This window comes from Myripristis murdjan, chromosome 3 (genome assembly GCF_902150065.1).
Source record: "Myripristis murdjan chromosome 3, fMyrMur1.1, whole genome shotgun sequence".
NCBI classification, from domain to species: Eukaryota; Metazoa; Chordata; class Actinopteri; order Holocentriformes; family Holocentridae; genus Myripristis; species Myripristis murdjan.
In genome coordinates this window covers 14,820,062-14,879,521 of record NC_043982.1, presented here as the reverse complement: position 1 = coordinate 14,879,521, position 59,460 = coordinate 14,820,062, and the positions used below count along the sequence as shown (strand labels likewise).

Here is a 59,460-nt window from a genome sequence, read left to right as displayed (position 1 = left end):
CTTTGCATGTCTAGTTTCATATGATACCACTACTGCTATCTTCACTGTGGGTTTAAAATCAAGACCTCTGAACAGCCTCTGAAAGTCAATAAATCAGCCAGCAACTCAAAGCAAAGTAAAAGCAAAGTATCATGATACAGCTATCTGGTATTGTGATATGTATTGTACAAGAAGGTCCTTGCCAATACTCAGCCCTAATTATAGTCAGGTTTTTTTTTTTTTTTTTTTTTTATAGCCAGAACATGGAATGATAATACTAATATCCACATGCAGGACACCGAAGCATCTCTCCGGTACAGTTTTCCAAACGTGACAAAGTGTACCAAAGGCTCCTCTGTTACTATAGGAACTGGCTGCTGTGTAAAAGCAAAGACAGACAGCCACAAAAAGGGACATTGACAAGAATGCCTGAAAAATCACAATGCTTTGCTTTTCTTTGTCTCTTACATGTCAAATCACACTGATTATCTATCCCTTTGTGTACTTTTTTTTTTTTTTTTGTCTTACATTAGCTATCTAAAATGACAAGGACATTCAGTAGCCTATCAACACCTTCTGGATGTCATTGTTCTATATTTTCTGTAGAGCAATACTCAGTACTTTGTCTTGTCCTTGATATACTCATCTCTTTCATGGTCTACTCACTTGCTTCAAAGAACACTTTGCCCAACAATTCTATATGATATATAGTTTCCAATAATAGTTGATCAAGCAGTGTATAATCAGATTAATGTGTGTTCCATTTGTTTGTTTTTTGTTTGTTTGTTTGTTTGTTTTGTTTTTTTGCTATTTGTGTTGTTGTCATTCTCCTTTAGAGATGGATAGATAGATATGAGTGGAGTTTTACTAAATCATGAGTGTAGCTGAAGTGCATTGGAAGTGAAAGTGCTTCCACACAGAACGTCTCTTTAGTCCATCCACACTAAAACATATTGTTAGTACACATACATGCCATTAAAAAAAACATGAACTATCTGTATATTTTTCTTTAAGATATAAACCCAGTCCTAATCATGGTAGAGAGGCAAGCAACATTTTCACAGCGCAGTCTGTGCTGAACAGTGAATTAAGTGCAGTTTGCCATCATATAGACTGTATTCCAACTGCTATTTAAATCTAATTGCTGTAAATTTGCAGCTTCCAGTGTCAAGACCTGCAATGTAAGAGTAATTACAGTCTCGGAAATGTCATAAAGAGCATGTGAGTGACGCACATACTCATGCCATATTCATTTGACATGACAAGCAGTTGGACCTGTTTTCCTGTTCAGAACACCAAATTGCTGTCAAAAACGAATGATTAGGAAATAAAGAAATAAAAGAACGACCTTGGGGCCTCTATTGTAAATTCTTTCCTGCTAAGCCTTTCACCCTGGCTGAAAGGGAAATGTTACAAAACTCCAGGTGCTCTTTTCAAGGTTGTAATATTCTAAGAATTGTAGATAGATAGATAGATAGATAGATAGATTGACCATGTAACCTTGCACAGAATTGGACACAGTCTGGAAATAGAGACGTTCTGTGTGCCTGCCTGTGCTCGAACTCTGCAGCAGAGCTGTAGTAAACAGAGGATTAACAGCCTCTCATGCTGCCAACAAAACAGTGTAGAGACTCTGAAACAAGACAGCGCTGCAGCCTCTTCCAATCACAGGTCAACTCAATTTCACCCGAAACTGCAGGGTTGGTGGAAGGCTGGATCATACAAACCGTTGTTTACATGAGTCTCTGATTCATTTGAAAGGAGCAGCGTTTGTTGAAACTTTGCTGCTGCTATCAAATTGCAGTTCCTGTTGGGTTACCGTTAAAATAGACAGCTGGAGCACATCGGCTACAGTGATGCAATGTAATGCACCAGTGAGCTTTTTAGCTCCAGCACCATTCCTGTCATTAGATCAATCTGGACTCATGGAAATCCCTAATAGGCTCTGACCATTCCCAGATGCCCCTAATTGCTGGCAATATATTTTAGTCAAGCATAATTTACTGGAAGAGTTGCTAAGAGAACTTACAGTAAGTTTATTTACGCACCCTGTTCTCCTTTTGTTGGAGCATTTCATGGAGTCGTTTCAAAGGGAAAAACCTTATGCTTTTTTTCCCCCATTCAAGTTGTTCTAAATGTCAACAGTGTCAACAGCAGACAGGCTTGCTTGGAAATTTTGTGTGCTCCTCTTGACTGTTTCAACCAACCTTAATCTTGCTTTGAAATTCAGATAAAGACCTAGGCTGTGTATGCATTCAATGGTATTAAATAAGATAATAACAATGTATCAAAATTCAAATAAGCACTGTATATAAGCCTTACCTAATCACTCTTACTTCTGTGATGTAGGGAAACACAACTGAACTTATGAATGAATAATGAAATGGTGTTCTGCAGAGGCTTCTTCAGTATCACAACAAATACAAATTGGATTTCGTACCTGACCTTCTCCGACCCACAGGAGATAGTCACCCAAACTGATTAAATATGCAGTTTTACCTGATAAGGGATGCAGACTGCCCTGTCTTGTTACTTAAGCTTCATTTAACTTGTGGCTTCTGAAGATAAGAAATGTCGGGAGGGGTTAAGTAGTTGTAGTTAATTAAGGTAGGAACAAAATTATAGGAACAAAACTATTTATTATGTACCTGTTCTAACTTTGAGAGATTAAACCATATTCTTTAAATAGCTGATGGTTATTGACTGGCAGGCAGGCTTAAGCCCTGTCTGGCCAAAGGGACAGAGAGTGCTTTCTGTTGTGCCAAAGTCTGGCACCGATGTGGTGGCAGAGCAGTCGAAAACATAAGATATGCATGGTGGTGTGTATCTCTGCTAATGGGTTCAAACAGCTCAAGGTGAAACAACTTGCAGTTTTGTGTGCAAATGTGCAAATGTGGAAATGTGTGTGTGTGTGTGTGTGTGTGTGTGTGTGCGTGTGTGCGTGTGCATGTGAGTGTGTGAGAAAGAGAGAGAGAGAGAGAGAGAGAGAGAGAGAGAGAGAGAGAGAGAGAGAGAGAGAGAGAGAGAGAGACAGACTGGAGAGGGAGGAGAGTTAAATGTCACATTTAGAGTAGGATATATCAGAAATGACCAGCAGCAGTGCCGATACACAAAACCCCCACCCTATCACTTACGGATGGGAAAATTGTCATGTCTGGACCGGAATTGAAATTGCAGAATCTTCAAATGAGCCTAAAATAGATGAGGCGGCAAGGGATCTTGGAACAGAGGGAGGAGGGATTTGGAAAAACACTCCTCTGTGTCAGTAACCCTGCAATGGAAAGTGCTGGGGAAAACCGACCAAGGCTCCCTGTTCCCGTCTCTGACCACTCAGCCATACGTGGTGAATTACCTCTAATTATTTGCACTTGATTGAAAATTTCGCCTCGCATCTTTCTCTGCTGCCTTTTACCCCTAATTCAGCCAGCTGAATCACACTGGTCCTAGTTGAGACACAAAGGGCTAAAGTTGGAGGCTCATTACTTCAGGGACCGACTAACGCTTGACCCTATGTCGGAAGCTAATCCCCTCCCCTCTGCTCTCCCATCTCCCTCAGGGTCCTCTTAAGTACACTTTCCTATTACGCTGAACTATGTTGTGCTTTGATTGTGAATAGCTAGCCAGGGCTATAAATAGCCTTGTAGATGGGTACTGGATGTGTAGTACCAATATTGTTTGTGCTGCTAGTGAAAACGTCCAGCCGAGGAAGCGTCTCTACACATTTATTTGTAAAGGTGGATATGTTAATGTGACTATTTTTAGATAGTGCTCGCTCACTTCTGTTCCTTTGCTGCCACATTTTCTCCTCCACTTCATGCCTGCTGAAACGTTGATGATGAGCTGCTGACACTGTGACTGTGTGCTCCACTTTGCTCCACAACAGGCTATTATACCTCAAGCCAGGGAGATAAAATAACAACAACACAAAAAAGAGACGCATCTGCTAAACTGGACACAGATGTTGAGGCCTGGTCCTGCACTAGGCCAAAAGTAGTCGGCCTTTCCAATCCATTATCCCTGATTCTAATAAAACAAACAACATAAACATCTTAAATTTACTCATATACTACAGGTTGTGGGTTAAGCATGTATCTGTATCAGTCTGGAAAGCTCTCTCTTTAGAAACTGAAAGGTGGTTAGGTCATTGGCTGGGCACTGTTGGGGGAGTGTCACTCGCTGGACTTTCTGTTAGGGATCTATTCATAGCAACACTTTGGTCTAGATATAGCTTTGCTTGCCAGTTGGATCGTCAAGGTCAGCATTCAAAGCACCGCAATCACAGAGACAGGGGCTCGGTTGCTAATGCGATTACAGACACACAACAATTCCATTATGTCTCATTAGATTAAAAGTAGTTTAACATACAGAAGCTATAAGGTATCTACAGAGTAACAGAAAAGAGATTACATCTGGATTTAATGAGCATGATAATCAGACCCACAACTACAGACATGGCATGCTAATATAAACCTTAGAGCATACATAAATGAATGACAATATTTTTTTTCCCAGTTGTGGATAGATATGATGTTGAACAAGCAAATAGAGTGGTGATGGAAACATGTATTAATTTCATTTCTATGTTAAATTAGGTGGCTAAAAATCAAAACTTACAGTCATTTTTTTTTCTAATTTATCATGTTATCACGGTCTATTTGTGATCATTAAAATTAATTAAAAATGAAGCAAATAGGATCAAAAAGGATCTTAATAACTTTACATTTCTAATGTAAATAAATAACAGGCACATGCAATGGAGTGGTAAATAGTGATGATTTTTGAACCTGAAATTGTTATTAATCATGTAAGACAGCACAACTGATAGTATTAATGCAAAAGTCTGACCTGCAAAAACTAAACTGCTCTACTGCAGTTAAAAAAAAAAAAAAAAATACAAAAAAGTCAACATCATGTCTTTGGCAAAGGCCTGAGGAGTTCAAAAATACATTCAACATCTTGACTATTCCAAAAGTCACATTGGGTCATTTCACTTTCAGCTCAGTTCTGGATTTACATAGAAACTTTGCTCCAATTCCAAAAACACCCAAATTTGTTTTTTAACATTCACACCAATTTCCTAAATTCACTGACTTGAAAGAAAATCAACTTTAACTCCTTTAAATTTGCTGACCCTTAGGAGAATGATGGGACTAATATTCAGGACAGTGAGTGGGACAGGTGAAAAGTTACAGTGAAATCTTCAGGGGAACTCGCTCCTGGTTGGTTTTGCTGGGTGGTTTGGGGTTCTGGTAGGACAGTCTCACAAAAACAACGATGAGAATAGTTCCTGGAATAAAAAGATCCACAAAGCTTAACAGTGTTATGGCTTTTTGGTCTTGAGTAACTGGTACAGTTTTATTTTAAAGAAAAAAAAAAAAAAAAAAACTCAGCCCAGGCCATCTAAACCTTTATTCTCACCTATGACACCAAAGGTGCCAAGCAGAATGCCCACTGTTGACTGGATGGTTGGCATGCCCTGCAACTGCTTGGCCGCCATTTTGCAGTTTCCTCTGATGTTGCAGGGGCACACGGTCACTAAGGAGGGAACAGGATAAGGTAAGACAACAGTTTTACAGCATGACAAATCATGACAGCTCTGGCTCATAGAGGAATACAACTCAGTTTAAAAATTCTGATGTTAACTGGTGTGTGTATCGTTGTGCTGCATGTGTTGGTCGGTGTAATGCATGCACCGTGGGTGTGGTAGGGTGACCAGATGAAAATGGGTGAAATTTGGGACAGGGGAGTTGGGGCAGGGCGTGGTCACATAATCATGGTAGTACATTACAATGCATTATATTCAGTGTCAACGAACAGTAACAGTAAAACACATGAAAGTCCAAACTCAACACTAAAAGGCAGCACTGATCAACGGGTATTTCCCTCCCCACTCTTCCCAGTATCTGCAGTGACGTTTTTGTTTTTTGGCTGGATGTTCACCGGGTCCCGGGACACAGGGCTCCATGCCAGTGATGGATGGTTTAATTTCCTTCCATTAATGTTTTAATTCATCATTGTTTTGGCTATGTGTCACTGCTACAAAAAACTACAATAACCATAATTCTGTGCATATTCATAACTGCATAATTGTACCCTATTTAAATGGTTTATTTAACCATTTAACTGTGCATTAATTTATACCTGTATGATATGACTACATGTCAGCAGTGCAATATCCCTGTGTGTATATGATGTATATAGGTATACTTTTCTTACATATGCTCATTTTCTTATTTCTGTATTTATTGGTGTATATTTTGTAGAATTCATTTGCACATTTGCACTTAAAGCACATAATGCACATACTTTTGATACAACTTGTAATTTAATTTTTCTCTTTGGAATTGAGCATCTGCGACTGACCCAATTTCCCCTCGGGGATCAATAAAGTATTTCTGATTTTGATTTTGATCCATGCAGGCTGCAGACATAAAAGTGTCCATCTGTGGGCAACACCAAAATAATGTTTCATAATGATCAGTATTTTTTTAAAGATTACTTTTGGGCATTTCTGCTTTATTTGACAGTCACAGTAGAGAGAGACAGGGAAGGCAGGGGAGAGAGAGGGGATGACATGCAGCAAAGGGCCTGAGGTTGGACTTGAATGCAGGACGCCGCAGTCAGGACTCAGTCTAAACAAGCAATAAAAGAATAAATAAATAATAAATAAAGGTACACACTCTATCAGGTGAGCTACCAGAGCACCCTCATAATTAGTGTTACATGTTTTATTAGACTGTAAGTAACCAGAACTCCAGTTTGGTCTAATTTTGAACAGGATTTGGGATTTGGGACAACTGCTTGCAATTTGGGACTACCCCAAATTTTTTGGGATGTCTGGTCACCTTAGTGTGTCAACTGTGTTGAGCAAAGGACTGGGAAGAGTTTTTCAATCCCAAGGTTAGCAAAATCATTAATAAAGCCCCACAGCATGATTATGAAATGACCTGGTACACCTGGCACATTGGCACACACGGGCTAATCTCTACTGATTATTCCTACCCTCGTGCCCAGTGCCCAGTCTGTGTTGGCGAGTTTAAATGTTACCTGGCAGGTTGATGAAGGTGCTCCTGGGAGGAGAGCTGCTGTCAGAAATAGTGAAAGGCACAGTGTAGACCTCAGGGGCCAGATATGGGATATTTAAGGACAGGTTGGTGTGGGTATCTGTAAGACAAAGAATTCACTCAGTGGAGATGAATCATTTAATATTAATAAAGAAACCACTGATTTGTATTTAATAGCCAGATGTAATCATCTTCTTGCTTTGTTTGAATGATAAGGTGTTGATTGAAGTGAGCCCACTGTTTCATTTCTACTTCATTTAATGCATTTAATGGAGCTTTTGGGGAGGTAATGGCCTGATATTACTGTCTGCCATCTCAAACAACACCTTTACCAGTTATGATTTAGTGTTCCTGATACCTATAGTGTCAATTTAAAAAAAAGAACAGGCATTTTTTTTCAAATAGAGGTCCATACATTACAACTACACGCCACACAGGAGCAATGGGACTGGTTATAGAGTGGTTTAAACAGACCGACTGACTATCTAATCCGTGTGAATCATTCCAAAACACAGAGGCCCTGCAGCATGACGCAAAAGCCCCGTCCTGTAAAGAGAAAGGGTTTATCAGGCTGTTTGAACCCTTATCTGAGTGTCCTAAACCCCACAGCTGCACCTTACCGTCACTCCCTTTCATGCTCCATTTGTCTGTCAGGATATGCCAGAGCGGTGCCACACACCTCTAAACAGTGTCGGGGAGCAGCAAGTTATATGTAACTACTTACATGTGATTAGATTACAAAATAAACGTAATTGTAATCAGTTACAGTCACTGAGAAAAAACATGTAATTAAATTATAGTTAGTAATCAAAATGGTGGTAATTACAAAGGAATTACATCCAAATACATTATTTTTTGTTTAAAAAAAAAAAAAAAAAGCTTATATGAAGACCATTCATTCTGTTGCTTTGCCTATTTTTTACCATGCAGGAATGTCTTCCTTTGGCAGATTTCCAGGCAACATGTATCAACAAAAATGATGGGATGAAAGTTGTGAGTTGGGATGAAAATTATAGTGAAGAATTTTCAGTAAACATTTGACAGTCAGTGTTGAATACTGTTTACACTGCCAAGTTTAAGTTTGTGTTTCTAGGTTTTTCAGCTTTATTGTCCAGTTTAAAAATAAATTTAGAAGTTATCAAAAAGTAATCACATGTAATACACTGCATTACTTTGACGAAGTAAGTACAATAATTACATTACTAATTCCTTTTTACAGGGTAACTAGGATAAGATTTCAAAAGTAACCTTCCGAACACTGACTGTAAAGATGCCTCTGTCTTTTTTGACATATTACTGCTCTGTAGACTGGACTAAACATGTGCTGGCTCATTAACAGATTATCTAACGATGTAATGAGAAGAGCTGTCAATAATGTGAACACTGCATGCCTGACAGAGACTGAGGGAATTGAGGTCAGTGACCATTTGCCCATGCACGCACACACACACACACACACACACACACACACACACACAATCCACCTGTCTCCTGGAAGAAGAAAGCATTAGAAAGAGGAAAGAAAAACACCATGTACTGTAAGTTTTATAGAAGACATTACTGGCACGAGCAGACATTATTGGTACTGCTTTGACCAGGTGCAAAGCATTCTGGGATATTCTGTTTTTAGCCCTCTTTAGTTGGCAGGGACATGGCAGTGACGTCACATAAATTACACAGAAGATATAATTACAGCTGGGCTCAATCAATACCGACAGGAACAAGCGACTGAAAGAGGGAGGTAAAAAGAAAAGAGAGAAGGAAATGGCTGAGTTGAATGAATAACCTAATGACAGATGTCACAGCTGTAAACGAGTATGAAGGCATTAACGGAGCACATTATTGACACATTTCAATGACATACAGAGCGCCACTACATTATAATTACCATCCCCGATAGAACTGAAATAAGATGAGGGAAACAGAGGGTACATGGCAATTTGCTAGTCTTTCAGGCCACTTGGCGGTGTTCCTGTGACAGAGCACGTGACCGTGGCCATGGGAGGCATATTGCCTGTTTCAGCTCATAAAACTCACAGCTCTCTACGTCCAAGTTATTTACTCTTTTCCAAGGTCATGTCACTGGCTGTATTTCACAATCTATTTCTCAGTGCTGTTACATTGCATAGCCTTGTGGCATGATGACATCACCCTGTCTCCTCCAATAAAATAACTTCTATATTGGGGCGACACTGTCATAATTCAGGGCTGAGCTGATTTCTTTTTTTTTTTTTTTTCACCGAGGAAGCTCAAAAGTCTAATGGCTCTAAGGATGTCTAATTTAGCATAAGGCATCCCAATAGAGGATAAACTCCGTTTTTATTATTATAAGACAATAGCTTATTCAAAATATTACTATCCAAATAAGGTATATTTGACCACATATGGAAATGTTAGATATGTATATATATATAAGGGATTTCCATGTATAGCATGTATGTCCTTATTAAATTCCCATATATGAAACATATTTAAATTTGGCACATTTTCATATATTGACATACTTGTTTAACACATATTACAAATAAATGTACTCAGTTTTTTGAGCCACCACAGCAATATGTGGTTTTCATATGTCTGCATGTACTACAGAAAAGTTACACATATATTAACATATATGGTTTACACATATTTCATATGACCATATGTTTGGTTCATATATGATTATGTAACATATATGACAAAATTTCATGGTATAGGGGCACATATGTTCATGTATTACATTTCCATATTTGCCTATATTTGCACCACTTTTCATGTCCACTTTTTCTAATCATTAAAATTGCTGTTCTGACAATAATTTGCTAATAGTTTCAGTGATGCTCTCTCATTGTTTAACCTGCCAAGCAGATGTTAACAAGCAGCTGAGGATTAAAAAAAAAAAGGCATTTTCTATTTTGTTATTTCCTGTATAATCTTAGTGCTTCATCTGATATACAATTATCTAATAGCCCTGGCTTCTCCTGGATGTATCTGACCTCACTCAACTCTCCTTTCTTTTCATGGTGAACCATAAAACCACTGTGCTCTGGAATGGCTGGCTTCACCCTGTCTGTGTTCACCTCACCATTGATAGGTGTTAGCTTCCAGTTGCGTCGGACAGTGGCATCACTGCGAAGAGAGAAGTTCAGCCTCCCTCCGTGCTGCGGCCCGTCGCTGTCCCGTGAGGCCAGCACCAGGGCTTGGTCCTCCCAGCGGGGCGTGCACAGGTATTTCCAGGAGTAGTCTCCAACCAGCACCGGGCTGTTGTCATTCACATCCAGGATTTGGACAGTCACCAAGGTTGAGGCAGACAAGGAGGAGTTTCCTGAGTGGCAATCAAAATGTATTAAGATATCAACAACTGTAACTTGTAGCACTGAATGAAATAGAATGTTTTTGCAACTAACAATTCCTGACATGTGGCACTAGCAACTTAGGACCTGTGATTTCCCTAGATTGTAGACCTGCTGCTATAAAATATGTTTTCTTTCTTTCCACATTACACAATTCAGTGTATGGAGCAGATATGTGGACTTTGAGTCAAACTGATCATGATACCTGGCATAAATAAGATTCACCTCTGAAAGGTGAGGGTGGCTGGTTTTGAGAAGCCGGAGAGGTGGGAAACTGCAATCTCAGTGAAGGGTCTGAACATGCTGACCAGCTCACCAGAACACAGTGCCTTCTGTTTTTCAAGTTTCCTTTTGTTCTCCCCCTGCTTTCTCTCATTCATTCCCTTTCTCACACTCTCCTTCAGTTTTGTCTCTTTATCTAATCTTCTGTGCTTTACACCTTCTGAGTGCATACATGTGTTTGTGTGTGTGTGTGTGTGTGTGTGTGTGTGTGTGTGTGTGTGTGTGTGTGTGAATGCATGTGTGCTTTCTTGGCTGTCTGGACATCGTATTGTTGAATTAATTTCCAAGATTAGACCATAGAGTATTTCAAGAGAAATAAAAATAAACTGGGAGTACCGAGTCCTCACATTTATATTGGCACATATCATAGCCACCATAGTCATGTTAGTATTTATTATACTATGTGTTATTCAAAATATTCCATGATGTCATCATCTGAATTTCTACTCTCTTAACAGCACAGCACTTGATCAAGTGGCTACGCAGTAATTAACAGCGTCATCAGCTTACGTCCATCCACAGCGATGACCTCCATGGTGTAAGTGCTGTTTTCCTCTCTGTCCAAGGCCTGCACGGTCTTCAGCTCACCAGAATATTTCCCTATTGAGAAGTATCTCTTGGTGTCTCCTCGCAGAGAATATCTGGCCCAAAAACAAAACAAAGCAAAACAAAACAAAACAAAAAACAAAAAAAAACGTAAAATTGTAAATAAGATACATCGTGCCTCTGAAATGAGTTGTAAGTTATTACTATTAAACGATCCTAGGCTTACCTGATTGGGTGAGAGTCAGGGTCATAACCCCGGATAGTGGCAATGACCCGCCCTGGCTCCTCGCCCTCTCTGACTGTCACCTCATAATGACTTTGAGACAGGATCGGACCTTCGTTCACGTTGTCAACATAGATGGAGACGGTGGCAGTGGATGCAGGTCCATAGCGGCCACGGACAAGCGCAACAGGGTTTTGAGCGCTGAGCACTAGAATGTACTCACTCTCTCTTTCAAAGTCCAACACCTGTGTGTACACACACACACACACATACACACACACATATACATTCACACAGATGTCTTGAAATTAACTGGAAATGAATGGTGACATGATCATATCTGTTATCAGTTTTAACACCCTTTAGTTTTCAAGGAGCTAAACCCCAATTCATGGACTAAAAATTAACTGCCATGTATAAGATGAATGCCAAGAAATACAGGAATTGCATTAATGTACTATAAACCTTCCTTGGACTTATATAATGTTAAAGAGGAATTTTAGTATTTTGATTAGACATAGGTCCTCCCTGTTCCAGTTAGAGCAGTGGATACTACAGGCTGCATTCATTTCAACTCAGAACTCATTAGAAAATGAGCTCTAACTAATGAAGTGAATGGACATCATCACTCACAATTACAAGATGGAAATTAGATCTGCAGTTTCTCTAATTTGTGTTTAAGTGCTGTCAGAGCACACAGAAGTGGCAGAAGACACAGCAACTTTTGTTGTTTACAGAAAGAAGTAAATCATTCTGAGTGGTTATTAGCTGCTTCAAGGTACCCAGTGAAGGTTGGGTGACTAATAGTTAACGTAAGCAAACCTAAACTGGGTACATTTAATAAAACGTCAATTTCCTCAAGATGACACCATGAATACAATTTTATTGCAGGTCAGAAGTTATAATTTGGAAATTCCAAATTTAAATGAATGCCACGTAAATTTAAATGGAAGGGTTTTCTAAGAATAGGATTACACTGTACAACCAGTCTTTGCTGACAGGAGGACATCTGACAGTACTCTATATGACCCCCCAGTCCCCTTAGTGAGAACTGGATTTACTGGTAAGGCTGAGCTGTATCTCCAGAATGAACTAGACACTGGAGTCCAGAGGGAAAAGGGCCAATTGATTCACCCTGTCACTAATAAAACATTTTCCATGATGAAAACTGCAGCTGCTTTTGTAATAATGTGACACGGCAAAAACAACCACTGTAGGAGAGATACATCCATCTCTCACAGGCTTTTATAAGCCTGTGAGATGTTTATTGTTGTATAATGTGTTTGAAAAAGGGCCAGCATTGCAAGGTTTTGTACACTCTGCAGTCACCACATGTGAAAACACACATAAACACAAGGACTGACCAAAAGCTAAAGGAGCATATCTTTATGCCAACTTTTTATGTGTTTGGCAGAGTGTATACAATGATGACACCTTACATCTAATGTCCCTATACACAAAATACATCCAGTGGTCTTTCTAGGCTTTTAGTGTGTGTGGCTCACACTGTAATATTACTACTTATGGTGCCCATACAAACATGTGGATATGGGATGCATGTGTGTGTTGGATCTACTGCAATCCATCTCCTGGTCTGTGGTCTAAGCTCTATGACTTTATTTATAGGTGATATATCTTTATTTGTTTAAAAAATATGTTTGCTTTTAATGCAGCAACATTTAGAGTAGTAGATTTCATGAAAAAGGAATTCTTTAATCTGAATACCAAAAATAATAACTGTCACCTAATCTGTTATTGGATAACATAAACATGTTTGAAGCGCAGCAAATGCAGTTTCGTTGTAGGATTACAGAAATAATAATTGTTTTTACAGTTTTTACAGATCGTAGGGGGCAAAGAAATTCAGTTAACAGCAATGAGATTACATTAGTGAGTCATTTTTTGTTATTTCAAAGCAACCTTTCCAATGGTGCCCTGCAGCTTGTATTTGTTGTCCCATTTTGTCTTTCATTTCCTTGTCTTCCTGTAAAACAAGGTATTATTAAAGCTGTATTGCTGTCTGACATCATGCCACCCGGGCTGAGTGCTCTCTGTTGCCAGGGAGAAGAAAGCAGGCTGTGTAGAGTGGATAGAGTAATGCTGGTAACTGGAAGTGACGTTTAAACTATTTGTTCAGTGTGCATCTGTGTGCCAAGACATGTGCCATGAAGTACAAGTGGATGTGATTTCTGTCAAACTGAATTCCAGATTATTGATTACCTGTAGGAATTATTGTTATTATTATTATTATTATTAATGCATTGCTTGGACTCATTAACATAATGTAATTGCTTTCATTTGGATTTGGATTTGCTCCTTTAATCTGTGTTGAACAATTTATTCCAATTTGCTGTCTCTAAACTGTTATCTTCACCTCACCATTCATGGTTAGCCAATATTTCAAGGTGCCAAAAGTTTCTACTTGTCATCACCCAGTAGCCACCTTCACCATAAGTAATCTGACTGTTTCATTTTGTACTAGTAATTATTTAGTTGATTACAACTCCATATTTGTCATTTAAATAACTGAAATGCCATACATGTAATGTGTATTCCCAAACTGTACCGATGCCATTTCTTCTTCCTTTTGACTTCGCTGTCCATAAAAATATATCAGCCTCATTTGTACATTTAACAAGCCTGAGCTTTTGTAGACTCCATGAAATTGGAGCCTTTCAGTCCTCGTCTTTCTTTTTTTATTGTGTTGGGCAGATCCACGCCAGTGAATCTGAAATACATGAAAAAGCTTAAGAGGCCAGTGGTGCCTATTTGTCCATCTCAACCATTTCCTTTCATCCTTGCTTGCCATTTTTACTACTTGTCCTTGTCCACCATGCCTGTTCAGTGTGGTGAAAACACAGCTGTTCCTGTGCCGTTGGCTCACATTTTACTTTGCAGCAAACCATTCTGCAAATCATGCAAGGCCACTAAAGATTTCACAACATATAATCAAAACTCCCTGATTTTTGAATAGGAATTTTTGGTTGAAGTGCCCACCTTATAATGTTCTGCTCCTGTAGCTAACAAAGTCATCACTACTAATAAATCACAGGACTGATATTTCGCTGTGTAAAGCAAACATTTCTCCTTTAAAACTGACACTAACTGGGATGGAAAAGGGATAACATCAGCTAGTGATGTGAGGGTAGTAAGCTGTCTAACTCATGGCTGCTTTCTAATACATTGGTAAGAAAGCTGTGCAATATAATGTAATATTTAAGTAAATTAATGTGCAATAATTGGCTATGCCAGCTGCTAATTAATGAACATGCCAGGAACTTATTCTTCTTTTGTTGCATCATGAACGTCACCCCCCTTCATTTCCATTTCAATTTCATTTTTTTTTTTTATTTTTTTTTTATAATAATGGTTTTGATATAATGTCTCAAGTCTTCTCCACATACTTATTTACTCCCCTCATGTCCCCTGGGTCATAATAATTTCACCTCAATCAGTAGTTTCCACTCTATGTGGTAAACTGCCATTTGTGTCTGCTCACACAATCTAATTATTCACTTGGGATGTGAGCAGTGTGTAATTTCTAATAATGAAATGTGTCTGCCCACTGGCACTGACCTCGCAAGACTGTGAATTTAAGCACATTGCTGTGGTTTAATCCACTGTTGGCTATAGCTGTAAAGGTTTCTAAGCTCTTGTTTTTCACTTAATAAGGCACAGTGTCATCTGCAATGATACAAAGTTAGCTAGAGTGGAATCTCCCCACAATGATTTAAGCACAGCTGGTAAAAGAGACAAGAATTTCGACTGTATGATATACACTGTCTGAAAAATAAAAGCCATTCTGGGTTAGATCTAAAATGATGCAACAAGTTCCATTCTTAACTTTAGGACATCTGATGATTTACCTCAGAGAAACATGTGCAACACACAGTTCACCCATTCACTAACTCCCACAGGGAGGCACACACACACACACACATCCCCCCTCCTCCCTAAATGCCCTGCTGATTATAGGCGACAGGCGAAGGGCGATGCACCCAGGGACAGGGAGATTTACTGGGCTAAAGGGATTCCACTGTCATTAGTCTTTTTTTGAGGCTATGTGCGACTGAAGTATTGACTTCATTGTTTTCAACCTTGGACTTGGTTGTCTCACATGTGCACCCACTGATATGAAAATAATGTCCTTACAAAACCTCCGAAACAGAAACTCAGCTGACTTCTGTAATATCCAATTGTTATTTTGAAAACGAGTGTACCAGCTGAGGCTTTTGGACTGCCACAGCTACCAAGGAAGACACATGCATTCTGCCTGCAGAAACTTGTTTTTGACATGCTTGGTTTCTGTCCCCTGAGAGAGGAAATGTGTTTGTACTATCTCATACCCTAAACAGGATGTGGATAGCAAAAAATGTTTTAAATATGAGGTCACAGTAATTTTCTCACTTCAATATGGGGTGTCTAAAAATCTGATCGACTATATAATGTTTTTTGAGTGAACTAGAGCAGTGGCAAACGGGTGTTGGGATCCTCCAGGAGAATAGCAAAAAACAAGATGCAGCTACACAAACTTATCATAATGTCTTGTGATGGTTAAATGAAATTACCTGCGAGGAGATCATTCACTCTGTCTATGCGACCTGGGACAGGGGTCATGATATAAGCATTGGCTAAGTGGTCACAGGACAAAAAGGTTGAGAACCACTGAGCTAGAGTTTCAAGAGGTTGGCGTGTGTGTGTGTGTGTGTGTGTGTGTGTGTGTGTGTGTGTGGTGTGTGTGTGTGTGTGTGTGTGTGTGTGTGTGTGTGCTGTGTGTGTTGTGTGTGTGCGTGTGTGCGTGTGTATGTGTGTGTTTGGTGTTTTTTCCATCTTATCCAATCCCTATGCCACAAAAAATAGAGATGGCTTTGCTGTTTACCTTGGAGAGGACAAGTGAGACCTCGTTAGTCTGCTTGTCTGTCACTAATGTGAAGACCTCCTCCTCGTTCCCAGACTCCAAGCGATAGTCTACCTGCCAGCTGTCTCCTCCTCGGACATCTGCATCCCCCGCCAACACTGCTGTCACTGTGGTGCCCACTGGAGCATCCTCTGGGATGTGAAAAGGCCCATACTGAAATGGAAAAACATGGGGGAAAAAAAAGAAAAAACACAGTATGATCATGTGGTGTGATACTTGCCTAAGAACTGGCACAGTAATACTTCAGAGTAAACAACCTCCAGTTTTCATCAGCACCCATCTTACTCACATTTTCCACAACAATGTGTGCTGGGAGACCCACACGTTGTTCTTAAGCCAAAAAAAAATATTTATGTCAATTACAGATCAGCAAATGCTGTGCCAGAGGCCTATTGATGCTGCTGCAATGCCATGGTCAACAGTAAAAGTCACTGACTACTGTTTTAACTAAGATGTGTGCAGCAGTGATTTCAGTGATTGCTAAATGGTGAACAGAGAAGGGCTAACCACATGGTATAACTGACAGACATACATTCACAATTTTAGTGGGAATATTTGCATCATGTTTTTTTATTTTCACTGAAAAACTACTTTAAATGTATAATGATGCTGATTTTTTTTGCTGAGCTCTCTACCAAACAAATGTGAGGAATACAATTTATGGGCCAAAAGCATCTCTATAGCACCACAATACTTTTACAATGGTCTTATAATGGTGCTGGACATTTTATCAGACATTGAAGTTCCTGTTATTTGCACACTGCATTTGGCCTTAATGTGATTTTGATAACATTTCAACTAATATTTTGAGAATATTTCCCTCAGTGTGCATTTGTCCCCTCTTGCCCTGCCTGTGTTAGCTGACCTTCGTTCACACACCTCCTCCAGTATCTGTGTGCTTAGGCAGCCCTTTAATCTGCCACTCACAGCACCCTCCTCTGTTGAAGCAGCCATACCTCTGATCTGGTTGGCCTGTCCCACCGGGTCGCTGAACCCAGCCCTGTCAGCACTCGCCTCCCCATCACCCCCTATAGCTCTGCCTTCACATGACCATGGAAAAAGCTGGACCGCTCAGGCGTGACCTGCTCAAGAGCTTTTTCCACCTCTGCGTTTGTGTGGGTGGGTGAGTAGGTGGGCGGACGGGCGAGTGGGTATCTGAGCATGTGCATACACTTGTTTATAGCTGGCATGGACTTGTAACGGTCAACAACATTGATATTCGAAAGGCACGTGGTTAGGATCCTGAAGCATTGATTGGTTTGGGTCAGCAGCACAGAGAATACCATGACAACAGAGAATATAATCAAAGAACGTGCTATGAGATGTTCTGCTGTAAAAATAGAAGTTTGCAATAAACAATACCGCCTCATATCTTTGGTCTGGCCATGCCAATCAAAACTCAACAACAGTTTTCCACAGTGTTAGGTTTCAAGGCAACAATATCTCATTTCATATTAAACAGTTCCTCCTCTCCTTGCTCAAATAAAACACTCCTTAATAGCTCATAATGTGCAGGCAGTCTTTCAGTGTCAGCGTGGTCTGAGAGGGAACAGCTAGACACTGGTTGCCCATTATCATAACATGAAGGCTCTCCCATGTAGCTCCCAAAACCTCATGACTTTGCTCTCCTGTATTATTCAGTACATGTGGGTGGAAGCAGGGCAACTTTCTGTAACTGCCTATCTTTAGTCTGTTTTTCTTCATACCAGCAGAAGCTAAAAACGAGGGAACTACTGTATTATTGCATGCTGGGCCTGTCTGTGGCCCACATGCCATGCTCATCATGTCAGTTATTAAATAAAAATGTATATTATAAATAATTCCCAGAAGATGTTTTTATTAATTAAAAATAAGCTTTGCTTGTTACAACACAGTTGAAAACCCCAAAATATGAATGAGAATGCCACTGAAAAGAGAGGGTCAGTAATTAACACAGCTTATGAATTTATGTAAGTATTCTCTTATGTAATTTTTTGCTATGATAACATTTGAACAATAAATCTCTCCAAAGCAGTGATCACAATCGACATGTTGATTCTTAGCTCACTTTAAATGCGTTAAAGGTTACAGATAACATTCTGTGGTGACGAAATGGAGATGTCTATAAATACATGAATGGAAACTACTTTCAAAAGGAGGCTTTATCAGATTAAACCCAAAGCACACTGTCCATTTAGAGTACAAAGACCTGAATAAAACTCCCCCAATAACATAGATCCATCTCCATAAGCCGGAGATTAGAGGGCATACAGTATCTAGTTCCCCGCCAGGAAAATCAGATCAGTGATCAGGGACAGTCAGCAGTCCAGCCCAGTCCTATAACCCCTAATTATCAGTTGTAATGTTTTCATATGACCTTTTTTTTTTTTTTTTTTACAACAGTATTATTTGTCATTTTCTGAGCAGACTGATACATATGGGTATGTGTGCATGTCTGTTGTACACGATGCATGCATACCTCATGCTGGGAGAAGACTGGTGGGTTGTTGTTTTCATCCTGCACTGTCAAAACCACAGTACAGGAACTGTTTCAGACCGCCAGGGACACATCACATCATCACAGCTTCTGTTAGTGAGTCAGGGTCAGTCCATAACACCAAGAAATAAGTTACATGAAGCAGCAAATGTCTCATGTTGACATCTTTGCACACGCTGATTCCTGAGTCATAGAGGCAGCATCATCTGTCACTCCAGAAGCTGGTCTGCATACCATGAGCACAGTGGAGGGCTGTGTATGGTGGGAAATATAGCAGCATGACTACAATGGAAATTTTCAGCCTCTTTATGTTTGTTGATCATTGTTGTTATATCTTTAATGATCAATTTATGACTAAACAAACAGTCAATAATGAGTAAACATTTGGAAGAGGCAGGCAAAATGGTAATTAAGTGAGCCTGTGAAAGGAGAAATACAACATGAAGATCAAAGTATATTCAGCACAGGTCCAGAGTCACCCTTTTGCATCCCTCAGCAGTGATAGTGAGGGTGTACTGTGCGCTGTGCCCTCCATACTGTCTGCTGGACAGAGATGACCCGCCTGAGTCACGGTCCACTCGAAAGAGGGGCGCGAGGGCTCTCTGGGATTTTGGCCCACCAAACGGTAGAAGATTCGCACATTGTCTGTCTTGGGGTCGTCATTATCGGCTGCCTGCACTGTGAGGATCTTCTGTCCCTGTGGAAAGATACACCAGTGAGGTACAGTAAAATAAGTGCTCTGAAAAGAAGGATATCCAAGAGGGCAGGGCCTGAAACAGCTTGAAGCAGGCTGTCTGCAGCAAGTACCAGGCATGTGGAGCACAGCCGTAGCAATACCCTTATAATTACCCGTAATCTTCTCTCTGTGATCCCATTTGGATGAAGACATTGTCGCTGTGAAATTCATTTCCAAGAATCAGCCATTTTAGAGCATAAATAAAAAGCTTTTATGTCAGGACCTGATATGTCACAACACACTCTGTGCCTTTTTTTATGAGCGCTTGTGGGAGTGATGGTGCTTTCCTCGGTTGTTGCCCTGGCAAAAGTCCCGATCCACTTTCACATGCCTCATCTGAAATTTATCTGGTACTCTCAGTCCTTTAATCACTTCACTGTCTCTGTCCATCCTTTCCAGAGCCAACACGTTTACAATGTTTTTCTCTTCCCTGTTATTGCTGCTGTAAAATAACATTCTCATTACGGAGAGAATCAGAGAGAGGATTTGCAGATTATTTCTTGACATGGCTCTACCTTGAACTGTTAATGCATAAGTAAACGGAAATTTTAAAAAAAAACTATGTTGTTAAAGTATTTTGACCATTTACAGTTTGCTCACAACACTTTTGCAAGAAAACATTGTAACTCATTACTGATACTATGCATGTTTTTTGCTCCTGTTTGCATTTCAACTGCATCACTGCTGCAAAAACAAAACAACAAATTTAATAAACCAGTTTGGGAACACAAATTAGTGACATTGCTTGGCTGTTTGAGGTACAGTAAAAAATAAGCTCTTATGTTACAAAGTTAGTCCTCATTAAAGCAACTCTTCGTGTGCTTTTGCATACCCAATTCAAAAACATGCTGTAGCAATCATTGTTCTGAAAATGCAATGCAAGACCACACCGACCTATTTTTAGAACAAAGTAGCTGTCTGATTGAGATGCCAATGTTTGTTTTCTCCACATTTTGTACTTTTTTAAACAACATAAAGAAAATAAAACACATTAGACAGACAGACAGACAGAGAGATAGACAGAGAGATAAATAGATAGATGTCAGTCACCCCGAGCAGCCAGTTCTTTGACTACAGTGTGGTACTGTGCCTGTGGAAAGGTGGGTCTGTTATCATTGGCGTCTCCCACCATGACCCTCAGCTCCACAGGCTTGGCAATCTCTCTGCCATCTGGACGCTCCACCACAATGCTGATTTGGAACTGACAACACAGGCAAAGATACAAGGACAGTGTTAAAGATCCTAACCTGAACAAACCCCATGAGAACTAAGACTGGTTTCTGGTCATCTGGCAATGGTAATTGTAGTTCCCATACAACACCAAACTCATGGTACTCCATACTAACTTCAACCTTGGGATATGCAGCTCTGCAGTGGGATATTTGGAGTAAGATATCACCTAGAGGGGCACCAAATCAGCACTTTGAGCAAGCTGTGCCTTCAGCAGATGAGGGCACAAAATTAAAAGTGTGAGAAAGGCTCTCACAGCGCGACCACTCAGGAAGCAAGCCGATTGATTTATGGACTCATGCACAGATAACAGAAGTTGTGGCATTCAGCTGCTCTTTAGGCACATCCACGGATATCAGTCATTTCTGGAGCCGTGTTGGGCATACATCTGCATCCACTGGGGAGACACACACTGAGTGTGGCTAATATCTACGCCAACATTTACTCTTTTTCCTCTTCTCTTACCTTGTGTAAGTGTACAGAGAATGCAATAGAAATGAAGAAGACAAATAAGGTATAAAAAGTATAAAAGCTAAAGGTCAAAAGGTGAAAGCTGGAGAACAGATTAACATTGGTGACATTATGAAATTAAAAATACACAGCATCAGCCTGGGAAACACATTTTCAGCTGTCTGTTAAGTGGCCACTACACGACAGAAAGTATAATGCCCTAGCTATAAAACCTTTTTTTCTTTTTTTAATTACCCTTAAAGCTTATGCCTTGAAAAGTAATTACCTTCAATGCTGCAGCGTCACTGCCCGTGTGTGTTTTCCCTGCCCTCTAGCTGAATATCTCTGTTTCAACCATGAAGCATTTGTGCCCAAATTTACTGTTCACTGAGCCATTCAAAGCTCTCCGGGGCTTCAGCTGTGGGCAAAACCCTAGAGGATAATGCCAACACTTTAATTTGTAATCCTAATCCAATTACTGATGCTTCTCTTGGCCCAAAGAAAACAAGAGTTGAACGACAGTCTTTGGCCTTTAATCCTTAAAATAAATCTAGTCTTTGACACAGGAAGTTTATATTCAAGGAAGACAGCTGTGCCTTTCACATTAGAGGTTGTTTCCTTCATTCTTTCTGTTAAATTTTATAAATAGACTATTCCCCATGGCTGTGTTGCGAGAATTTGTGCCAAAATCAGTTTAATTGGAAGGTCATCTGCTGATGATGTCATAAGTCAGCAGGAAGGAGACTCAGAACAGATCACTTGTCACAACCAATATGAGAAAACTGAAAGCTTATTACCATCCGTTCCATCAAAAACAGTATTTTCTTCCTTTTGTACATAAAACTTGAACTTGCAGTATAATCATATATAATCAAGCTGCTGCTGAACATTTGATGGAATTCTGCTGTTCTTAAAAGTAATGGGATCCTGTGAATATGTTTTGAAGGGATATGAGATTTTAAATCATACACCTCAACACTGAGTCATGAATTCTGTCATACATTGCTATCCATTGTTATTAAAATTGATGAAAATGCAGTGCTGCTTTTCTGTCAGATGTGTACAAATGCAGCACAACACAAGTGCAGCAGGATTCAAGCTTGTGACTCAAGTCTTATGCCATTAATCAAGGTATCGGTGGCATTTCTAAACTTGTGGCAAAGTGCAATTTAGTACAACATTAATGTTTGACCATTTCAAACACTAATTCTATACTCTCTAAGTTTTATTGTTGTGTGCTGGAGGTGTTAAGCTTGGAAATGTGCAGACCTGGTCCTGTGTCTCTCTGTCCAGAGGAGCATTAAGATAGATGACTCCTTCTCGGCTGATGGTGAAGAGCATCTCTGGAAACTCCCCCTCTAGACTGTACTCTGCCTGACTTCCACTCCATTTAACCTAGATAAACACAGACATAGGAACACATGCACACATACAAACACATGGATTACATGGTTTAGGTTCTGAAAAAACTGTATTGAAGGTATATTTTGGATTTGGTAAAACCAAACATGACTAACATTTTGACACTTTGCCTGCATCTATAAGTGGCACGATCCATTAGTGTTCAATAGGAAAATTAACATGCAGTATAAAGCCAGAAACCTACTCAACAGGGCCGGCGTGATGTATAAGAACAAAGCAAAGCTGCCATGTGTTTACATGGTAAAGAGCCAACCAAATCCAAATGTACTGACAATGATGTGGAACAGAGAGCACAGCCAAAACTAACTATGCGGGCTGAAGGGGATTTTCCACTCTGCTTTACAGCCCTTGACAGAGAGCTGTGCGATGGAGCTGAAAGGGCCCTAGTAGCCATCAAACAGCACCCAACAAGGAGAGAACCCCAGCCGCAGCACAGCTGATGCACACCCAGGGCATGTGTATCTGCTCAACTCGCTGTCACACACTCCTCCCTTGTTTTGGACATGGCTGCCCAAACGCTGCGCTTTTGTATATATAAAGCCACTTCACACAGCTGGCTGCCTCTCAGTGTTATGGTGTGTTTCTGGACTGCAGAACTTTAAAGAGAATACCTGATTAATGATCAGTGGCTGCTCTATAAATAGATCTATACACTACATTCATGAAGTCATCTGTTTTTGCCTCAGTCAGAGTTTGATCTAACGTCGTGCAGAGGACGTTCCCTCGCCCCTGAGAGCTTGTGTTTTAGCTATGTCAACAGTGTCTCGTATCCATGAGCACTTCTCTATTTAACACCTAAAGGTAGCTGAAAAATAATTTACTTAGTTGAATTAGAATAAACTTTGCAATGACCTCAAATAAACATGGAAAATACTGAAATATAGGTAGTACATAGATTTTTGGATATCTTGCAGGGAGCAAGGGCATTCTGGCTATAATGCACATGTGCTCACAAAATCTAGAAATAATGTTTGATATGGATGTTAATTCATGTTCTGCAATGGATAAATTGAACATTACTGAATTGTTTAACATTGTTGTTGAAAGTCTGGTAAGGCACATGCAGCTCTACAAATAATAATGATAATTTTGGACAAAAAACTGACTTGAATACTGACTACATGCATTTTAAGATATGTTATTACAAGTGCCTTGATTCAGCAGACAAGTCCTGCCACCCCTCATTTATTCACAGGTAGAGGGGCCTTGCCTCCACTCCACTGATTCCAACAGATTGCATTACTTAGTCAAGGCAATCAGTAAGCAGGCAATCAGCAATCTGCAATAGATTACATTCTAAAAGTAAGCTCTGCAGCCCCACAGCAGTCTGCCCACTAGCCAATGTCCACTGTGAGTATTAGTGTTACTCAAAGTGCTGCTAAAGTGCACTTTTATCACAGCTATACAGAGTAGGAGGATATTCGTGTGTAAAGACAGAGATGAACCAAAATAGAAATATAATATGAACCAAACAGCTGATTATATTTTAATGTCTGTCATCGAGGGGCCGTCACACCAACGATGATTGAAATGTGATAAGAAAATTAATCCACATTATTTTAGGCTTAGTGGATGCAGACTGTGTCCTTTATCTGAGAAAGTGGTGGTGGGGGGGTTGAGATGCAAAGAGTGGGCCCTTGAAGTGTAGATATGGACTTTTTCCATTCAAAATGCAATTGTTAGGCCTAAATACACTTTAATCGTGCTGTTCGTGCAATCGTGTGCTCATTATGTGTATGGAATGATTTTGTTGGCATTTTTTGCCCTTTTGGGAACTCCAAGGCAAAAAATGGTCCGCCATTTTAGAAATTAGGGGGTTGAAAAGAGCACTCAATGTGAAATCAAAACAATGTGGGTTGCTGTGCATCCGTCAGAACGGAACCAAAATAGAAATATAATATGAACCAAACAGCTGATTATATTTTAATGTCTGTCATCGAGGGGCCGTCACACCAACAATGATTGAAATGTGATAAGAAAATTAATCCACATTATTTTAGGCTTAGTGGATGCAGACTGTGTCCTTTATCTGAGAAGGTGGTGGTGGGGGGGTGAGATCCAAAGAGTGGGTCCTTGAACATGACTATCTCTGGATGTGTCATAACAGCGGTGAGTCCCACCACCTACTAAGCACAGCAATACAATCATTCAGCGTGGGTGAAATGAGGCTTTCCCCAAGACACCATGCAATTCCTGACCAGTTGTGCGTGATTTAGATGCTGGATGGAGAGAAATGGGACTTTGTGTTTACTGAATGGGTTATTTTTATATTGATTGTTCAGTGATGTAACAATTGAATAACAAGTACTCTGTGTCTCTTTGTACTCCTGTCTCACTCCGTCACACTGTTTTAATAGCAGTAACAACAGACACACAGAGGCAATTTGCTAAGTGAAAAAGCCTCACATGAGCACATAAATACTTACAGGCACACATGCTACTCATCACTACAAAAAACAAGAAATTTCACTTTTTTCACAATCATACATTTGTGTTTCATAGCAGCGGCTGTTAGGAATTAAACTTACATGGCAAGTGATAGATTTTAATCAGGGATTTGCACGGGCTTTTGAAATATGGCCAAAAAATATAATAATAATAATAATTCAAATGTTCCTGCACTTGTGAATCCACACATTTTCAGTGGGTGGAAGGGGCTGTTGTTGCAGTGGAGATGAGAGGCTGAGGGCGAGTGTGGAGGAGGTGGGAGAAAACAGGAGGAGGGGGAGGTAATGTGAGATACCTACAAGCCACAGAGAGTCTCACAAACTACACATTTCAATCAATTCAGTATCAGAATCATTTCTAAAAATAAAAATCTCATTTTTGCAGAGTTCACCAGTGAATACCTAAAGTTTATTTTACCCAGCTTACATTTATTTAATTTCCTCAGAAACTATAAATCCAACAAAACACAAAGGAAAGCTACCCTAACATGTTAAATGACAAAGAAATGTGAAAGCATATTATAATTTCTTTTGAAAGAGAGTGAGGCTCATTTGAATGAGCGCATAAGCTTTTAGGTTTGCATAACATCCCTGAGAGAAGTGGTAGGTGGGAGAGTTGGTGATTATAGGGGTTCAAGTGACTCAGTCAGGAGGTAGCCTGAGAGCAACCATGGCATTTGAACGGCATCAATAATTCAGTATTTGGTCACTTAGGAAGACCCAGGAGAGACTAAAAACAGCAGCTGGCAATACAATGCTACTTTACTCAATCCAGGGTATTGACAAAATGTTTGGTCTGCAGTAACATAATATCTCAGTTGGAGCAGCATTCACAATAAAGTCAGCACTCCAGGTAAGGTAATATAATAAGTAATGTCTGCATAGTCTGTTTAGGGTGAATAAACAAGTAAATCTTGTAGTAAAAAGGTTTCAAATCAAAACTTTATTACACTATTAAACATCATAAAATTGTGATTTTCAGTGCATTCCAGTGCACTACTCTGGCAACATGCATTGCATTACGGTCCTCTGAAGACTGTCTGTTATCATGAATATCTCCCTGTGTGATTGTTGCATACTGGGGCAAAAGGGTTTTTGCTGTTTGATCTCACCTGTGAGATGGGGATGGGGTAGGGGCCTGGGAGGTTCTCCTGTAGTCGCACAGGGTCCGGCGATGCCCAAGTGTTCCCAGTCACCTCAACAGTAACAATGCCTGTGGAGAAGAACGCGTTCGCCTTCCCAGCCATGTCCTTCACCATCACCAGGAGCTTATAGCGGCCACACATCTCTGGGTCCAGAGTCGAGGCTCCTGTTGTTTACAGTGGAACATATTAAAAAGGACACAAAAATAAATGCATCTTCTCTATATACAGTGGTGTGAAAAAGTGTTTGCCCCCTCCCTGATTTCTTATTTTTTTTTAAATGAAGGTTTTTATTATTAAGGGGGGAAAAAAATCCAAACCTACATGGCCCTGTGTGAAAAAGTGTTTGCCCCCCCCTGTTAAAACATAAGTTCACTGTGGTTTATCACAGCTGAGTTCAATTTCTCTAGCCACACCCGGGCCTGATTACTGCCATACCTGTTCTCAATCAAGAAGTCACTTAAATAGGACCTCTCTGACAAAGTGAAGTAGACCAAAAGATCCTCAAAAGCTAGACATCATGCTGAGATCCAAAGAAATTCAGGAACAAATGGGAAAGAAAGTTATTGAGATCTATCAGTCTGGAAAAAGGTTACAACGCCATTTCTAAAGCTTTGGGACTCCAGTGAACCACAGTGAGTACGTTTACATGCACACCATATTCCGGTTCGGGTCAATATTCCGGCTAAGGTAACTACCCCGCGGCAACTGGAATATTCCGTTTACATGTTACTTGGCATGCCCCCGTGTTTCGGCGTATTCCACTCTCTGACGTAATGCGACACTCAGCCGCGGGGGGCAGCAGCACGCGTATAGGCGTCTGGTCTGCCGGAAAAACAGACGAAGAAGTCTTCTTCCTCGTCTTCTTCTTCTTTTTCTTCTTCTTCTGTCGCTATTTCTATGTTTTCTCCCATCGATATACTCCGTGATATTTAAGTCTGTCATTTGCTGAAGGCAGACTGCAGTCTCCTGGCTCTTGCTGCTGTTGGCCCTGCCGTTTTCCCCGCTTGCAGGTAACCATAGCAACAAAGACGCTACAGAATCGAGCATGCGCAGTCGTGACTGAATATTCCGGTTCGGGGAGTTTTCCGACTAAGGTGGTTACATGCCCCAATATTCCGGTTGGAACAGGAATATTCCAGGGGGCTTATTCGGAATTCTCTCCAACCGGAATATGACCTTAATCGGGTTCGGTGCGTGTTTACATGACACGTGCGCAACCGGAATATTGCGAATATTCCGGTTAATACAGGAATAAGGTGTGCATGTAAACGTGCTCAGTGAGAACCATTATCCACAAATGCCGAAAACATGGAACAGTGGTGAACCTTCCCAGGAGTGGCCGGCCGACCAAAAATATCCCAAGAGTGCAGCTACGACTCATCCAAGAGGGCACAAAAGAAGCCAGAACATCATCTAAAGAACTGCAGGCCTCACTTGCCTCAGTGAAGGTCAGTGTCCATGATTCAACAATAAGAACAAGACTGGGCAAAAATGGCATCCATGGGAGAGTTCCAAGGCGAAAACCACTGCTGACCAAAAAGAACACAAAGGCTAATCTCACATTTGCCAAAAACATCTTGATGATCCCCAAGACTTTTGGGAAAATATTCTGTGGACTGACGAGACAAAAGTTGAACTTTTTGGAAGGTGTGTGTCCCGTTACATCTGGCATTAAACTGACACAGCATTTCATGAAAAGAACATCATACCAACAGTCAAACATGGTGGTGGTAGTGTGATGGTCTGGGGCTGCTTTGCTGCTTCAGGACCTGGACGACTTGCCATAATTGATGGATCCATGAATTCTGCTCTCTACCAGAAAATCCTAAAGGACAATGTCCAGCCATCAGTTCATGACCTCAAACTCAAGCGCACTTGGGTTATGCAGCAGGACAATGATCCAAAACACACCAGCAAGTCCACCTCTGAATGGCTGAAGAAAAACAAAATGAAGACTTTGGAGTGGCCTAGTCAAAGTCCTGACCTGAATCCTATTGAGATGCTGTGGCATGACCTTCAAAAGGCGGTTCATGCTCGAAAACCGTACAATGTAGCTGAATTACAACAACTCTGCAAAGATGAGTGGGCCAAAATTCCTGCACAGCACTCTAAGAGACTCATTAGAAGTTATCGCAAATGCCTGATTGCAGTTTTTGCTGCTAAGGGTGGCCCAACCACTTAGGGGGCAAACACTTTTTCACACAGGGCCATGTAGGTGTGGATTTTTTTTTCGCCTTAATAATAAAAACCTTCATTTAAAAACTGCATTTTGTGTTTACTTGTGTTATCTTTGTCTTATATTTAAATTTGTTTGACGATCTGAAACATTTAAGTGTGACAAACATGCAAAAAAATAAGAAATCAGGGAGGGCGCAAACACTTTTTCACACCACTGTATGTAATGTGGTAAAAGAAACAGCTCCCCCACAAAATGGTCAACAACACACAGGGAGCTAGCTGGCATAACAGCTGTCTCCAAAACAACTGAAGTCAATGAGTACTGCTTTTTAGAGTTCCAAAATATATATATATATATATATTCAATATAATGGAAAAGAACTATATTTATACCATTAATACCACTACAGCCTTTGAATTGCTTTGCTATCAAGGGCTATGGTGTGTCGCCGCTCAGAATCGTGTTATTTTTCTGGTCTATATCTACTTCATTCATTTTGGAACATTCCCAGGGAAGCTCTTGTTCTCGCAACAGGAAAGGACTTCATTACGGTGGCCGAGGACCGCCATCGCTGCAAATAAAAAAGAAAAACGCTGCGTTGCAAATTAAAAAAGCAACGATCGCTGAAAATTAAAAAAAAAACCAAAAAAAAAAAAACCACTGCAAATAAAAAAGGAAAACGCTGCAAATAAAAAGGGAAAACGCTGCGTTGCAAATAAAAAACGATAAAACTGAGAATCTTCCACCAAGCGAGATAGAGTGGACAGAATGGTTGCCAAGCAACACAGACGCTAAGATTGCTTTTTCATCTAGCGCCATCATCATGTCACTCCAGCTCCAATTCAACATTAACGAGCCCAGATAGCCTGATGTGACATGATGATGGCGCTAGATGACAACCAATCTTAGCGTCTGTGTTGCTTGGCAACCATTCTGTCCACTCTATCTTGCTTGGTGGAAGAATGAATAGTTCTCAGTTTTATTGTTGCATTATTACCAATAAATTATAGATTTTTTTCTTGTGTGTTTATTTTATGGGCTATATGTAGGGTAACTGTTTTATAAAAGCAATAAGCCCCTTGAAGCTGTGAGTTACAGTGATTTTACAACAGCGATTTTACATTTTAAAACGCCCCTCAGCCGTTGTAAAATCACTGTAACCCATGGCTTTTCGGGGCTTATTGCTTAAATATAACAAATATAAAAAATCTGTCATGAAAAATCCGTTTTGGCTTTTTTGTTAGTATCGTTGCTTTTTTTTAAATTTGCAACGCAGCGTTTTCCTTTTTTATTTGCAGCGATCATTGCTTTTTTATTTGCAACGCAGCGTTTTTCTTTTTTATTTGCAGCGTTTTTTGTTGTTGCATCGTTTTTTTTTTTTTTTTTTTATTTGCAGCGATGGCGGTTCTCGGCCACCGTACCTCATGGATCAAACTTTGTGGATGTATTACACTCACATACACCATTAGTAACCACTATAGGTGTAAAAAACCTGTACTAAAGTATCTCTGATTACTAAAAGAGCTGTTACTATAATAAGAATTATTACTGCTGTTATCATTACTGTCTCTATGAAACACATAACTCTTAGTTTTTACCTTATTAGAACGCACTCTATAGTAAGTTCTTTATTTCGAGATTGAACCCGTTAATATTAATTGAAGACAAAGGACTTGACGAAATGAAGGTGGCCTATATTTTTGGGCCATCTTAATCTTTGTTTTAATTAATTGGCATTCAAAGTTTTCTTGATATCCCTTAGCATTTCCAGAATAATTGGATTGGTATTTAAAAGTGTTATCTTCCATTTAAGGTGTAAATTCATGTTTTTGTTGTTGTTGTTGTTGTTGTTGTTGTTGCTGTTGTTGTTTAATGTTTTAAATGAATTTAGGGATTAATTCAGGAACAATATTGTAAAAGGTATCATACTGATGCAAACCGAGAAGATGTTAATGACCCTTTGATTTACTGTCTCAGGAATTAACTAAGGGACTTGTTTTGCATAAGCCTATATGAAACCTTTATAGTTGCATGTTATATTTCAAAAAGTTTTAACCAATGCATATAACCCCACCCTTTTATTTTCAGGCTCTAATTAATACTATTTTAAGGTGTTAACACTAAGGAATCCTGTTTCCTAGAGTGTGCAAGGAACAATTCATGCAGCTGAAAGAAAGAAAACAAAACAAAAAAAAAAAAAAACAAAAACAAAAAAAAAACAAAAAAAAAAAAAAAAAAAAAAAAAAAAAAAAAAAAAGAACAAAAAACAAGGGACAAAGCAATATTGTGGTGGCTTATGGAAACATAAAACATCTTTAACTGTGACAGTATTTTTTTTCCAGGATAGATGATATATTACACACAGTGCCTGATCAATCTAAGATGCCTATAATTTTTTCGCAATCTGAGTGCTGAATTCACAACTTTGTATTTTAATGACAATTTCTCGTTAAAATGAGGGAGAAATAACGTTAGCAGCCCACTTTAAGATAATCACAGCTATTGGCCACCACTGGCCTGCAGAATAAAGCAGAAAATCAAGAATCAGGAATAATTAGCAATTTTCACTGAAACTGTCAAGTGATTTGTTAAGAGGCAGTTGTGTGGGTGGGAATGGGACCAGGGAGCATGAAAGTCATCCAGCTCTTGCCAAGCTGTAATAAAGGGCAGCACCAGAGCTCCAGAAATAGCACCAGCATGCAGGAATTGGCTGGGTCTGGGATGAGGGTGTGTATGTGTGAGAGTTTGTGTGCACATGCCTGTGTATGTCTCAGCCAAACATCACTGGCTAAAATCCAAACATCTGCAAAACTTCGAGAGCACAGCTTTACACCACATTATGTATTTTCTATCATAATCAATGTGATTTGTGTTTTACATAGCTGTAAGCTTGAACAACAGGATGGGAGTGGCCGGTAAATACTAACATTTAATCATTTGAATATTGCTAGTTAGTCTTAAAAAAAAAAAAAAATACAGTTACTGGCTTCAGTGAAATTTAAAATTTCCTGTTTAGATTGTGTTCTTTGAAAGCTGTCAACCCCAATGAATTTATCAGCCAAATATTAAAGAAGTTCAAGAGAAAGCTTAGTGGCTTATCGCAGGTACAACTAATCAGACCTCCTTGTGGAACATTAAAAGACTTTTGTTTAAAAATTGGCACTAGCCTCCTTTTAGTATTTGTTAACAATATGAGCACAGATTAATGGGATATAAAACCACGCCTCTCAAAAACTGCACATGGATCCTTTCAAGTTCATGAAGTGGTTTGCTTGTGATTGTGTGACTAATGGCTCCATAACTCAACGGCTTACATTAACATTGCTAATAACTGCTAAAGAGGATGTTAGTAATAGAGTCTGGGAAACAAAAACTGTGATGTGAAAGCATTCCTAATGTGCAAGAGGAGGCCAGGGAATAATGATATAAGGAATAAGAGTCTGCGTCAGTAAGATGATGTACTGCGTAGGGAGACTGCCCTTCATCCGGAGGATTCAGGTTCCAGAAAGCCCTTAAGCATCTGCTCTGCTGAAGTGTTCCTGAATACCTACAGATTTCAGGAGTGCTGTCCCCTAGCTGACCCTGCACTCTGACTTCCCTGGAAGGATGGGATCATCCTTTCTAATAAAGCATCATATCACCTGATACATTCCCTTCAGTCACTCAGTTTGTACTGACCGTCCTCGGTGAGGGAAACCTCTCCAGTGATCGAATCGATGGAGAACATGTGACTAGAGGGAATCCTGGGTGTCTGCTCCATTAGACTGAAACGCAGCTCAGCGTGGGCTGTGTTACGGTCATCACGGTCCGATGCCTCCACCTGCATGAACGGGATCCCTGATAGAAACAGGTGATGAGTCAAAAATGTAACCAACTGTACATGATGTGTCCTGTGGCACTATTATGACAGATGTCTCTGACTGACTGATCAATAAAAGCAAAGTAACACGTCAAGCCAGGTCAAGTCAAGTCAATTGTTTTCTGTCTCCATATTCACATAAATGATAGAAAGGACACATGGGTACAAGCACATGGTCCCTCAGGTTAATAGGTGATAAATGCAAACTGACCCAGTTTGCACAAACACAGCATGCTGCAACAATGTTGTTATCTAGGGGGGCCACAGCAGGTGCGGCTGCTAATATTTATTTGACTCCCATTATCTAGAGATCAAAATTTAATCATCTCATCATCATGAGAGAACATTCATTGTGGTTGCAATTTCTCCATGTTAAATCTTGATTCAAATAAAATCTGATGTGATGAACAATTCAGTCAGAACTCTTACTAGTCAAGGGTTTTGTTATTAGATGATACCTGGATTGCAAGATAACAGGGTTAAAACAAATATTAGGAGCCACAGCTGCTCTTCCAAGAAAAGAATAACATGAGGGGCTCTAGTTTCCCGGCGCAGCGCGGGGTGGCGCAGTGAGGCGAACCCCGCGCAGAGCTAGTTTGACCGGCGAAACGGCAGAGGCGGACAGTGTCCAAGTTTCGCAGACGGACTTGCGCGGAGATGGGAGTGGTGGCGCAGCGGGGGGAGGTGCCGACAGATTCAACTTGGCGCATTGACAGTTTCGTGCCAAAAGGCTTCGCCGAGGTGCGCCAAAAGCTCGCCTCCTGAAACCACGTCTACTTTCCGCGCAAGGCGGAGCGGAGCCGGCGCAGTGGAAGTTTGGCTGACTGGCGCACATCACAAAACCTCACAATCCGCACAAACGGTGCAATCTCCTTTGATCTGACATCAGCTGTGACGGGGACAGTTGATATAGGAGATATATGTATGTGCTGATTGTGATCGTAGCATTGAATAGTGTTTTTTTCGGTATTTATTGCATTGTCCATGTGCCCGACATTCCAGAAGCCTGCCTGTGAGGTTTTGGTGACGTGTCCGCACCTGCTCGCCGGTCTCCGCTCCGCGCCTGTCTACTGAGCTCCGCTCCGCCTGCGGCAAATAGACCCTCCATGCCAGCTGTGTAAACTTTCATTACGCCTTCGCGCAGCGCATTTTAAAGGCAAGGACAGGGGCTCATTTGATTGGTTAAATGTGAATCGGCTGTGTCAAACCCACTCCACGCCTTCTCTCCTCCCTTGCGCCGGTAGGAGGGACGGCGGAGTACTTGCGCCACCGAGCACGGCGTGCCAAACTTGGAAAATCCGCCTGGCCACACCCAGTTGGCGAAGCGCATCTGCGCTACGCCCCCGCCTCGCCAGGTCTGCGAAACTAGAGCCCGAGGAGTGAGTCATCATCACGGATGCTTTCCTTATCATCTAATATCTTTGACTTGTAAAAACAAGGTAAGTAGCAGCTCATTATTATAAACTTACCCATTCACCTGTTATTGTTGTTGTTTTTTTTTTTTTGTTTGTTTTTTGGCTTGTGGCTGTTTTTCAATGGATTCAACAGCCTCATGCAGTTTCCACATTTTAATAATTCAGAATTGCTTTTGTCCACTGAAGCCGTTTGCACACCTGCTAGAGTCTTGTTTATTTGACCTGAAGACATATCTGTGCTCTGCATTGAGGGTATATATATATATATATATATATAGATAGATAGATAGATATAGATATATATATATATATATATATATATATATATAGATAGATATATAGATATAGATATATATATAGATAGATATAGATATATCTATAGATATATAGATATATATACATATATTGCGTGCGCGCAATTCATAAATGCAATATAATTTATTCAGTTTGCTTTTTCATTGATTTAAAAATTTACAAAAACAAAAGTGACTGAATTTTATATGTATGTCACATCAGCACATCCGGTTTAGTGTTGACCCAGACTGAAAAGGGTAGCCTGGAGTTCAGGGTGATATTCTATGCCGACAGCAGGACTTATTTAGCTCCCTGCTGTTACCACATGTACTTGTGATACGATGACATGTCAGAGCATGACTCTCACAGAATGACATCACAGGATTTTATACCTTTGAGGAGCCCGAGCTGCACGCTGCCTCTCATGCTCTCCACCGTAAACTAGGCACATTGTCATTCTTGTCAATGACACACCTTCCACCGTTGAAGCTCTGACGTTGTACAGATGCTCTGAAGGACACCTGCACAACACACACACACACGCACACACACACACACACACACACACACACACACACACACACACACACACACACACACACACATCCATAAGACAGATGAGCTCTTTTTCACCAGCCATGAATCCCATCCTCTTTGAAGGAGACACAGGAGTGTCTGACACAGATGTGGAGAATTCAAAAAGCAGTTTATGCTTCATACAGCATCAAACACAAACATGAGGTCTCCAAATGATAGAAAATAGTAAAAATGTATAGAACCTAATGATTTTTGTTGTGGGTTTTGGACTTCTGACAGAATCTGTAAGATCAAACAGACTACAGCCGAGCAAAGAGTTCTCTCTCCTTTTTGTTTAAATTAATGAAATATTACTTCTGCATATTGTCTAGTGTATGCCAGGATAGACTCCAGCCTCTGACAACCCTGTTTAGGATAAGTGGTAATGAATGAATGAATGAATGAATGCACAAATAAATATTAGATCTGTATTCAGATTAGACTGTACTCTTGTGAAGATTAAACACATTTGTAAAAGGTATTTATAAAGTAAGACATGCGGTATTAGTAACTATAATTCATGGAGATCTCTGAATAAAATATGTGTCTTACATTAAATCTGATGTTATGAGATGTCATGTAATGTTATGTCATGTGATTTTGTGATTGAATATGGGAACCGACCCACCTGTAGGGAGTAAGATGGCTGCTTTTCTCTGTCCAGTGGTTTAGAGCATATAGGAACCCTGCTTCAACTCCAAATATCCCTCGTCATCCCCTGCTACCACCAGGTCACTGTAATTCGCTGGGAGGCTATGGAGCTGTGTAGAACAAAATACAATTAATATAACATCATTTTGTGCTCCTGCTAAAAAAGCCAAAGCAAACCCTATGTACAATTAACAAAATGTCAAAAGAGTGTAAGTCTCATAATCAGCAGGTTAATCAGATGTGATCTGTGGAGGTTTACAGACTGAACACACCATCAACAACGGGACTCAGAGGAGAAACTTTAGGTAATGGGGTAAATAATCAAAAATAAAATAAGAATAAAATTACAGACAGCGTGTTTTATATGCTTTGGTTTTGTGACACTCAACCCACATTTTCCCTGGCTGAAAAGTCACATGTCCAGTTAAAATGAAACTGTATTACTCTGCGTGGTGAAATGTTGACTAAGTAACTGTGCAATAGAAATAGTGTGTTGCTCGGCATGCTTTTAGTGTATTTCTGACATTATTGGTAAAAAATAATATATGGCTTTGCAATGCTTTGCAGAAAGGTTCATGATTATACATGACAAGGTACAGAATTGTTTCACATTCATTGAACAGATGTTCTCTCAAATCAATACGCCCTGTGATTCAAATGTGGCATGAAAACACTCCTTGGTTTACTTGCACTCCCAACAGTTTACAGACTATATTGAAGAAACAGGAAAACAAGACAAGACAAAAAAACAAACAAACAAACAAACAAACCTCCTTTTCTAATGCATGAAGCTCATAAAGAGCTTTCACCTGAAAACAAAACTGGAGAAATTATTATGCCCTTTCCATTTATATCTCAAAGCAAGGTTATTATCCAACGCCTCCATTCCAGCCATTAAAATGTTCTTTGAAGTGTGTTTTAATAATGCTGGATCCAATACCAGTGGAAATATAGCTGTGACTCATACTTGATGACTTCACATTGTAACCAATTAAGGTGTCAGGTACTGGTGCTGCGGCAAAATCCAGATGATTTCTAAGTGACAAGTATGAACAAAACGTCCCACCTGCCACCCAGCTGGACTGAATGCAGAGGCTGGGTCTGACGGCTGAAAAGCATTGTGCACATTCCAGTTACAGTCTAATGACGAGAGTGGCATGTTTATAAATCTGAGCCCTGAGTGCAGAGGTAGCGATGAAAAGGAAAAATACAGGGACTGATGTAAAAACAAGTCTTGACTTTTCACCATTGTGAGGTGAACCTGCACCATTTGCTGTGTGCATGCAGTAGTGATGGCATTATCGCCAAAGTCCTAAGCACATAAAGACATTCAGGCTTACAGAAACTATTAGAGCCTGAAAAAATTTCTATGGCAACACAAGATGTAAATATAACTGTTCTTGAAAAAGACTGAATCAAGACTGAATAATACTCATAGGAAGGATTAAAAATCTTGTTGGATGTTCCAGGCGCTTGAAAGAAATAACAGATGAGTGGATTCTGCCTTGAATTAATTCTGATTAGACAGTGGTAGGTTACAGTATACAGTATTGTTTGTGACTCGTTCTGCAGTATTTAATCAATAAAATACAAATGTAAACAGACAAATCTATTTCAAGGGCTGTAACAGTGAGCTTGCGAAAAAAAAAAAAAAAAAAAAAACCCTTGTGTAATATTTTAGCCTTAGCTATTTAGCGCTTGGTTGCACATGCTTACTTGCTAAATTAGTAAAAGATTCACAATCCTCATAAACAAGACTGATAGTATGTAGACTGCGAGATTGAAAACATTAGCCCGCATGCACACCACTGTGGTTGTGAAGACTAGCAGAAATGTAGTTAACAGAACTTACATTGTAAAAATCAAAAGCCTTACCTTGGATAGGTACCATGGAAAAATGCCATCATAGTTTTCAGGAACGCCTATCTTAACATTTGCCCCAGAACATGGCACAAAGGTATGAAGTATCCCAAGCTGTGAAAAACATTAACTGCATCTCAGCCATAGTGTTCAATTGTGGTTTCACCTTTGTACAAGAAAAAATTGTAACAGTTGAGGGTGGCCAGAATGAATTTTGACATCTTACCATGAGAAGTATAATGCACATGGATATATCTCCTCTGTCAGCCATGAGCCCCTGGAAATGTGGTATATTCACAACATTTCAGGCCATGTTGCATCAGCTTAACTATCAACATAATTTCAGTCTTGTTACTGATTCACCACCATGGAATTCTTTCATATGTTGAGATTTGAGACCTGTACATGTCTGGTATCCTAAATTTAAATGTCCAGTCACTTCAGTTGTATACACATTTAGTGCAAAACCTGATAATCGCTCTTGCCAGTGGCACAAAAGAGCAATAAGGCCTTGTTTTACTTGAAAGTAAAGCTTTGTTGCATTTCAAAATCAGGTTGCTGGTGAAGATGGATTAAGCTGAATGTCTTTTTTCATTTTGTTGACCTATTTCAAGCTTGTTTTTCAGTGTCAGGCGTAGATTACAGTCAAGGCTTTGCTTACAACACCGTGATGTATTGCAAAACAATTCATAATCGGACAAAAAAGAGCAGTAAGTCAACAACTAAAGTCATCTTTGGAAAAAACAGCTTTCCCCAGCAAAATCAAAGCACAGGTTATGATGCAGCGCTCAAACAACAGCAATAGCAATAGGTCCTGTAATGCCCTATACATACATGCCACTCTCTCCAAGCCACTCTTCTGCAGCTGCCCACTGTAGAATAACAACAAACTTCTGATATGGCTCAGTGACAGCAGATGATGATGGTGATGGTGATGATGATGATGGCGGTGGTGGTGGTGGTAATGGTGGAAAAAAGTGTCAGCAGTTAAATAGCAACACCTATCAAATGCTATTCCAGTTTCTAAACAGAACGCATTGTGTTGCAGCTTACCTTCTCTGAATGATGTGCTTGCTCCCTCTAAGAGGTGTGAGAACAGTTTAAATTGTGTGGAAAAAGTGTGTACTTGTACTCCTCCAGTGGATTAATGGTTAACAGCCTCAGATAACCATGCTTAACTACCTTGTTTCCTTCCTGTAGAACTGATGTCGAGTGAGGTTCCATTTCACTGATACAATCAAATGAATATTCATGAGGACATAAATAACTTGCACAAAAATCTACTTTAATTTGTGTTGCATTTCACCTTTGGATGGATAAAAAAAACATGAACGGGAGAGTAAATTTATTTTTATGTTTTATTGCAAAACAAATCAATTGTAAACAAAGGATTTCAAAATAATGTTAACGTTCACGAGACCGATATAATTTATTGCTGTTGCTCATCCATTCACACCCTTTACCAAACAGATCAACAAAGAATAACAGAATTTCTCACTCAGCTCTGCAACCAATTACTGCTGGCCAGTCCTCAGTGACTTGGCCATAGTACGAACCTGCGTACCACAATTCAAGTAAATATGACTGCAGATGGCCTAGCATCTAAATCCTTTATCATGTTTTTTTTTTTTTTTTTTCTGGACAGTGAGATGTATGTTGTACTCATCGTCATTCAGCTTACAGTATATACATCAGTCCCCTCAGACAAAGGAGCAGAACAACAACCCCAAAGCAAGGCAATCTTTACAACTGATTAGAAATAACAAGCCTTTTTGTATTTATCATACATACTTAACATACTATGACAGCAACACATTTAAGGCAGACAAAATAATTAATTCAAAATAAAAAGTTTGAGCTTTGAAAAACTGCATGCAGGTAATCATCGTTATCATGATATGACTTGAACAATGTCAGTCATGTTTCATTGAGTCCTCTATTTGCTTTTGTTTGGTGTCTAAAAAATAAAAATATATTGCATTTCTGTACAGCTCTATCAGTCCTCATTTAGGGTTAGTGTTAAAACACACACAGCTTCTGGTCTTCAGAGGCCAAAGGGGAAAATTTTGAGTCCTTTTGTGTCCTGTCTGCTCCTCAGAGAACTGATAGGTCATGGCAGGACTTTGACTTCTGCCTGAAAGCCATCTTCTTGTTCTTGCGTGCAACCATGCGACCCAGAAACCGTTTGGCCTTCTTGCCAATGCTTTCCCGACGCTTGCAGTTGGCCATGCGGCGTGCATTCTCCTCCTTGCTGTCTTTCCTCAGACGAATCTGTCGGACAATGCCCTCAAACAAGTCGTGCACATTGTGGTGAAGCGATGCCGATGTCTCGATGAATTTGCAGTCGAAAACCACTGCACACGCACTGCCCTCTGCAATAGAAATGGATGGAAAAAAGAAAATTAGCTGCCAGTCATTCATATTCAAGAGCAGTGTTTTTTTCAGGAAGTGTAAATCCAATAAAACATATTAAAACCCAGCCCAAGCTAATCCTGGCAGATTTTTAAGCTTCCAACAATCCTAAGGAGTAATAGTTTGTGCTACTTAAATTACATCTTTCACAAATAGCATTCATTCTGAGTGGTAGGCTAGGCTTGACCTGCAACCTAAACTGCTCAGGTCCAAGAGGCTTCTGTCAGGTTTGATCATGAATGTCTGTAGAATGAACCTCAGACTTGCTTTTAAGCCTCAGTGATAAATATTACATTACGTTTTGCAAGCCCTCATTTACTTAAAAGCTCACATTTTGGGTTCAAGAGGCTGTTAGCCACACTGTTACCCATTTACAGAGATGCCTGTAGATAAAATCAAGACCTCAGTGACTCACCATCAACAGACACTTCTCTGGACCGCACCAGGTCACTCTTGTTGCCCACAAGGATTATGGGAATGTTCTCCGATTGCCTGGCTCGGCGCAGCTGAATACGCAGCTCTGATGCCTTCTCAAAGCTTGACTTGTCTGTCACCGAATACACGATGATGTAGGCGTCTCCCATCCTCATGCACTGCTCCTTCAGCCACTGGCTGTTATCCTGCAGGGCAAGCAGAGGCTAAGTTCAGCATCCCAGATTTTTTTTTTAATGCAATATTGACCAGACCTCAGTTGTAAAATAGTAAACTAAAAAACAGTAAAATAGCTAACACTGTGTTAATGACAAATGATTCTCACCTGTTCCCAGATGTCGTACAGCATGATGGATGCTTCCTCTTCATCCACCACAATAGATCTGTCATACGTGTTTCCTGAAAGGGGGAAAATAATTATAGTATGTTAGACAGTGACAGAGGAGTGAAGCACATATACACCCACATGTTGCAATGTGTTATTCTGTTATTTCTTCAAGCTTATTTTGTTCCTTGAAATAATTGTATGAAAGCAGAAACACATTTAATATAGCTGGTAAAAATGCATAGCAAAATATGGCTGGTACACTTGTGAGTTAATTTCTTGGACAAGCCTATGTGCCATTATTTTTCCCATTGGCTTTTCAAATTTTCCCCTCAGATTGTACTTTTGGATCCATTCAGTAGCTTCAGTATTGAGTGCAGGGCTGGTGCCCCAGCCTTCCAAATGGAAATAGCAATAATCAATGCACGTATGCTCTCGCATGCAGATGTGGTAAGAGCCCTGTTGTTTTTCTATGAAAATGTCAGCTAAACTGTCAGTGTGCTCAGAGATGAATATGAGTCCAACAGCTCCTGGGCTTGGGATGTTAAGGCTCTATTTGAATTTTTTATTTTATATTATTATTAAAATGGCTTATTGACAAAGGCACAATCTTTACTTGTTAGTTTATGCTTGTTTGATGTTTGTAGCTACAAAACGGCTTATGGAGATTGAAAATGTAAAAAGACAGAAACCACATAACAGTTTTTTTAGCTAAGCTTTGATTCTCAGTATGTCAATTACCACAATATTTAACTAATGTGTTAATGTACTGTATAATCTGTACTGCACTGTCATGTCAATGAACCCAAGCTATTACAATTAACATAATAATCCTCATTATCCAGCACCCATTATCCATTCCCTTCATTGTGTGTGTGTGTGTGTGTGTGTTGGGAGGGAGGGGTGATGACTCATCCTCAGCATCACTTACCTGCCTCATCGCAGTCGTGACCATCCTCAACTCCTCCGAAGACACGCGCTAGGCTGGACTTGCCGACCCCGTGCTCTCCGAGGAGCACCACCTTGTACACCTGGCTCTCGGCGTCGCTGCCGGAGGAGATGACGGAGTCGGAGGAGTCTGACACGCAGCTGTCCCGGTGAGGCTCTCCGGGAGAGTAGGAGGTGCAGCGCAAGAGGTTGGACAGCTCCTCGTGTTGCTCCATCTGAGGCATCGTGGCGCGCAGGTCCCGGTCGTCCACGGGCATGCTCCTCCGATGCAAGTTGGGCAGATGCATGGGGAACGGCATGCTGCCTCTCCTCTTGTCCATGCTCCGCAGTTTGTCACACTTGTTCAAAGTCATGGTGCTCACGGGCGATCTGTGGAGAGACCGCGCCACGCGTCAATGGCTTTGTGGTGTCGTCTTGATTCAGATGAAGAATAAACTCCGCAAGCCATGTCTATCATTAAAATCACGGAGTGGAAAGTAAACCAACCTAAACTCTCTTTAAGCTACCAATTACTTGCGGAACAGTCAAACGTTTAAGACATAAAGTCATGGTAGCCAATACATCGAGGCAAATAGGTAGTACAAAAATGATAAGTGAAGATGGAAAAATCAAATCCAATTACTACTTTTCTGAAAATATCAATCTGATTGACTTTTAACCTACTTTTTTCCAACAATGACAACCAACTGAATATTATAGTCTGTTTTAACCAGCTGTTTATTTACCAGTACATCACTGAATCAAATAAAACACACTATTCAGCCAGCGCATAACATAAAGAATATATATACCATACAACTATATTAGTAGTCATGAACTTACCAGGTGCTTGTAGCCTTATTAAATCCAACAACCAGGGAATCCACCGTCTATAATCCTTAGTTTGAAGTGATAGTTTGGTATAAAGATCGGCTTAGGTTCAGACTGTTGGATTGTGCTGATCAGCCTATTTATTGGGCGCTGGGAGTGACGTAGCGAGGGATTCGCCCAGGAGAATCACGTCTCCGCTTATTATAGTGGTGCGTAACGGTAACATCATACAGAGAGGAGAGGGAAGCATGAGGGGGAGGAGGAGGAGGGAGGGGGGTATGACTGGAAGGGCTGAGGAATCTCCCTTCCGTAATGCCAAATAAAGCGTCTGTCTGAGGGGGCAGCCAGGGATATAGTCCAGGGAGGGAAAACCCACCTAAAATCAGGTTACCCTCATATTTTAAGGTGATATATATCTTTGCAGACATCGTGGACGTAGTATAGACATTACAATATTTGTTTGAAAAAATAAATAAATGAATAATTTTTTTTATTAAAGATCAATTTACTGTTGTACTTGATTATTGTGCACCCTGGTTCTTTGTGATTATACATCTCTTTCGCTCTCTCTTTCTGTGTGTGTGTGTGTGTGTGTGTGTGTGTGTGTGTGTGTGTGCGTGTGCGTGTGTGTGTGTGTGTGTGTGTGTGTGGTATGAGGACAGGTTACGCCCCAATTTACCATTGAGGAGTAGTGGCTTAATAAATTTGCTATAATAACCTTTGATAAAATCCCTATTTGATCGTTATAGTACCTTTCCGACTAATGATAATGTTATTGTTATATTCATCCGGGGAATTGTTATGCTGTGATAGGTAGCCATAGTGCGCTATTGCTTTTTTTTTTTCTTTTTTCTTTTTTTTTCTTCTTTTTTTTAGGTAATGCAGATCCTGTATCGTGAAGCAGTTCAACAGACAACAAAAGCTTCACTCCTGCCTTTCGCACCGAGCAGTGTCTCTTGGCTGTATGCAAGACGAGAGCAACATTGACACATTTATCCATAAAACCGTAAATAATATCTCATCACAATTATTTTGGGTGGACTGATGAGCGATGGCACAACTGAGTCTACTCCTCGGGAATGTTCACAACTATGACTAAACTGAATCATGCATAAATGGTTTCCATTTGAAAACCCCTGTGGAGGGGCAACTTCTACAGGCAAATCTTACAGACTCATTCATTTTATCCTTTCAGTTTGGAGTTTCTATATTTTATTTTTGCATGTATTTTTTATTCTTTAAATTTTGTAGCATTTTTCATACAATGTTGTTTCATTTTGGTTTTGCACACAATAGTCCACAATTGCAGATTGGAGCTTTGCTGTGAGTGTTACATCCTGCAACCAGCAGCATGGACAGAGTATGGCGTAATCCTGCCCCCTTGTGGCTTGATGCGGTCCATTACAGCTGAAGAACCCTCTAAACTCACTGCCTTCACTTTGGAATCATTTGATTTGCTTGTGTGTAATTCAGGCAGAATCAACTTAGAGAGGAGCTCATAGTTCACCCAGCCAGGATTAAATACCATCAGCTTAATAAAAAGCTGAAAGCAAAAACTAATCTCCAGTTCATCTTTTATGTCGTATTATTTTCAGGGAGGAGCTAGATTACACCGGTGAAACTAACAGAGATCAGACACCCAGACGTCCCAATGTCAAACACACTCACCCGCCCCTCAACCTTTAATCCAATACAACCACACTACTACTAAAATGCAAGAACTGGACAGAAACCAACACATATTTCATTGGTATGATTCCTTTGCCAGTGTCAAAGCCGTTTTAATTAAGATGAATAGCACTCTTTCATCATGTGACCACTAACTGTGGCAGTTGACTAAAAAGGCCACTTCCATCCAGGAGTGCTTAGATCACCCCCTTCAGACCGAGTTTGAACTGTTACATTCAGGTCGGAGGTTAAGGGTGCCTCCTATCAGGACAAATAGATACAGGGTTTCATTTGTTCCTGCTGCTATTATAATGTTAAATAATGTTAAATAGTGGGGTATAGTATTGACAGCTGTCTGTAGTTGCCTGTCTACACAGTCTGTTGCTATCTCACTTCGCGTTTTGATTTGAAACTTGTGTCTGAATGTACTCTTAAAATTACTCTGCCCACTACGTGTTGTTGTTCTTAACAGTGGTTGATTGTTTTGTGTATGTTTATGTGCACTGGATGTTTTATGTGTATTGAACTTCCTGGCTGCAAATCAATTTCCCAATAGGGACAATAAAGATAACTTTGAACTTTAACTGTGGATGGGTCACTCAATAACCCTGCTTAAAAAGTAAAGGGGAAGGAATAGTGTATGGATAACATGGGGTTGCAATGACCTAATTGGGGCAGTGCAATATATAGACTGTGCAAATAGGTACTATGCAATATCAACACAACCTTGGACTTTGAGGGCTGTGTGATATCCAAAATGCATGGAGTTGTATTATATTCTGTTGTTGCATATGAGCGAGGAAAAACCCAGAGGGAAGAGAGGGGTTCCAGCTTGCACGGTGAGCACAGGTAAATTGCTCACCGTGCAATTTGATGTGAATTTGATGTTCAGTTTGACTCAGTTTGGTTTACTATTTAGCAATGTCTGTCTTGCATTGTTTTTTAATGCAGTATCATTTATCCTGATGCAAAATAGATGTACCAACTGACAGGAAAGAATGAACTAATTTAATCCTCCCACATTTGCTCACATATTTTTGCATAGTTGTACCTAAACCACAGTCTCAGTTTACAGCAGGTTAGGGAAAATACATTTTACCTCTCTGTGATAAGGAATTCATTTTCAGTAATTCTTTAAAATGCAGGATAAAGTGATAATATTTCTCAAAAATAAGTATTTCAGCCTCAGCATCCACTAATGGTATATTCTGGTGTACCATATAGTCCCCGCCTTCCACTGTACATTAATCAAAGCACTGGCCTACACTCACCTTGATTATACTTTTACTGCCACACACGCACTTAGGCTGACACCTAGCTCCCAACATTACAAACTACAACTATTTCCTGATTCAACAACAGTAGGTGAATGGGATAGCTGACCTTACAGAGCAGGAATGGCCTGCTCAGCAATCCAAAATGCCTCATACTGATAATCAGACATGACCTTGCTCACTTTAAGAGGCCTTCAGAGACTGCACTGTAGGCGTATGAACAATCAGAGATTAAAGGGATGTAAATGATTGTGTCAGAAAACAATAATGCGAATATAAAGTGAATATCAGCAAGAGCTGTGGACAATGTATGACTTTCCAATTCCCAGGGCTGGGATATAATTTAGTCATGATGATTAAAACTCCTATCTTTGCTATGAAATTAATTTCCATTATTGAGACAAATCAATGTTCTTTCCATTCACCTGAGCCAACTGGTGTCAGCAAAATGACCCACTTATGTATTAAATCACAGTTATTTACACAGATAGCAGATTCCTGGCACCCTGCCCTTTAATGCAATATGCATTATATGTGCATCTGGCAGTGGTGGAAAGAGTACATTACTACAATATGCTACTCAAATAGCAGTGGATGAAATCTGCTTGAGTAAAATTAAAAAGTAACTCATTTCTTCTTAGAGTAAAAGATCCTGAGCTGCTTTTTAGAAACATTAACTTTGTTAGATCTGATTGCCTATTTACCAGTAAAAATCCTAAAAGGAGGAGAGCACAAAAAATGAGATTCTTATAACCGGAAATTCCGAGAAAAAAAAAAAAAAATAAGCGGGACAAAAAGTTAGAACATATTATAGTCCAGTAATTTTAGGCCAAAATTGGGGTCAACCTAGGACAAATTGCAAGAGAAGCAAACTCAACTGATTTTGTATCCTCAGTTTGTCCTGAGTGAGGGAAAAAAAGTCCCAAGAAATCCCATTGGTGGAAAGTTTTGAAAATCACCTATTTATGACCACATATTACCAAAAAACACTGTTTTTAACACACAGGGGAAAGGGGTTCAAAATTTTACTTTCAGATATCACTATAAAAATTCACAAGATGATTACACACACAAAGACAAGAAAAAAAGTCAATTACAAGTTCTTTGAATTATTCTGTTTACACATGCATATCACACATTATCTGATTTGATATGCGCTAATAAGGAATATAAGGAATAAATGCCAGAAGAGACATTTAAACAGTAAATTAAAAGGTTACTATATATATAGTAACCTTGAATTAAAAGGTTACTATATAACAGTGAATTAAAAGGTTACTATATATATAGTAACCTTTTAATCCACTGTTAAAATATCTGTTCTGGCATTTATTCCTCATATTCCTTATTAGCGCATATCAAATCAGATAATGTGTGATATGCATGTGTAAACAGAATAATTCAAAGAACTTGTAATTGACTTTTTTTCTTGTCTTTGTGTGCGTAATCAACTTGTGAATTTTTATAGTGATATCTGGAAGTAAAATTTTGAACCCCTTTCCCCTGTGTGTTAAAAACAGTGTTTTTTGGTAATATGTGGTCATAAATAGGTGATTTTCAAAACTTTCCACCAATGGGATTTCTTGGGACTTTTTTTTCCCTCACTCAGGACAAACTGAGGATACAAAATCAGTTGAGTTTGCTTCTCTTGCAATTTGTCCTAGGTTTTTTCATAAAATGACTGGACTATTAGGGTACTTCTCTCATTTTTGCCAACAGTAAAGTGTGTAGTTTCTTATGCTTACAGAGAACATGCAAAATAATGGAAGTGATTTAAAATATATCTAGCGCCTCAATACAAAAATGTACGTAGGCTAAGAGTCAAAACTAACTTTTAACAGTAGTCAAAAAAAACTACAAATACACAAAAGCTACTTAATTGCACTAATTGTAGTCCACCCTTTGTATCTTGCTCCTGTTTTAACTTGCTTAAAGTTACAATATGCTGGAGGTATAATGCACATGTAAACTTTTGTGCATGTGATCACTGTGCCATATGCAATCACCTGTCCAGCATCTTCTGCACGAATTATGTTCAAACATCACTCGACTCGCCCAGACTTTTCCCAACCGGAACTTCTCTCTTTAAGTGTGATACTGAGCATGCGCAGTCCTCTCGTGTGTTCGACCTCTACAACAAACCCGGTAGGAGCTAACCTCTTCAATCATAGTCAATCTTTTGTGTTAAATATCTGCTTGTCTCGCCGCCGTGTGACAGGGAATCGATGTGTCTTCATTAATAGCACTGCTCGGTACTTGTAATATGCCAGTTAGCGTTACTTGGCTTTAGCTGCGCTTTGTAGCTGTGTGTACTTGCTGTTCTTGACCTTACTTGTGCGCACTCACTTCATACAGCTGCTTAACCTTAGTTACCCACACCAGTGACCGGCAGGGTTAACTAACCGAAGCTGTCATTTCTGTCTTTGTTTGGTGCTTTTTGCAGACAGCAGACGCCGACTCACTGCCAGCCTCCTTGGTGTAACCTGACCAACACATCCCGTCAAAATGTACGCCTGTGCTAAGTTCGTCTCCACGCCCTCACTGGTGAGTTTGGATGAATGAGGCGTTACCAAGGTACATGTACTTTGCAAAAGTGTTCAAATTCGCCTGTTGTCAAGCGAGGAGAGCCTCATGGAAGCTGACCTTAGCTAGCTGCGAGTCTCTGCTCAGGGTGAAACAGCCAGCAGCATGAATGTAGTAAGCTAGCCGTGGCAGCCTGGCATGTAGCCTTGACTCTGCTAAAGTTAGCTAGCACCTATGACAGCTCAGCGCGCTCACGCGCGCGCGCCCCGTATTGAACAGGAGCTCTGGTGCAGAAGATAAACTTACAGTCATACTCATTTTTCCTGTGTAGAATAAATGATATTCAACTATATAAGAAATGTGTTAGTAAAATGTTGGGCCACCGCGAGCCGCGAGAACAGCTTCAGTGCTCCTCAGCAGAGAGTCTACAAGTCTGGGAGGGATGGAGCTCCATTATTCCAAAACACAGAGTACATAGAGAGGGATGTTATAGTGGGGTTGCAGTGCATGAAGCCCTCATTACAAGGGGAATACAAAAACCACTGGTCCTGGTCTACAGAGATGTTGGGAAAAGTGATGTGGTCAGATGAGTCACCATATTCTGGTCAAGTGGGTGAGTGCATGAGTGGCGTTCACCAAGAGGACACTACAGGCCTGAATGCTGGACCCCTACAGTGAGGGGGTGACAACACTCCCATCCACAGGGCACGAGGGCTCACTGTATGGTTTGATGAGGATGAAACAGTATAAATCATATAGCCTACTGTGGCCTTGACACAGCACTGTGTCTCAAACTAGTTGGACACACAATTGGAGGTTTTGGACTGACATGTTAGACAGCGCTCTCCACCACCACCACCAAAGCACCAAATGAGGGAGTTGTATCTTTTAGAAGAATGGAGCTTCATCCCTGCAGTGGAGTTACAGCTCCAGACTTAGAGGATCTATACCAAGGAGTGCAGAAGCTGCTCTGGTGGCTTGTGGTGGCCCAACACCTTGCTAAGACACTTTAGGCTGGTTTTTCATTTGATTTGTCATCTGTCTGTAATTTCAAAACACTAAACCCAGTGAAATGCTGTTATGGACATCTAGGATTTACTGGTAGCCTACATTGTATATTTTTGTTTGTTGTTGTGACTGAACAAAAACAGCTACCAACTGCTCACTTCCTTTTTGTTTTTCAATTTCCATTTGTTTCTTTTATTACATGAGTTGAATGCTTTTCCACACAAACATTTTTTTGTAGGTGTCCAGACAACTTTCTGCTGACATCCCGCGTGATTTGCTCCCACACATGACAAGCTTAATAATGTATATTTTTTCTCTTGGTGTAGGTCCGTGCTGGATCCCGGGCTCTGTACAGACCCCTCTCAGCTGCTGTGGTGTCTGATGTCAGGGGAGTAGAGGTGAGCGTCTGTCAGTCGTGGCAGTTCATGACTGGTGTCTGACTAGACAACAGAGACTACTTACATTGAGCATTCACTGAAGAGGGCCATCATTTTGCACTGAATGTTGCTGATTACATACTCAGTCCAGGCTCTGGTGCTGTAACATGTCCACCCATCTCCATTTACTATTCCAATTGTCTTGTTTGCGACTTACTTTAAGGAATTAAGGAATATTTTCTAGAACAATATGTAGACATAGGCAACTCACTCTGTATCACAAGAAATGTAATGTAATGTCAGCAGATAGTGGAAATACAGCCAACCCATCTGTCTTTGATGTGCCCGGTTCTTGTCCTTCTGAAGTTTTCTAATTAGCAGTTAGGTCTAATAATTGTAAACCGATCAATTTTTCAAACCAAAGTTAAGTTGGCACCAGTTTTAAATGTGGTTCTAGTCAGGATGTATTAAATTTAAAGCCCATTTTTTGCGAAGTAAATTGCAAATGTTTTGAGCCTTTCATCTCATCAGAAGTTGTTTTAATGATTGCTTCTGTCTTCATGCCTGTTATGTTTCTGTGTTCAGTCAATTATGCACTATGTATGGAAAATGTACATGGGGGTGTTGGGAGGGTTGATGTAGAGTAGAGCAAATAAATATTAGATGAGAACCCAAGTAGGTCTTTTCCTGAAGGTGCTGCATAGTAAGGGATTGGAGTGAGCTGTTATGCACTAGATATTGTAAACATATTACAAGAAACAGACATAAGACATAATATATAATATATCTACAGTTAACTTCAAACTCAGCTCTGTATTTCTTATTTTGATCTCATGAGGATGTCTTACATTCAATTTGTGTTTTGATTTTCCTTCTGCACATGACAGATTTTTTTTTCCACTGCAGCTTTGTGATCCTACATGATTCTTTTTGTGCTAACTCTAGTTCATGGTTTTGTTTCAGGCTACCTCAATCCTGGCACCACAAAGCATCATGGCATCCCAGCAGCAGACGGCGCTGCGCGGATTCCAGACCAGCGCCGTGAGCCGCGACATCGACACTGCTGCCAAATTCATTGGAGCAGGAGCTGCCACTGTGGGAGTGGCTGGGTCTGGAGCCGGTATCGGAACAGTGTTTGGTAGCCTTATCATCGGATATGCCAGGTAAATTGAAGACATCTGCAATCATCAAACATTTTTGACCTCTATCAAGAATGTTGTGTTTTTGCCCCCAGTTAGTTAGTCTGTCCGTTTATTAGCAAGATATCAGCTAGACCTAGGGACAAGTTTCCATGGAATTTGATGGTACACAGGCCTTGTTCAAAATAATACGATTATATTTTGATGGTGATGTGGGATACATGCCACTGGCCATAACTATGAAGCTTACAGGGATAGATGTGATGCTAAGAGTATGTTTGCAGTGTGAGGAAATCAATTTAACTTAAAGTTCAGGTGATGCCAGTGATTCTCAGTAGAAAAAGCACAATGAATGCACTAGGTAGAGCAAGGGCATCTTTAGATGTCGTAAATAGTGTAGAAGAATACAAGGCTGATGACTCTTATGCTAAATGGTGCAACAGGGATACGGTATGGAGTGTGAGTGGGAGACAGAGACTTGCTAAATTCTAAGATGATGATAAGAATAGTTGTATGGGTGGCAAGCAATGTTTTTTTTTTTTTTTTTTTGTATTTTTCACCCTTGGGGAGCAGAATGTGGAGGTTGAATGTAAGAACAAGATGAGACTGACTGGTAACTTTATTAATACTCAACACTCTCTCTGTTTCTGTCTCTTTCTCTCCAGGAACCCCTCTCTGAAGCAGCAGCTGTTCTCCTATGCCATCTTGGGCTTTGCTCTGTCTGAAGCCATGGGTCTCTTCTGTCTGATGGTTGCATTCCTCATTCTGTTTGCCATGTAACCAGTGAATCACTTGAAACAGTACATCACCATGTTAACCAGGATTAGCAGTTTGTTATGCCCAAGAATGGTACGATGATTATACGCTAATCATGTTACTGATTCTTTTTCATGGGTGTGTCTTAGATTGTGAGCCCACTGATGTGACAATGAATCAATGGCAAACTGAAGTCATTATGTTTGTAATGACGGTTGTGAATTTCTTCTATTTTTTTGTTAAAGAGAACATAAAACCAGTTACAGATGTGAAATACATTTACATCATTATTCAAAAGTGTTTGTGGACATTTGTGGTTGTTGCATTTTCACTCAAAAACCTCACTCAAAGACAATTTGGAAAGTGAAGTGCAGCAGTAAGAATTTTACTTAGACCACACCACCTCTTAAAACCACAAATAAATAAATAAATTAAACAACCATTATAAAAGTAGCAGAAATAGAGGTTCAGCAGAGAAGAGGGTGGTATGCTGTCAAATCCACCATGGATAGGAGTGTGTCTCAGGTCTCCTGCCTTGACTTTAGGCCGTTACCACCATGACACTGTTCATGGACCTGAGGCCTACAGTTCACGCACATGCCCTGGGGTCAGATGAGGTGCTGCTCATCCCAGACTGGGTCCAGGTCTCTCTCTCTCTTTGTGATGGGATGTGTCTGGTCCTCTGACTCCAATCATAGCCACCCATGGGGTTGCTTCACCCAATACCAGTCTGGAGCAGCGGCACCTCTTCCAATGCCACAAGCACCACGCATGGACCTTAAGCCTATGGTACGAGTGCGTGAAGCAGCCCAGTGGAATCCAGCAGCTGCCCCTTGTATAGCTGTAACCAAAGACATCAACATTCACAGTAATGATGCCATCGTCTGTTTGAACTATAGTGTCATAAGGCAGAGCTGAAACAGAGACCTGAGTGGCGGAAAACTCCCAACTCCTGCTTGGAGTGATAATGAGAGATCTCAAATAAACGATGACAAGTTACTCAGGCAAGTTTCAGAATTGTCTTATGGGAGGCCAAACGCAAAATCAACACAGAAGATCCTCAAGTGTCACACTAATTCAGTAATCTTCCCATGAAGTTTCCTCTTGGCAGGGGCGGAAACATTTAAACCGTTGGACACAAAAGAGCACTACCAAGACAATAAGAATAACTGAATATGCATGTTGGATAACGAGTAACTTGATACACTGCTTGGATAATAGGAAGAGTTCAAATATAAATAACTGAATAATATGCTCCCTAAATAAAGTCCAAAAAATGCACGGTTGTTCAGCTGTAAGCGACGCATCATTAGTTACATTTGCATCTCTGGTCAAAGCAGAGGGCAGAAAGCAACAGAGCCTAAAGACAACAGCTTGCATCATCTAGTTTGTACAGAATTTCATTACAGGGTATTTATTTCTTAGGGTATTTCGCAGAATACAGGCTATCATTGTTGGATGATGTATGATATGACAGACGATTATTTCCACTGGGCTATAGGTAAGTGGGTGTTTTTCAAATGTTTACACCGTCGCCATGGTAACGGCGCACGAGGTAGTGACGTCGACGTAAATAAATAATTCAGTGCATGAATGAAAGTGCAATCTTTCGAAGATAATTATTTGTGGAAAGATTACCACATTACAGAATGATTTTTATATTCAATCCACGCATTGAACAGTATTATTCTGAGCTATTCCAAAAATGCCGATTTTTTTTTTTTTTTAATTAAAAAAAAAATCATTTTTAGTCTGAATTTCTGCTTGTATTCTGTAACTCAGGCAGAACCATGCTGATGGTGTAAATGGAAATGGTGGGAGAACCTCTTGAAAAAAATTAAGAAAGACCAAGGATACAAGACGCCCCCTTTTTTTTTTTTTTTTTGACTCACCAATTATCTTGATGATATCCCAGTATTCAAGTAGTTCCAAAGTGATGCTGGAATGTGAACAGTGAGTGGCGGAGGCTATATGATTTCCAGTTTGCGGGCAATTTTCCATTGGAGGTGAACCTAATTTTATTATTATTATTATTATTATTATTATTATTGTTGTTGTTGTTGTTGTTGTTGTTGTTGTTGTTATCGTTATAATTATTATTTTGTTTGTTTGTTTGTTACATGAAGGGGAACCCTAGGGGGCATTCAATCTTTTTTTTTTTTTTTCCCATGTGAGGGGCAAGCAATGGTGCACTTCCTCTCGTTTTTGGCACTCTACCATGCAGTTTAGTGACGCTTTTTCAAACATGTTGGCACCAGGGTCCGCCGGGTAATATGAATGACATTGTTGATGTAAGATATTTTGAAGTTTTGTCACTTTGGCCGTGTCTACTGTCGGAACTACTTGAGCACAATCCGAGTTTACAGGGGACGGATTTGATGGACGAACACAATCAGCGGTTTTTGCTGCAGATTTGTTTTTCTTTGCTACGGTACTCAAACATTTTACTCTAGTCTGCTGCAATAAGAGGTTGACACAACTCAGTGAGTGATTGGAATAAGGAAACGCATGTTGAAACAATCCCTTGTAATTCAAAAACTCAATAGCAAGACGCCGACATGTCTACAGTGGTTCTGTTCCTGTGAGGTTGACTCTTACACGGGTCCCGACTCTGTGTCACAACAGCCGGTTGGACAAAAAGGAGCCCCGACCAACCAGGTAACTAGTTGGGAATTGCATTATTATTATTATTATTATTATTATTATTATTATTATTATTATTATTATTATTGTTGTTGTTGTTGTTGTTGTTGTTGTTGTTATTTAAACGGGCTGACTGGTAGCATTGAGTGTGTTCAGCTGCTTTAATTGTTAGTTGAGGTAACTGTGGGCTGGCTTTAACACCAGTCCTAATGGAGTATCACCCTCTGGCCGTGGTCCCATATGAGAGAGTTAGTGACTAACACCACCACACTAACAGCACATGTAAACTCTGTTAACCATCAAAGTGACTCCACTTTTAAGTAAAGCAAGGTGAAAGTTTACTTTTGTCCACTAGATGACGCTGTAATCATACCAGAGTGACACAGAACACTTCAAACACCTTGAAACGCTGACTTGAATTTCTAATTGAGTTATAGAATCAAAACATGGATAATGTCCAGTTCAGTAACACTGCGAGTATGCTGCATCAGAGGAGATGTGGCCATGTGTTTGTCATTTGGCCTCGTTGCTTAAAGTCACAACCTGAAATTTTCTCCTTGAGTCTCAGTCAGTGTTCACATACAGTATTACCTTGCTCTGAACGTGTGTACCAGTGTGCTTCCAGTCATTTCTGACAGATTTACACCCTCTGCCCACCAGGGGCAGTGCAAACCATCAGTAGAGAGGACGAGGGAGACTGACCTTCAAGTTTAGCTGTGTAGCAGCTGAAATAACACTTTTGTTCATCGAAATTATTCATCGGCTGCTAATTCATCAGCTGCTTGTCTCTGATATGAAATAGACCATAGTCTTTATCAGACTCAGTATCAAGTAATACAGCTGCACTTACATGAGGTTAAGAGCAAAACAGTTCTTACTCATGTATGTCCCTATAGTTGGAAGCTAAAATAATAATAATACTGCTACTAATAATTATAGTGATAATGCTACCAGTAGATTAGTGTTAGTTATTTGGTATATGTTAATTTTTGTTGTTAAATCGTCAATGAAGTTTTATTTGCTGTGCTATAAGCCACACAGCCTGTTCAGCTGCCTTATCATTGCAACAGGTAACAAACAGGCCTAAGAGAGAGAGATCTGCATGTCAGCCAGTACTGGACTGTTTTGACAGACAGTACTGTAACGAACTTGGAAACCTATGGACAACTGCAAGGTAAACACTGCCACCTGAATTTATTTTACTTTACACACACACAGACACACACACACACACACACACACACTCACACACAGTGTTTGTACCCTTCCTTCACTGGGATTGTTTCTCTCCTGCAGAGCGGTGCTCCTGGACCCTCACTCTTGGCAGTATGGAGTGATGCTCAACCGCTTCACCACCTTAACAGGCATCAGACATGTCCTCCAATCACAGGGCTTCTCCAGTTTCCTGCCACAACCTGATGCCTCCACATTGCACTCTACCTACTCCTCAACAATCCTTGCTTCCAAGGAGGAAATAGATAAAAAGTCAGTGTTTCGACCTCGCTACATTTCCGAGTGTCCCCCTGCATCTGATGGCTCTCATCTCCACCTGGACCACACCACTCATTCACAAAGTCACCAGCCTCAGTCAGAGCCCCTGTCGCCCTCCAGTCTGTCCCGTCCTTCTCTACAATGTTACGTCCACCCATCTGCATTGCGTTTCCCCTCCCCAGCCCACAGGCCAGGCCAGCTGAAGCAGTACTACCTCCTGAATGCAGCTTCATTGCTTCCAGTGCTGGCTTTGAAAGTAAGAGATGGGGAAACGGTTCTGGATCTTTGCTCTGCCCCTGGCGGGAAAGCCTTAGCCATAATGCAGACTGCCACCCCAGGTAAAACGTCTGTCTTTTCTGTGGACAATTTAGCAAACTGTACAGTTAGTTGTTCAGTTTGTAGAGTGTGGTACTGGTGACATAAAACAAGTTAAACTACAGTTTGAGAGTGGATTTTTAATTAGAACATGGCAAAAAATTGCAATGGCTTCTGGCATTTATGATCCTCAAAATTAAAGTTCAGATGTGAACTCTTTCATTTTCTGAATATGATTGCACCCCATGAATTAGATAGAAATAACTCTAAATCATTATTCCTTGTAATTTGCCAGTCCTGATCTCATTCAGGAGTGTCCATGTCAGTTATGAATGTCTCATTTACATTGAATACTGGTGGTAAATGTTTTTGTCCTGTTCTGTGCTCCAGCATTGCTCTGCTGTAACGAGCCAGATCCTCACAGACGGGACTGGCTAGCCAAAACCCTCGAGTCTTTCATCCCTCTCCCACTGAGCAACAGAGTGATCATATCTGCACAGGATGGACGATCTTTTGGCCAGAGCGAGGCTGGGATGTATGATAAGGTGGGGAGAGAAATGTTGCCATGTAATTTTTAAAATAAAGAGGGTGGGAACCATGTGATGCTAGAGACCAAAAAAGTTTTGTTGGCCAATATTAGTGCTCAATATGACACAATAAAAACTGGCCTGGTGATGCAGCTACTACATAGATAAGCAGTGCGTTTCAAACTTGGCAGTATTCCTCAAGCAGCACTGATGTTTTGTTTTTTTTTTTTTTTTTTTTTTTTCCCGATGTCACACAGTCCCCGCCTTCTTCATCTCAATTATTTTCACCTATTGTGAACTGTAGTTCTTGCCACTGACTGTTTTTCATGTTGATTTCATCATATAAATTTGGCAACATTTCACTTTAATGCCCAACAAGCGGAGGTGTTGCTCTTCCCTAACCAAGGCTGTGGCCAAGAAAAAAATCAGAGGAGCAAGCCTTTGAACGGTGGCTAATAAGCCCATTGGGAGTAGGTTGTTTTTTTTTTTTTTTTTCTTTTTTTTTTTGAAAGCGAGAGAGGAGTACAGAAGAGGCAGGAAAATGACGAGGAAGGAACAGAGCATTGGAAGTGATAGACACTGAAAATAATATTGAGGTACAGGAGTATGGAGAGCATGAAAAGGCTGATATTAAGACATTCAGTGTGAGCAGAGCCTGAAAGATGATGGCTGCAGATTCTGGACATGATAGTCCAGGCAATGATAGAATGATAGATTGTTCTCTCTCAATACACAAAGAGTACAGTTGTGAGACAGTTTTCAGCTAAGGTTAAACAATTTAGAGCTAAAGTAACCACTTAATAATACTTTTACTTTATTTTAGTAAGAGATCCTGCTTAATGAGGAAGAGACATCACATTACATTCAGCTAGATTAGTTCATAGTGGGGATGCCATGATACTTGAATTTTGGTAAATGGTGTCAATACCAGTGAAATGACCAAAATCCCATTTAACGCACATTCCTTTATTTAAAATCAACCATTAACAAATAAGCAGAGGCTTTATGTGTATGAAGTATCTAATCATATAGGCTACATTACAATAACACTGATAGAGTTAGGTATCAAGTTGCACCAACTGGTATTGGTATCATTTTCAGAATTTTGTTATTGGTACATATTGGTTCTTGTGTTTTTGTTCACGTATTGATTTTCTGATTCCTGAAATTTGTCTTAAACAAACATACCATAATACATCAGAATAAACAAACAAACAAAAAAACATATAATTGTACATCAAAACATACAAATGTTCATAGCTGCTATGATGTCGTCTCCTTGCTCTTCTTTCCCTCTGCCACCCACTAGTTCTTAAGTCTTGCTCCCTGTCTATTCAGAAGTAAGATGGACTGTGGTACAAATCTGTATTTGGGTCTGTCCAGTTTGCAGTCTGAGGGTGTGAGCCGCCTGCCTGACGGCAGTGGCTCACACTCCTTGTGGAGGACATGAGATAAGTCCAGTTAGATCTTATCAGCTAATCTCAGGGTGGCTGTTTTGTAACACTGGAGGCTCCGATAGGTCAGTATACCTATGACTTTAGGGGCTATTTTCAGCATGCGTGTTACCTTGGATGACTGTACATTTTGCATTTTTTTTTTTTTTTTTTGGCCAAGACCTGTAAACAATAATGAATTTGGTATGGCAGAGAAATTGTTTAACCCTGGCTGACCTGAAAATGCCTTTTTATGACCCGGCATTAGTGTTGTGGTAAAAATATAAGATATGCTAGGATTTATAGTTTGTAAGCAGACTTTATTATAGACTGATAAAACCTCTCTGTTGTGTGTCTTCACCTTCAATATGAATTTTAGTTTCATTCCTTTATTGTTTCCCCTCCCTTTTCTCTGAATCCCTTTTTCATTGCTGATTTTCATCCCACTCCTGTTTGCTCTCATTCTGCCTCCTCCTCATTGCCTGCTTTTCTTGTCCCTCCTCTCTTGTCACAGGTTTTAATAGATGCTCCGTGTTCTAATGACAGGAGCTGGCTGTACTCTTCCGTTGCCCTGCATGGGGAAGAAAGACTGAAGGAGAGAGCCAAGCTGCCTCTCCTCCAGGCTCAGCTGCTGAGGTCAGTCTTATTTCCAGCCGAAAGCCACTCCTCAACCAGTATCTGTTGTTTATCACCCTTGTGGTATGTTTGGTTGAAATGAGAAATTGTGTCTTTGTTGCAGGTCTGCACTGTCAGCAGTGCGTCCAGGGGGCGTTGTTGTCTACTCAACGTGCACACTGTCCAGCTCTGAGAACTATGCTGTGGTTGAGGCTGTGCTAAACAGCTGCCCAGAGGCTGAACCTGAGGATCTGTGGGAGGAGCTGGTCATTCCCTTCTCCAACCATTTCACATTTAGCCCGGCTCATCCAGATCAAACACAGCCAGGTCACAGGCCATCTTGGCATTCACAGTATGGTGCTGTGCTCTCCTGCCACAAAAATGGTGTTCTGGTGGTTCCTCAGCCAGGCAAGACTTGGGGGCCCATGTTTTTGTGCCGGATTAGAAGGAGGAAATAGTGTTGTTGTTGTTGTTGTTGTTGTTGTTGTTTTTCCTGCGCAGGAACCCTAACCCAAACTGTTGAGCATATACATCACCTTTGCACCAAACTAAAAAAAAAAAATACATTTTTTCACAGTTTCCAACAATCATACCTTTAGAGCAGTGTAGCCATCCAGATAGTTTCCCCCGGGGGCTGTGGATTATGCCAGGTATCCGTGTCATTGTCTTTGGAAAGAGGTGCTACTTTTTTTTTTTTTTGAGTTTTGCACATGTACATTTTTAATGAATCTCACCAAGGTGCTTCCAGGAGACGGAGAAAGTTCACAGCAGGCTGGAAAATTCACCAAATCACAGAGTAACTATCTGGATGTTTTTGTATTTTGGGCAAACTGTTTCTTTCGTAACACACATCACACTCATAACCAGAAAAACATGTCTCTTGTCCCTAGATGGCATTTTGCGTCACAACTTCTAAATAAAGTTTAATTTTCAGGTTTTGAAAAATTGGTTTTGTATGCAAATCAAGCTGTACTGATACAATTTTGATTGCATGTTGTATTTCAAATGTTCTTACCAGAACATTCTCAATTGAAATGTTTCTAGTCCTTTTTTTTTTTTTTTTTTTTTTTAAATGTCTTTTCGATCTCCCCTCTGTATAAAACAGACTTAACATGCTCAATTGGCCTCATCATCAGAGGGCTGCAGGTTTTCTGTCTGAGAGATGGGTTCAGTAACATTAGAGGGCTCACTAGGAAGGAGAGAGCAAAAATGAAATCATAATTGACTCACATCTTTGCCTCTCCAGTCTGCAGTATCTTATCTGTCGCTCCACCCTGTTATTCCACCGCTCTCTGTCCTGAAACCCATGCTTCAGGTGGAATCTTAATGTAATCTTACATCTGTCATCGTACCCCTCTGTGATTGAAGAGGCAATAGCATCTCATCTGCTGGGACATTATCAAGATGGACGACTTTTTCTCATGTCATGAGTAGGAAAGATGTTATTTCACTGCAGTAATTCAGCTGTTGATTAAATACCTTCATATTCAGATACGTAAAACGCACAGGGGCCGAGGCAGCAGGTGTTAAAAAGTTATTGTATTCAGTACCGAAAAAAAGATTCTGTGTATTTTTACATGCTGAATATAAAGTTGTCTCTCAGTAACCTGTTCCAGAGACAGTAATATATGAAAGCCTTACTTAAAGCCCTGAGCTCTGTGATGCTGTCAAGAATAT

At 40.2% G+C, this 59,460-nt stretch overlaps 4 protein-coding genes across 6 annotated transcripts; 2 read left to right on the top strand and 2 right to left on the bottom strand.

Annotated features, from left to right (window-relative positions):
• Positions 1-4,394: 4,394 nt before the first annotated feature.
• On the bottom strand, positions 4,395-33,347 carry cdh16 (cadherin 16, KSP-cadherin). The gene is given in 15 exon segments (XM_030047604.1): positions 4,395-5,266; positions 5,398-5,514; positions 7,027-7,143; positions 10,111-10,350; positions 11,171-11,301; positions 11,433-11,674; positions 16,309-16,500; positions 18,806-18,910; positions 19,303-19,416; positions 19,419-19,514; positions 20,581-20,760; positions 22,509-22,634; positions 26,221-26,417; positions 32,111-32,269; positions 33,302-33,347. Coding segments are annotated over 14 exon segments (2,106 nt in total). The 5' UTR covers positions 32,259-32,269; positions 33,302-33,347; the 3' UTR covers positions 4,395-5,165.
• Positions 33,348-38,706: 5,359 nt separating this feature from the next.
• On the bottom strand, positions 38,707-47,017 carry rrad (Ras-related associated with diabetes). Of its 2 annotated transcripts, none has more exons than XM_030044128.1 (5): positions 46,963-47,017; positions 41,188-41,573; positions 40,257-40,330; positions 39,915-40,119; positions 38,707-39,459 (listed from the first exon to the last, which is right to left on the bottom strand). In XM_030044128.1, the coding sequence occupies exons 1-5, from the start codon at positions 46,971-46,973 to the stop codon at positions 39,182-39,184; spliced, it is 954 nt and encodes a 317-aa protein (XP_029899988.1). In that variant the 5' UTR covers positions 46,974-47,017; the 3' UTR covers positions 38,707-39,181. The 2 variants fall into 2 exon arrangements, with proteins under 2 accessions (XP_029899988.1, XP_029899996.1); XM_030044136.1 differs by lacking the exon at positions 46,963-47,017 and adding an exon at positions 42,027-42,116.
• Positions 46,955-51,056, top strand: LOC115353997 (ATP synthase F(0) complex subunit C2, mitochondrial-like). 2 transcript variants are annotated; one of them, XM_030044147.1, is made up of 5 exons: positions 46,955-47,101; positions 47,400-47,500; positions 48,814-48,885; positions 49,828-50,027; positions 50,669-51,056. In XM_030044147.1, exons 2-5 carry the CDS (start codon positions 47,462-47,464, stop codon positions 50,781-50,783), a joined length of 426 nt encoding a protein of 141 aa, XP_029900007.1. In that variant the 5' UTR covers positions 46,955-47,101; positions 47,400-47,461; the 3' UTR covers positions 50,784-51,056. The 2 variants fall into 2 exon arrangements, with proteins under 2 accessions (XP_029900007.1, XP_029900012.1); XM_030044152.1 differs by having other exon boundaries at positions 47,091-47,208.
• Positions 51,057-53,130: 2,074 nt separating this feature from the next.
• Positions 53,131-58,903, top strand: nsun3 (NOP2/Sun RNA methyltransferase 3). Its single transcript, XM_030044117.1, has 6 exons — positions 53,131-53,417; positions 54,473-54,576; positions 54,699-55,231; positions 55,599-55,753; positions 57,683-57,804; positions 57,908-58,903. The coding sequence occupies exons 1-6, from the start codon at positions 53,268-53,270 to the stop codon at positions 58,239-58,241; spliced, it is 1,398 nt and encodes a 465-aa protein (XP_029899977.1). The 5' UTR covers positions 53,131-53,267; the 3' UTR covers positions 58,242-58,903.
• The last annotated feature ends 557 nt before the right edge of the window (positions 58,904-59,460 follow it).

What these genes read in the sequence shown, in the direction of transcription:
- nsun3 (XM_030044117.1), top strand. Translation starts at nt 53,268, where the DNA reads ATGTTGAAACAATCCCTTGTAATTCAAAAACTCAATAGCAAGACGCCG. An exon ending in AATGCAGACTGCCACCCCAG is followed by an intron (nt 55,232 to 55,598) that starts GTAAAACGTCTG and finishes TCTGTGCTCCAG; the next exon opens with CATTGCTCTGCTGTAACGAG. An exon ending in AGGCTGGGATGTATGATAAG is followed by an intron (nt 55,754 to 57,682) that starts GTGGGGAGAGAA and finishes CTCTTGTCACAG; the next exon opens with GTTTTAATAGATGCTCCGTG.
- LOC115353997 (XM_030044147.1), top strand. Translation starts at nt 47,462, where the DNA reads ATGTACGCCTGTGCTAAGTTCGTCTCCACGCCCTCACTG. An exon ending in TCGTCTCCACGCCCTCACTG is followed by an intron (nt 47,501 to 48,813) that starts GTGAGTTTGGAT and finishes CTCTTGGTGTAG; the next exon opens with GTCCGTGCTGGATCCCGGGC. An exon ending in CTGATGTCAGGGGAGTAGAG is followed by an intron (nt 48,886 to 49,827) that starts GTGAGCGTCTGT and finishes GTTTTGTTTCAG; the next exon opens with GCTACCTCAATCCTGGCACC.
- rrad (XM_030044128.1), bottom strand. An exon ending in TCACGACTGCGATGAGGCAG is followed by an intron (nt 40,331 to 41,187) that starts GTAAGTGATGCT and finishes TCCCCCTTTCAG; the next exon opens with GAAACACGTATGACAGATCT. An exon ending in TGTACGACATCTGGGAACAG is followed by an intron (nt 40,120 to 40,256) that starts GTGAGAATCATT and finishes CTTGCCCTGCAG; the next exon opens with GATAACAGCCAGTGGCTGAA.